This window comes from Microplitis demolitor, chromosome 4, assembly GCF_026212275.2.
Source record: "Microplitis demolitor isolate Queensland-Clemson2020A chromosome 4, iyMicDemo2.1a, whole genome shotgun sequence".
Lineage (NCBI taxonomy): Eukaryota > Metazoa > Arthropoda > Insecta > Hymenoptera > Braconidae > Microplitis > Microplitis demolitor.
Window position 1 is genome coordinate 12,487,491 of NC_068548.1, and position 72,089 is coordinate 12,559,579.

The 72,089-nt window shown below is 33.2% G+C and overlaps 1 protein-coding gene and 1 long non-coding RNA gene across 3 annotated transcripts in view; one reads left to right on the forward strand and one right to left on the reverse strand.

The window, feature by feature from the left end:
* Positions 1-12,887: 12,887 nt before the first annotated feature.
* Positions 12,888-14,633, reverse strand: LOC128667537 (uncharacterized). The gene is made up of 5 exons (XM_053737908.1): positions 14,617-14,633; positions 14,370-14,451; positions 13,834-14,303; positions 13,706-13,747; positions 12,888-13,617 (listed from the first exon to the last, which is right to left on the reverse strand). Exons 1-5 carry the CDS (start codon positions 14,631-14,633, stop codon positions 12,888-12,890), a joined length of 1,341 nt encoding a protein of 446 aa, XP_053593883.1.
* Positions 14,634-71,738: 57,105 nt separating this feature from the next.
* The window catches only part of LOC106693757 (uncharacterized), a 5,518-nt gene continuing 5,167 nt past the window's right edge, over positions 71,739-72,089 (forward strand). For both annotated transcript variants that reach the window (XR_001345240.2, XR_008403506.1), the window contains exon 1: positions 71,739-71,891. This is a non-coding gene — a long non-coding RNA (uncharacterized LOC106693757). The remainder of the gene's footprint in view (positions 71,892-72,089) is intronic.

Here is a 72,089-nt window from a genome sequence, read left to right on the forward strand (position 1 = left end):
ATGAATTCAACCATTACTTTATTGATAGCATTGAAAAAATTGTTAATAGTATGGATTGTATTTCACTTGATTATGAGAATAATGATAATAGTGATAATCAGAAGTGGAATGAATTTGACAGTTTGGATGAAAATGATGTAGATAAGATTATACAGAGCTTGGATGATAAAAAAGGATACAATAATGATGTAAATTCAGTAATTTTAAAATATTTATGGAATGTAGATAGGAATATTTTGTTAAATATATTGAATGGATCGCTAAAGTCTGGTGTTGTTCCAGGAAATTTGAAAGTTGCTGTTATAATACCGATGCAAAAAATTAACGATAGCATGAAAATATCAGATTTTAGACCAATTAACACCCTGCCCGTTATTGAACAGGTCTTAGAAACCATTGTGAAATCTCAGCTAGACAAATTCATTGATAAAAATAAAATACTTAACGTGGAACAATCCGGTTTCAGAAAAGAGCACTCATGTGAAACAGCCATGCAGTGCTCTTTGATTGACTGGAGAAATGATATTGATAATGGAATGTATGTAGGTGTCGTTTTTATCGATTTCGCAAGAGCCTTTGAAACGATAAATAGAGGGAAACTAATAGGTATCTTGAATAATTTAGGAGTAAGTGGCATAGTATTAGACTGGTTTAAATCATATTTAAATAATAGAAAACAAGTTGTAAAATTTAATAGTAGTAGGTCGGATCAATTAACTGTTGAACATGGGGTACCGCAAGGCTCTAAGCTAGGTCCATTATTATTTATATTGTACATAAATGGAGTAATTAAGTTAATGAAAGAATTTGGTATCGTGTGCAGACTTTTTGCAGACGACATGAAACTATATTTTTCGGATAAAGATGAGAAAAAATAGAATATAAATTAAATAGATGCTTGGACACACTGACTGTATGGCTTGAAGAGCATCAGCTAAAAATAAATGTTAAGAAAACTGTGTTTATGATGTTACATGATAAAAGAAAAAAGTACAAAATCGGGAGTTGTAATATTAAAATAAATGGTAAAAGTATTGTCGAAGTAAGAGAGACTAAATATCTAGGCATTAGAATTGATAACAACTTGTTATTCAATAAGCACTTAATAGAAACAGGGACAAAAATTGCTAAAAAGCTTAATGTAATTTATCGATTAAATAAATCAGTTAGTTGTTGGACAAAAAATACTATTTACAAGGCAATTGTGGGTCCGCATTTCGATTATTGTGCTAGTCTGATGATGAATTACAATAAGCAACAGTTAGCTGTACTGCAAAAAATACAAAATAGAGCGATGAGAATCATATTAGGCGTTAACAAATATATGCGTATACATGAAATGTTAGAAGCTTTAGGCTGGATGAGTGCGTCACAACTGATTATGTACAAATGCTGTATATTGATTCACAAAACTATTTTAGGACTCTCTCCACCTTATTTGATAGAGAAATTAGCGTTAGTAGGTGATAAACATAAATATAATACACGGCAAAGGAATATGTTACAAATTTAGCACATGAGAACACACTCTGGAGAAAAGAGTCTGGTATACCGTGGGTTCGATTGGTATAATGGTCTTCCAAATAATATAAAAAATGAAAATGTAAAAAGTCATTATGAGATTTAAGCTCAATTATGTAATAATTATGTACAGAGAACAAAAAAAAATAGCATGTTTGCTAATAATAAAGATATTATTATTATTATTATTATTATTATTATTATTATTATTATTATTATTATTATTATTATTATTATTTTTGTTATTATTATTATTATTATTATTATTATTATTATTATTATTATTATTATTATTATTATTATTTTTGTTATTATTATTATTATTATTATTATTATTATTATTATTATTATTATTATTATTATTATTATTATTATTATTGTTATTATTATTTTTATTATTATTATTATTATTATTATTATTATTATTATTATTATTATTATTATTATTATTATTAGTATTATTATTATTATTATTATTATTATTATTATTATTATTGTTATTATTATTATTATTATTATTATTATTATTATTATTATTATTATTATTATTATTATTATTATTATCATTATTATTATTATTATTATTATTATTATTATTGTTATTATTGTTATTATTATTATTGTTATTGTTATTATTATTATTATTATTATTATTATTATTATTATTATTATTATTATTATTATTATTATTATTATTATTATTATTATTATTATTATTATTGTTATTATTATTGTTATTATTATTATTATTATTATTATTATCATTATTATTATTATTATCATTATTATCATTATTATTATTATTATCATTATTATCATTATCATTATTATTATTATTATTATTATTATCATTTGGATATTAAACAGTAGTTTGAACAATTTGATATTTTTATGATTAATTTTCCTAATGCAAAATCATGATGAATCATGCATTTACACGTTTGGAGATGTACAAATTTTAAATTCAAACTGCCTAAAATTATTCAGTATAGTATATTCAATATAATTTTAAACCTATACTTAATAAGCAATGAAATAAAGTACAATTATTTCGAAAATTAATAATTATGTAAATGTAAGTGTAGTAATGGAAAATACGAGTAAGGGACAGGTGTGGTGTTAACTGTGTATTTATTTGAGATTATTTCAATTAGAAAAACACAAACGTTGCAATGGTTTATAAAAATGAAAAGGTCTCGGCACGTCTTACCTGATCGCTGGTTAAAAACTATCTGCCTGACCCAGGTCAACTCTTGTTCATCCTTTCGTCCTGCACTCTGTATCTTTACCTCCACTCTCTTCGCTATCTTGACAATCCCAAGACACGTATCTTAGGTCTTTCTTACTTTCTCTTTAATGAACTGAATTGGGCCATTGCGTCTGTCTCCAAGTCGATAGATAACCATATCGACCTTGCATAAAATCTTGCCAACAAACTTGGTGATCATCCTGAATTCTTACGCGCTGAAACTACTACTAAGGCGGTTAAACACGCTTTGTCGTCCTTCAGTTCCGATGCTATCGGTGCTGATGGTGTCTCCAAGAAAGTTATCATGTATAACTTGCCTGCTATCACTACGTACATCACTGCGCTGTTCAACAAATCCATCAACAGTGGTATTTTCCCCGAGGCCTGAAAGCGAGCAATCATTGTACCTATCAATAAAGTACTTTCACCGGCTAGTGCTTCAGACTATCACCCTATAGCTACTTCCGGTACTCATAAAAGTTCTCGAAAGGATCGTCTTCAAGCAAATTAATGAATACATTCAGGATCATAACATCTCGGTTCCTTTCCAGTGTGGCTTCAGGACAAGCCATAGTACACAAGCAGCTCTGCTTACACTAATGAATGACGTCAGATTCAACTCTGATAAAAGAATGGTCACGCTGATCATATTGTTTGACTTCTCGAAAGCGTTTGACACGGTGAATCATAGTCTGCTGGTGCAAAAACTAGTCATATTAGATTTCTTTGAACATGCTGCACGTTGGATTTCGTTCTACTTAGCAGCAGTGTCGCCAACTGTTTGAAAACTTTTCCCCTAAAGCAATTTCAAAACCCACTTAATTCAAACTAAAACCCCCTTACGGTGAAGCAAGTATATCATTTTCAATATAATGAAATAAATTAGAATAGTTATTCAGTAATATTAAATAATACAATTGTATTTTTAAATCCTACAAACAATGAAATGTGAATTCAATTATTTTATATTTCATTTCATTTACTTACCAGCTTAAGGTCTTTGTTTTTATCAGGAATAAATAATAATACAATATTTTTAAAATAAGTCAATAATAAACAAATATTCATTGATATTTTATATCTGATTATTTAAATTATATTTAAACGTTAAAATTTTATTTACTTAATTTAAGTCATAAATTATATTAAAATACGAAAACAGTTATCTTTGAAAAACTGATTAAATAGCTGAGTCATTTAAAGCCAAGAACAAGTCATCAGCTTCTTTTTGCTCCTGTTCACTTTTTGAATCTTTAAAATCATACATTTTAACGTTGAATAATTTTAACATATTAGAAGATGGATTCAAATTAACGCACGAACCATAATTTCTTTGTAGGCTAAATCTTACTATCATTAGAATTTGTAGCAAATCTAACGAGAGTTTATTTCGTAGCTTACTTTTAACAATACTGTAAGTTGAAAAAGCGCGTTCCACGCTAGCATTTGAAGTAGGCAGTCAGTAGAGCCATTGCAAATTTTGCGACGTTCCCAAACCGTTTATGTCCAGCAGAATCACAATCATCATAAACTTCACTATAAAATTTCTCTGAAGTGTTAACATTAGACCATGGCTTATTTTGCAGATTATTCCACTTAGATTCAACATCGTCTTTATTACCGTACAATGCAGTCCTATCAAAGCTCTTTAAAATGTCATTTAAACTTGGTTTAACTTGAGATGTAGCTACTTTTGGATGAAGATTTGCCATCATTTTCAATACATTTGAATTATCAGACAATCTACTTTGGATTTCACTTGCTAAGACACACCAGAAGTTTTTACATCGTTCTTTTACATCTTTTAAGTCTGTTGGATTTAGATATTCAGGAATAGATCGAAATTCATAACTGAAATTAAGGGATGAAGTGTGCATCAAATGTGGCATAAAATCAAAGTTAACCAGTTCACTGTCCTTTACTTTTTGTAATTGAGCTAGAACTACAATTTTTTGAAGTAAACTTTTAAACATTAAAAACAAATCTTCAAATAACTTTGTTGGTTCAATATTATCGCTTTGAAATAAAACATTCAATTGAGTCACTATTTTTAATTCGGATTTTAAAAATATTAGAAAAGCTTTATACGGTAGACGAGACATTGTATCATGTAATTGAGACGCTACATAACATTCTTTTTCATTGAGCAAAAAATAAGTCTTTAACTCTTCCCATTGATCAATAATAGTTTCAATAGCATCATATCTTGCAAGCCAACGTGTATCACTCAAGCCTTGAATTTTTTTTGAGTTTCTGCTATTATTCATAGTTTCGTACGAATCTTTATATTTTTCTAAACGCTTAGGGCTATTAGAAAAGTAATTGTGAGTTCACGGATAAAATATTCAAGTCTATTTGGTAATGCAGCAGCTGCCTTTTCAGCACAAAGATGAAGTGAATGACAAACGCATCTCATAATTATCAAGTCACTTAATTCACGTTTAAAAATAACAGTAACCGATTGATGTTTTCCAACCATCACACTCGCGCCATCAACACCAATACACCGACCATGTTTTCAATTTTCAAATTATCTGCTTCTAACTGAGACTTAATTGCTGAATGCAGAGATTTCGCGTCACAATCCACAATTTCAATAAGCCTGTAGAAAGTTGTCACAACCTGTTTTTTTAATTGAAAAAAAAAAAAACGCAACATAATGCACAGTGTTTTTTGAGTGGAGCAATCTGTACTTTCATCAACAATTATGGAATAAGGAGAGTCCCCAATTTCTTCAATTAGCTCTTGCAGCATACATGGGCCGAGGACATTTTTGATAAGCATTGTACACTTTGTCCTGTGAAGTTTTAATTTAGACAAATTATCTGATGACGGGTCTAACTGCGGCAACATCTCAATCATTTGGTCGACAGTTTTTAATGAGCAATGCTCAGCAATAAATGCAGCAATCTTCAGTTCAGCAATCTTTGTTTTTTCAGTGACACAAAGTTTAAATGTCGAATCTAGTTTTTTGGTTTTGAGTGCTGATTTCTCCTATAAAACACAATTTTGATGTTTGTTTGTTTTTGAATGGTCAATTAAACCTTTTCTATGACATTTCAACGATGTTCGACAGTACTTGCAATAAGCTTGGTCGATTTGTCCAGAAGGATCCAGCCTAATCCAGTCTGTAGAAAAAAATATTTAATTTAGTTTACATTTTTTTAGTATTTATCATTAAATGATAAACAAAAAACTTTGCAACTTAAAAAAATTAACTTATAAAATCTAGATGATTTTCTGAGAATATAATAGCTGTAATGTATCTTTATGTCGTATGAAAAGAAATAAATCCCTATCCACAAAATAGTGTATATTTGAAAGAAAATAATGATAAATTGTAAGATTATTAACAAACCGATACCTTTTTTATTTCATGCTTAAAACTTTTAATGCATTGTACACATGACATATAAATTACCTAAATTGATATTTACGAAATAATTTCGGTACAGCTTTCCTTTGAGCGATGTCGAAAATCCTGGACAATTGAAGTTTTTTATTATAGAAATATATTTAATTTAAATTCTTAACCTCAAGATTGCCTTTCTCTTTATTGTGTCGAATAAATGTCAAAACAAATTAGAAACATATTTTATTCTGAAATTATATTCATTTTCATTATTTTAAAGAGATAGGCAATTACTCATTAGGGTAAGTATGTTGTAATTACAGAAACGTTTACTCATACATACCTTTAAGCTCATCATCTCTTTCCCATTTGGTGGTATATTTTTGAGAACAACCTGAAATTTTTTCTCCTTTTAGCATTTTAATTATACGTAGAACTATCAATCAATCAACGAGTATAGTTTTATTGGTTTATGGTTTACATTATTTTAAACTAACAATAACAATTATAAATTTAGCTGCCAGCTGTTACGACTAGCATGTAGACATATGCATCAGCACCATGTAGTAACCATCAATGACAGTAGTGTCATTTGATCCATTCAAATTTTTTTATAAACTTTGATAGAATAGAAGTATGGAGTATGGAGAGTAGTGCAATTAAAAAAAAAATTCAATTAAAATTTTATCCCTAAAAATACCCCTAAAAAATTATTCCCCCAAAAAATTATTCCCCCTAAAAAACTCCCTGTCGAGATTTTTTCGTCCTAAATTTAGGGAGAAAACTCCCAAGTTGGCATCACTGCTAAGTTAGCAGGCAGGTCATAAGCGGTCAAAGATCCGGATGGAATCTTATCCAACTGGTGTCCCAGTGCAAATAGGGTACCACAAGGTTCAATTTTGGGTCCACTCCTATTCTTTCTGTTTATCAACGACATTGGAAACTGCATCAGGCACTGTAAACTTTTTCTCTATGCTGATGATCTTCAGATCTATATGGCTTGCTATCCCCATGAACTGGAAGATCGTATTGAGTTTGTCAATCAGGATATAGCACGTATTAGTGTGTGGGCTGCAGCAAACTCACTAAAACTCAACATCAGTAAAGCTAAAGCTATCATAGTCAGCTCAAAATCTTTTGTTAATACAATTGTCACATCCAAGCTCAAGCTTTGCTGTGATGGGCTGGATATTCTTTTCGTAGACTCCGTACGCAACCTTGGGGTATTTATTGACTCAAAGCTAACTTTCAAGGAGTATGTGGACCACATAACTTCGAAAGTCAACTCAGCGTTCTATTAGCTCTATAACCTAAAAGACTTTACCAGAACCAACTTAAGAAAAACTCTCGTTGATGCTCTCATTTTACCGCATATCAGCTACTGTTCTGCAGCATTATATGATTTTGGTACAGTACTCAACACAACCCTGCAGCCGCTGGTAAACAAGGGCGTGCGCTATATCCTGGGGCTGCCGTGGGACTCACCAATTCCTCAAGCTAGAACTGAGCTAGGCTAGCTAACTACCTCTAAAGCGAGGGCGCATGTGCTAATCATGGTAGTCCGAAAGGCTCTCATTAAACGAACACCATCTTACTTAGCTGATCTTATTGCTGTATATACGGCAGCCAGAAATCTACGTAGCCTTAGCTTCTCTATGACACTTGTTATTCCACAACATCGCACCAAAACTTATAAAGCTTGGTTTGCTGACGGCTGCTCCATACTTGTGGAACGATCATCCTGGAAGTATTAGAAGTACTCGTTATACAACGAAGTTCAAGCAAGAATTCCATAAGTGGTTACTCTACAACTGATATCTACTTTTGTGCTGAACTGTTCGAGATGATTGCCTCGTCCTACTGTGATACAAACCTAATCAAATTAAATTTACTTACAGTTGTTACAATTGCTATATATTTTTTACATAGCTTTATATATACTTTGTTGTATATATCAAATATGCAACTATGTTATTTAATTTTGTTTGGCTCTACGAACAATAAACTAAATTATCTAATCTAATCTCACACGCACGTATTTTAAAGTTCTTACATCCTAAATAACAAAACTCCATAACTTATACAATCTTAAAAGGAAACAGACTTAAATAGGAATCTTCCGAAAAACAAGCACACCCCTTTTTTTCATACTACACTCGGCCATCCTGCAGCGACATCTGCTCTCAGATGTTATTTTCCTCGTTTCCGCTGTCGTCGATGTGGTCATCTTCGAGGTTTACGACTCAGGGTTTCATAAGGACAGTGGTGGTAGATGTTTGTTGAGGCCCCTTATTCTCCCCAACTTTCTCCACAGTGTAGCGGTCGTTGCGCATTGCACGTGAGATACAGTATGGTCCCAAAAATTTCCCACGAAGTTTCAGTCCTGGACCGAACTGTGTTCTTCTTATAGCCACTAAATCTCCGCTCTGGTATTGCTTTGAACCCTTTCTCCCTTTGTTGTAAGTTTTACGATTTTGCTCTTGAGTTTCAGCGATCTCCTTCTTTGCCTCTTCACGCAGTTCACAACGCTGCTTCTCAAACTTTTCCGCCCACTCTTCGTCGATTAATCGTCTGACCGGTGGAACTTTTTTAGTTCGCATCTCGATTCCAATAAGTAACTGAAATGGAGTTTTCCCAGTGCTTCTGCTTATTGTGGAATTTAAATACTTTTGAACTTGGTTGACATGCTTGTACCACTCTTCTGACTTGGGAGCGGTCAGCTTGGTTAACAATGGTATAAGTGTTCTGTTGACACTCTCTACTTGTCCGTTGCCCCTCGGTACTCTTGTCGTTATTAGTGAGTATATGATGTTCTCCTCTTCACAATATTCGCGGATGGTGTGAGACGTGAACACGATTTCTTGATCAGAAATTATTCGGCGTAGATTTCTAAAAATCGCCGCTGGCTTCTTAAGCCGATCAAGTACATCCGCGGCATCGGTAGATTTGGTGGGGTAAAGCCGCTTAAACTTCGTAAATGCGTTGACTACTACAAAAATATGTTCGTAACATTTCTTCGTAGCTGTCATCGGGCCCATATGGTCAATATGATAGGTGTCTAGAGATGTGTCTCCTTTGTCCAGAGGGTTTAAATACCCTTTTTGCTTTCCTAGCTTGCGTTCGGCCACGATACAATCAAGACAGTTGGCTACCACATATTCGACCTTTTCACGCAGCCCCTCAAACCAAAAATCCTTTTTCACAATGGCTTCGGTTTTATTGATCCCAAAATATCCTCGCTCGTGCGCTTGTTTTACTATCTGAGTTTGCATGACCCTAGGTATTACAATAAATAAATCGTCATTAACATTTTTGTACAAAATATTATTTCTTATTACATACCCCTGAGCTTGACTGCAAATTGCAGCGTTTAAAATTTCATGGACATCGTTGTCTTTACTCTGCGAATTTTTCAAACGTGCAATCAGCCCATCTTCACTCTCAGTCACATACATACTACTCGGCAACGGGTTTCGGCTCAACGCATCAACATGTTGCATGTTCTTACCCGGCTGATAACATACCTGATATTTAAAATCACCCAGTAATAAAGCCCATCTGGCTGCACGCAAACACAAATATTTTTTCTTCATTGTCATAGCAAATGCTTGACAATCCGTAACAATAGTAAACGGTATCCCTAACAAATACACTCTAAACTTATTTAAAGCCTTAACTATCGCTAGTGCTTCCACTACCGCTAGTGCTTTCAGCTCACAACTGGTGTACATCGCTCCGGCAGGAGTTGTTTTCCCACTGGCAAAGTAAACTGAGTGAAATTTCTCATCGTCTAAATCTAATTGCATTAAAATGGCCCCGTAGCCTTCTGCAGACACGACTGTATGCAGTTCCGTCTCCGCTCCCACCCTATATAGTTTTGATTAATTGAGAGAATGCACAAAAGGATTCTGGTGTAAGTGTGGTTAATTCAATAACCAAAAATTAATACAATAATTACAAATGATTAATTGGCTGTTTTATTAACAATATGTGCACTGAAAACCTGTGAGAAAAATACTTAATAGCGAATTCAATACACGAAGCTTTTCAACAATGATCACGCTCGTGACATAACAAGTTTTAAAACTGGCCCGCTGGTGAGTGCTGTCTTCAAGGTTTCGAAAGACTTTAATTTCTTATTTTCAAACCGAAAATTAACATCTTTTTTCAATAACTCTGTTAACGGCTTAGCGATCTTTGAGTAACCCCTAATAAACTTTCTGAAGTATCCGGTAAGTCCCAAAAAACTCTAGACCTTTTTAATAGAGGTTAGCTTGGGAAAGTTCGCAACGGCCTTGGTCTTATGAGTAGATGGTTTTTATTGTATTTTCGGACACGATGTGTCCTAAGTACTCAATTTCTCTTTGCATAAAACGACATTTTCCTCAGTTTATAACTAACCCATACTGCTTGGATAACTCTATGACCATTTGCAAACGTTCCTACGCCTGCTTCGCATTTCCTCCTAGAATAACGGTATTGTCCATGTATACGATGACGATACCCTTATCTATGAGTTCTTTGAGAATCATTGTAATATATTTTTGAAATACAATAGGATACTATGTGTTGACTCGTCCTTGTCCCGCAATCTCACGCATATGATACATGTACTATGGAAATTTTCGTCTGATTTTTTCTTTCTGTACGCTAGCTTCCGGTGTATTGGTTGGTTACTCACCGCGTTCTCAAATTCGTCCTTCAACGCTCTTTTGAGTTTGGCCCATGACTTTATACACCTTTTCTGCCGTACGAAAGCTTGAGCAGAATCTGTAAGCTGTTTTTTTGCAAATGCTACAATGTGTACGTCTGACCAACCACACACGTCGGCCATTTCCTCCAGATCTTCTATCCATCGACTGATACTCAACAGATCGTCTCTACTAAACTTTTCCAGTGAGTTCTCTCCGTCCTTTAGAGTTAGCACTGTACGCTTGCGTTCGCCTTGTGTTCTACGTCGTAGTATTGGTGTTCCTTGTTTTCTAAGATTATCAATTTAGTCCTGGATGGGATTTCGATCTTCTGGGATACCGCCGTTTGCGAGGTTCCCGATCGCTGCAATCTCATCCTCATCTTCGTCGTCGCCATCTAGATTTTCATCTTCGTCATCGTCCGGATCGTCTTCTCGCGCACCCTGATCTCACTCTAGCTGCAACGCAGCTATTAGCCTCGCTATCAGCTTGCGTTTTCTGTCCGCCAATCTCAACTGTCGTTTTCTCAGCTCTTCCTTCAACTCATGTATATTCATTAAAGCCACTTGCTCGTTTGTCAAACCTGCAGCTTCTCTATTATCAGCCATTACACCGTTGTATCACTTTCACTATTGAAACTTCACTTTTTACTGAAACTATTCATTTGTCACTCAGTGCTCTAGTTTTCGGCTGAGCCCCCAAATGTAGTAAGGGAAAATAGGAGTAAGGGACAAATTTGATGTTTACTGTAAATTTACTTAAGTTTATTTAAATTAGAGAAACACAAACGTTGTAATGGTTTACAAAAATGAAAAGGTCTAGGCACGTCTTACCCAATTGATGATGAAAAATCGTCTGCCTGACCCAGGTCAACCAGTGTTAGCAACCCTAAAGATGGCGCCTATCGTGCCAGGGCCGTAATTTTATCGTATTTAAAAAAAGATTATCGTATTTCGAATTTTTTAGCAAAATACCGTTGATGATGAACAAAATATTGTAGTGGTCGTCATTGTAAAAATGTTTTACGCCTGAAAATAATTTTTTTTTGTATGATCATTACTCGTATCATTTTAATTGGAGACACAACAAAAATTATGTGACTTAAAAATTTTAAGAAGTAAAAGTAAATTCAAATTAAATAAACTCAATATTTATTAACATTGATATTATAATTAAAACAAAAATTTGTCATATATTATTCTTTGTAGTATTTTTTTTGTACATAAACTTATACGTATATTCGTAGATATGACTGACTTTTGTACACCATAAGTATACATTATAAAATAAATATAAGTTAAAACTAATGATTATTCAAGTATTCACAGCCAAGAATAAGCACCTTTTTTTTGGTTAATCTTATGTGTCTAAAATCGTGAAAAAAACATAAATAGAATAAGTTAAAAGTTATTTGGTAATTTAATGTCATCGAAAGCCTCGAAACCTTCTTCATTCTCATATAAATCTTGAATCGTCTTGCTAGTAGTTTCAATTACACGTTTTTTTGGATACATTTGAAATTTGGTCATACGGCTACACTCTAATTTTGATGGTTTAATCAAAATCACCCCGTACACGTTGCTTTGCTAACAGTATACCATTAATAGTCGGAGTTATTAATTTATTCCTTGTTTTAGTTTTGATCAAATTGAATTGACTGAAAAGTCTTTTAGAGTCAGCATTTGCATGAGGCAAAGAAATGACGTCAAGGATAAACTTAGCAAGATTTTTAAATGTAAGACCTTGATCGTCTTGATCATACATTAATAGCTTTGCCCAAAATACATCAACATCATCGTCCAAATTCATATCTTCCGGCATTTCGAAAAAAGGCAGTTGTCTCCACTCATTGTTAATAGTTTGGTATTGTTCAGGAGAAACAATGCATGGTACGACTCTCATAAGAGGCAGCAAGCTTGGTACGAAATCGAGTTTTTCATGACATGGCATTTGCTGGACTCAAATTTGATACAAGCTGTAGAACTGGGTCACTGAAATCAAATTCCTTCTTTATTTCGTTACAGCCAATCTTAAGAAATTTAACACATGTAGATCGGAAATCTAGTTTTAATTGTTAATTGTCATTAATTTCAGGCTTGTTCAGCATATCCATTACTTTTACGCCAAGGTATATGTGATTGAGATGCAGACGGTTTTCTTCATTACATGGATCGAGGTTTTCCAAGTTTGTCCGATCAACATACGATTTACATAGATATAATTCTAAGAGTTCTAGATAACCAATACTCACTTTATCCCAAAGACTTATGAGAACCACGGATGTTGATTGGAATAATTCATTCAACTTCGTGAATTTGGACAATACCCAATCCAAAAATAAATAAAATAGCTTTATAAGAGGGTAATTAAGAGCTTGAACGATCTGTTCTACTTCACGTAATCGCGCCGTAAACATCTGCGCTTTAAAATAATAGTTTAATGCATCCCATTGCTCGAGTATTCTTCTTACAACTGCGTTTAGAGATAGCCACCGTGTTTCTGAAGGCCGTAGGATCTTGTGGACTTCAATATTAAGAAAATGTTGGAATTCTTGAAACTGATGTTGTCTTTTATCACTGCTTTTAAGCTTATTATATACGTTGCATGCTAAGCTTTCACAGCTTCGAGGTAATTCTTTGCAAGCTTTGCTAGCACATAAGTGTACCGAATGGCATATACATTTTGATGTATAAATGCCTGGATATTCCTCTTTAAATCTAGAGACAACCGAATTTTCACTCCCCATCATCGTGTTGCACCCATCTGAAGCGAATCCAATTATATTTGTAGTAGGAATGTTGTACGATTTTTAGCAAAGTAGTTAGAAGTCCGAATAAATGTTCAGCAGTAGCACTTTCAGCAGCTAAATCACCAAAAACTTGACATAAATACCAAAATTTACTAACGACTCGACCTTCATCAACATCAAAAAATCTGCAAATAACGTATTATAATATTGAATAACATAATCATTGTTTATGATTAATACCCATTAACTTGAGTTGATTTGACGATAATACCGAACAATAATACACATTGTTTTAATTGCAGCAATATCTGTACACTCATCTATGAGAACACTGAAAAGACTTGACTTTAACTTATTTTGTAACTGTTCTTTTTCAGATTCACCAATTACGTTTTTTATTATTACAGCACCTTTCGTTGACTTCAATTGAACACTTTTCACAATCGCTGAGTCAGGTACACATTCTTTAATTAAAGGGGTTAAATGATCCAAAATTCTAAACGATAGGTTATGATCAACTAAAAAAGCACACAGCTTTATTTCAAATTTACAAGAAGCCTCGCTTATAGTATTGACCTCAGGTGTCTGTAGAAATGAGTTTATTTTAGGTTGGTGCTCGAGTGGTTGGCGTTGATGACTTTGAGATTTGATATGATTTTTAATCACAGTTAACTCTACCGTAAAGCTCACATTGCATAATCGGCACTTAGCTTTGTAAGAATCATCTAGTATTTTAGCAAGCTATGTTTCATAATCATTATCATTCAGCCAAGCGTCTCTAAATTTCTGCAAGCAATGTTTTTGTACAATTTTTTTTTTCTTTGGTGGAGTATTGAGCAAAGTATCAGTTACAATATTTTCATTAGCGGCTTGATGTTGTGAGCTCATCCTACAATATAAAACAAAAAACGAAAATTAAATCAAATAAAATATTAATAGAATAACTCAGTTAATATATGGCTGTATACTTACATTTTAGCTTAAACAAAATTTTTTAACAATAAAAATATTAACTTCAAATGCAACCAAATGCAACTAATTTATATCATATTACAGGTTATCACAGCTCATAGCTGACACCAATCAACATATTAATAAAGTATCGAATTAGTTTAGTTCAATGTAGCCAGAGACACCTACTGGAAATTTATCATAAGCGCGCGCTGACGTGTACATTTTCAAAAATTTTATCTCCTAAATTTTTTTATTTTCATTCTTATTTTTTTAATATCTAAAATTATCGTATTTTTTACGTACGATACTGTTATGTGATCGTACATCGTACGATGATCAAAAATTATCGTAGATGTACGATATTTATCGTACGGTTGCTAACCCTGAGGTCAACTCTCATTCATCCTTCGTCCTGCACTCATGCGCTCTGTACCTCTGCCCTCCCTTCCCACTCTCTGTGCTCTCTTGACAATCCCACGACGTGTATCTTAGGTCTTTCACACTCTCTCTCTCACACGCTCGTAGCTTAAAGTTCTTACATCCTAAATAACAAAACTCCGTAACTTATACTATTGTAAAAGGAAACCTAGACTTAAACATGGATCTTCCGAAAAACGAGCATACCCCCGTTTTTTTTTATACTACATAAGTATCTAATTATTTGAGTAATTAGTAATTAGTAATAAAAAATATCTAATTATTTGAGTGGTTAGTACTCGGTAATGGAAAATATGTATTTATTTGAGTAATTAGTAATTAGTAGTATAAAATATCTAATTATTTGACTAATTAATAATTAGTGATAAAAAATATTTAATTATTCGGGAGAATTGATAAGTAATAAAAATGATTAACTAATTTTCGTGAAAAATTAGTTTTATTTCAGACGTGATTAATTTTATTTTCTTGATAAAATTACGTGGTGACCAGATTTTATTTTTTAAATAACTCTAGAGCGATAAGACATTATAGTTGTGAAAATGTTCTTAAAATTAGTAAACTTGTTTGCTCTGACGCACATTGGAATGCTAGAGCAAACAACCAAATGTAATTTTAATGATCCCCCCAGTCATCATAGAGAAAAGGCCCGAGTGCCATTTGGAAATACTTTTTTAGAAAACAATTAAAGGATTATCAACAGAAACGAACGCAAAATTGTCACATGGCGATTCAAACGTGAATCACTGCGCGCGCTTTCCCATCTCGCCGTGAATTTGACAACACCTCCTAGCTCATTTCAAACGCATGTAACGGGGTAAAATTAAACTCATTCAAAAATTTTAATTTAAATTGCTCTGGAATTTCCCGCGGTTGGTTAGTTATCGAAAACCGATGGACCCCGAAATTTAGTTTATCGACTGGTCCCCGGGAAACGCCAATTTTGGAGACTCAGCCTACCTCCCTACTTAGAATTAATAAGAGTGGGAAAACTTACGAAAATAGCCGAGGGGTCTCGGACTTAGATATTAGTGAGTGCACGAGGTGAAAATACATACAGTCGGACGGACCGGCGAGCGAAAAGGACGACTATCTGCGCACCAAAGAAAAGGTAACTATCCAAGCCCTGGAGAGGTTAAACGTGGAACCTTCCAGTAGCTTTAAAACTGAGAAGATTTATTAACCGTGTATCCGGCCGGAAGCCGATACACTAAATTACACATTGCTGATTGTATTAAATTTTCACAGATTTAATCAAGGAAATTTTATTTGGAGATTTCGGGGAAGTAAGGAGCTGGAAATCGGCAGGAAGACTGGAGGAGAAAGAGAGGAACCCACGAGATAATTGAGTACAACGAGTATATTAAGGTAAATAGATTATCGGCAGTGGCCATAATTTATTTAAAATTTATTGATAGAGAAATTTAATAATTAATCGTGGGCAGTCGCCATTTCTAAGTCGATCTAAGTAATATAGAATCCTCGGCAGAAGCCAGAATTCTTATACTAACTGATTGCGCGGTCCGTCGGACAAAATTCTCGGCAGAGAGGCCAGAATTTTGGATTATTCTTATTAATTAAAATAATTATTATTATTTAATAATTAAAACGACGGGATAAACAAATTAATTACAATAACTAATAACAGCCCAAAATTGATAATGTTATAATTGATTTATAATTACTAATAATTAAGATTGGGAAAATTTCTCGGCGTGGAGCCAGAAATTAAATTGGTTAGAAGCCCAAAATTTATTATAGTTTAATTTATAATAATTAATAAGAAAATATATATACATAAGAATTAGTAAGACTAAGAAAAATGCAATAATCAAGTGCTGTGAAAAGTAGTGAGAAAATATTGAGAATTTAATTAAACAAAAGTTTAAGAGAATAAATTGATGTCAGTAAATTCAGTAAAATTTTGTAATGAAAAATCTAAAGCTTAACGCAAAGAAAAGACGCGAAATAGAGAGAGGTAGCATCAGTACACGAGTTAGAAAATTTACTGGGAAATATTTTAAATTAATTAATTGATTAATTGAAAAAGAAAATTAGAAAGTAATTAAATTAAGAAAAATTAAATTGTTAGTGAGAAAAGTTAAATAAATTAAGTTCGGTGTGTGTGTGTGAATTAAGTCCTGTGGATAAGAGAAAGATAAAATTCAATGTGTGTGTGTGTGTGTGAAATGAAATAATTCCAAGGGAAATTTTAACTAAATATTTTGGGAAATAATTAGATCCAGGGGATCTGGCAAGTTGCCAAATTTTTAATGGAGATCCAGGGGATCAGGCCAGGGGCCAAAGTATATTTATAAAGTCCAGGGGACTAAATTTAATTAGATCCAGGGGATCTGGCAGGTTGCCTAGTTGTTTAATATAAAGTCCAGGGGACTAAAATTTAATTAGATCCAGGGGATCAGGCCAGGGGCCAATTTTTATAATTTAATTTTATATAAAGTCCAGGGGACTAAGTATTGTAATAAAGTAATTATAAGTGAATTAAAACCCGGTGGGTAAAATTGTTTTGAGATAAATAAAATTTGGTAAATTGTATTAACAAAATATTGTGTGTAATAAATTTAATTCCTCATCCTCTCTTACTCTTATAAAATTCAACGACCCTGAAATTTTTAAATATAACATCTCCGGTTCTGGAAGGCCGAGTCTTATCTTCCAGTGGCGCCCTTATTAACAACAATTAATAAAGGGGCCAAACTTGGCAAGGTTGAAAAATACCCTGTTACACGCAATTATTTATTTTAATTTATTATTATTTAAATATTCATATCATTTTGATAGATTATTTTAGTATGATTTAATTATGAATTTATTGATATTATTGTTTATTATGTTTATATAAATGATTTGATAATTATTTTGAATTTATATACTTAATCGATATTTTCATTTGTCAGTACCACGCGTGTGTGTAGAGCATACATAAAAATATCGACCGAAGTAAGAGTAAGTCGATATAGTGGGGATAAAATTCTATATTTTTCTCCAGCCACGTGGTGCACTGAAATAATTATCATGTTATCGTTTAAAGGATTAATAATTATTATGTTTATGTTGATAAATAGGAAATATTATTTAATTTATTATTATAACATAACTCAGGTCGTTTTATGATTTTAAATAGTTTATTTTAATTGAAAATTTTGGCTCCGAGGTCATGAGAGGGGATAACACGGGAGTGATACCCCACCCTCGGAAAAATCAACGAAAACAAATCAGAGAGGACCGGGATTTTGTAAAGATAGGACGTGTTGTTGTCCGTAGTTATTTTTGAGTAAATTGTTCTGGCCCAGCAGCCTTAATAAAATAATTACAGAGTTAAAGTTTGTTTAGTTTGGATAATTAGTATCTTATTATATTAAGTCAAAAGTATAGTTTGAGTATTGTCTATGGTTAAATAGTTCCAGAAGTAAATTATTATCAACGCCGAAAGTCAATTGTGTCATCATTTGTTGCATCGGCTATCGCTGGTCCATCATTAGAGTTGATCGCGGTATTTGTTTCATTAATAATTGAACCTGAGTTATTGTTATAATAAGTTGAATATATTCGGCGTCCGTCACGGCATTTGGGTGCATATGTACTAAGACGCGTCGAGTAAATTCCTTAGAAGATTAGACAAGGATAGCGTATGTAGCTCCTTGTCTTACAACAGTACTTAAAATATTATTTCTCTGGGTAAAATTTATTTTATAATTTAATGGTATGCAACCCAGTGTTGCCAAATATGTATTGAGTACCCGCGTCTTTCTCTCCCCAGAGTAAATAATATAAAATAAAGAAAAAGATTAGTATTATTTTGTTTGTTTATAATCTATATTAATCATATTGGGTAAAACTTTGTAGTGTGTAATTTGGTTTCCCCCAGTGGATAATTTAATAATATTATTTAAATTGAATTGATTATTATTATTATTTGGCTTCTGTGAGCATATCATTATTTAATCAAATCTTATTATAAAGAATTAATTATATTAATTATTTGGGTATTGTAATCATTTGTTGAGTTAATTTAAATATATTTTGAATTAATAATTTCGTAAAAGGAATCCAGTGATAGCCAATATTTATTTGTTTGTTTCTTAGATATATTTAGTAGTAATTATTCCTTATTATTATTTTTATTCATTATATATTTGTTTGGTTGTCATTCCGCTTGGTGCATACATTCTCGCTCGAGATTTTGTCCCGTGATCTCTTCCCTGATTGGTTATAATTTTTGTCTGTTTTGTAAACGGGTTGGCGCTCTCGTGCGCTAACCCAGCCTGAGGAGCTGGTCCAGGCACACCAATGTTTTGTTTATAATTATTTATCATTTTTAGTTATAATTATTATCGTTATTTATAATTTTTTTTTAATACACTTGGGTGACCAGACAGACTCCGGGTTTGTTTCACGTCTCCGTCGTGAAAATAAAAACGGTTTACGTTATGAAATATTTAGAAGAAAAAGTAAATTTTAGAATGAATTTTAACAGTTACTTATTTAAAAATAAATAAAATGATCTTATAAAACTTTTCCTTTTTAAGTGCAAATTTGTAGGAACATTTCAGTATCTATACGTAAACGTAAAACAGATGCCGAATGAGATTTTAATTGTAGAATAGTCATTAAGAAAATAAATAAATTTTTTTAACGAAATAAGTTTTAAATTAAAAGAATCTTCAAATAAATAAATTTCAAGTAAATGAAGTTGAATAAAAGAAATATTAAAAATAGATAATTATAATAAAATAAATTCTAACTAAAAGAATATTCAAATGAATAAATTTTAAATAGACAAACTTAAATAAAATGAATATTCAAATAAATAAATTAAAATAAATGAATTTAAATAAAAAGGAATATTCAAAATAAACAATTTTAATGAAATAAATTCTAATAAAAAAAATACCCAAATAAATAATTTTAAAATAAGTAAAATTCATACAATTACATATAAATTTTATATGAATAAAATGAATAAATCAAAATTTTCGTTATAAATAAAATATTGTACATGTGGGTGTATGTGTGGATGCGCGCACACATAGGCCTGCATCGAAACGTGCTTTTACCACTTCCCTAAAGAAAATCATAGGGAAAGGGAAAGGACTCAAGGGAACTGTGTTCCGATTAAACACAGTTTTCCCCCAAACAATACACCAAAGAGGACCCGATAGGAAAATATGAAAAGGGTAGTTTAACATCAATCACGCTCACTCGAGGAGTTTTTTTTAGTCTCACAAGGAAGGTATCCCAAGTGTCCTTCTCCGATTCCGATAAGACTGAGATATGCTAGTCTCCGTCGAAATCTAAGGAACACGTGTTTATTTTTTTACCTGCGGAAAAACATACCTAGGGGATGAAACCAGCTCTCAAAGTTTAGGCTCCAAAGAGGTGTTTTACAAGTTTCGCATATTTGCAGTTTGAATATTCGAATGGGCCTAACGGCATCATTTTCGAGGTGAAAAATGATGAAAAGTGCCGTTGGCGTTATAATAAAAAAATAAAGAGAACAAAAGTTATAAGGGTTGAAATTCACAAAACATTTATAAAAAAAAACTATTCATTGGATTTTAACAAAACATACGGTGATCAAAAGAGGAAAAAAAGTAGAGGATATGTGTTTTTTGGTTTTTTCAAAAAATCAAGTTTAGAAGGTGAACAACCCCTAAGTCTATCTACATTGACCACCAAAAAAACATCAATATTTTTATTAGCTTTGGTTTTAATTAATCGAAAATTACTTTTTTATACATTTTTAGCACCAAGGAAATAATAACAATATTATTTTTTTATATTTTACTTACCTTTCTACTTTTAATTTTACATGGAGATTAAGCCAGGTTGTCACCCCATATTTCGCTACCGCTGAAATATTTCATCCTACATAAAATTGTAAGAGACTAGAAATTCGAAAGAGTAGAAAAAGACAGTAAGTATCTGGTTTGGCGTTGAAATATATATATACATATGTATTTAAGGTGTAAACTACCTTTAAATGAGATTACGTTAATTCTTGAAATATATGTGTTTCCTATAGGTTTTCGCGCTTCTCATATTTATTAAATTAAAGTATATTTTTTATCAACAATGTAAATTTAAATGAGTAAGTCATTTTATTATATTCATCCCATGTTTACATTATTTATTTTTTTAATTGTTACGTCCAGACTATTTTTGTTTGCTTATATATTATTTCATCTTATTTTAATTTATTTAAATCTTACATTTTATGTTTTACTTAACATTTTGGTTGACATTAGGAAACTTGTTCGAACACCTAATCTATATTTTAATATTATATTGGGTGAAACGGAATATTAATCCTCACCCAGGGTCAGAGTGGCTGCTGACGCACTTTCTTATCGCCAGCACACTCTAAATAAGACCTAAAGTAAATAATACATATCTGTAATGAGTTTTTGAATGTTTTTCAAATTGAAAAAACATTTAAAAACTAATTATGGTGTTTGGACAAGTGAATAGTTAAACAAACAAGCAAAAAGGTTTCCATTAAGATAATAAAACCATTTAAAAGAGAAAGCGACGCAAACAAAAATTATAATAGAATAAAATTTAAAATCTAAATAATAAATATTCAAACAAAATTTATCAAGCAACCAGAATGAGTAAAAACATAAAAATAGTAAAAATATAAAATGACTATAGGCAATAATATTAATCAATTAATTAATTGAGAGGAAATTAATCCACAAATTATATATTCTATAAAGTGATATAAATTGTAAGTGGTATAACTTATATTGTTTATAAAATGATGCAGCTCATGACCAATACGATTTACACGATTCTTAAAATGGTGTAATTTATAATTAATACTATTCTTAACAAAATGCCGTTTATAGAAAGAGATAAATTATAAATGGTAAAATGGTATAGTTTAGAAAACATAATGTAGTTTATAAAATTATCATTTATTAATAATATAGTTTGTAAGACCCACAGAATGATATAGCTTATGAACATAATGTAGTTTATAATATTATCATTTATAAATAATATAGTTTATAAGATTTACAAAATGATATAGTTTAACAATAAGATGAGAATATAAAAATATAATTTATCTAATAAGGCTAAAGGGCGGGTTGTGGAGGACCCATGTAGAGGGGGTCCGAAGAAACTACGTCAGCGGGAAAAACAATGTGGAAGGGATAGTGCGGCCCCGAAACAGTGGGTTTCCGGAAGGAAGTGGAAAAAGTTGGATGGACACGGCAGAGCGTAGGCGTGGAAATTCCCCCAAACTTACGGAATTGGGTCCACCCGAACAAACCACTATATCTAGGCAGATTTTACATGTACTCGCTCTCTCGTGTCCTGACAAGCCTAGTGTAAAGTTCAACAATAGAAAAGAATAAGTATCGAGCCATATAAAAACGCGAGCGAAAATAGCAGAATAATTAAGTACTACATAAGTAAACCAGCGTACTACATAAAAAAAATCCAGGTACGATTTTTATTTAAATACCATTAACTATCATTTTTTCTTTGGAAAATAAATTAGAGTCGGCCAATAGCCACCTAATAATCTTTCCAAAATTGCTCGACAAAAATATTTCATTCACATTTAAATAATAACTAAACTCAAATCAATTGATAATACGTTAAAGTGTTGCTATACATCGTCTCCGATTTACTTCAAATTGTTTTTCCAAAAGTGTTTCAAATAATTTCGCCATACTAATAGATTATTTTAAAAATCATCTTGCACTAGTTAAATTACAATTTAATTTGAATTACATAAAACTGCAATTTAGAATCTTAATTACTTTTTATTTTCTAATTTTTAATCAGTTAACCGTTATCTTCGGATTATATTAAAAGATATCTGAATTGTAGTTGTTACGACTAGGAGTTAATTCTAACATTGTTATAAAAAAAAAAACACAATCTCCAAACCTCGAAATTTTGTAATTAAGTTGGCAATATAATTAAGAACTAACATTTTTAACATGGTGTTATCAATTTGAAAATAAACCTATTCTCCTTAATTTAAGGTCTCTGGGGTTCCTGGTCTATAGGCTTCGGGTTGGGCCAAATACCCATACAACATTCATTTATGTCAATTTCTGACATAACACAATCATTAATAGCTGTTTATTGTTTTACATTTAATATACAAAATATGATAAGATAGTAGTTCTAAATGTGTATATGTCTTGCTGATTAATAGTTTGTGTACGTCTGTACAAGAATATTGAGGCAGTTTTTAACGATAATCCCCGGCGGCAAAACTGATTCTTACTTCGTATTATTATTTATTCGCATATAAAAATAAGAGTAAATTCTATGAATGTTATCCAACTACTTTTGGCTACATTTCAAACTATGAATATTCCACCAACTCCTGTGAATAATAATAATTTGTGTATATGTATGTATCAGTTGTCATGTGAAAGATTAAATGAATTGTATTTTTTGTAATAATTTATTCATTTTTACATTAATGTATCAATTTTTTATCATTGTTTTATGTACGAGAAAAGTAATTAAGCTATTCATGATATATACTACATTTATGATACTGATTAAATAAATGTTTCAGACATAATGACTTTTTGCACCAAGAACAACGAATAATCGCAATATTTTTACATTTTGGAATGTCACAATGAGTATTACATTGATTTCCGAACGCAAAACTTACTGGGTTTTCAAATTCCTCTGGTTATATGCTTGTATAACCACTTTCGAACCAAAAATATTTAAAAAGATTAACATATCTTGGAGATGACAGTTGATCATGAGTAAGTGACTGTAATTTGATAATGTTATTTCTCAAGTCTAAATTTAAATTATCACTCATAAAAGTAACACTGTCAGGAACGTGCTTTACAAAATTTTTCCATATTCTAAATCCAAAAACATCAAGTGGTTGAATATTTCCAGTTGTTCCTGTAGGTATAACGTTTACTTTTACATCCTTGTCAGATGGTTTGACAGCACTTACAGTGGCTGGACAGTGTCCAGTCCATGAATCGACTAATAGTAAACTTTTAGGACCAATGTTTGGAAAAAATACATGCTTTAGCCAAGTTTTAAAGTGATCTGAATAAAAGAAACATAAATATTATCCAACGCAAAATTCAAAAATATTATATTTATAAAATAACATTATACTTAATGTACCTGAAGTAAGTTTTCCAGATTTTGATGCAACTACATACACGTTGTCTGCCCAAAAAAGTGTTGATTCAACTATTGGACCAAATTTTCCACTTAGCTCTTTCAAAACCATGAAAAGTGGAGAAAGAAAATTTCCGTCTGCAGATATTGTTGGTTGTATAGTATAACTGTGCGTTGTAGATGAAATGGATTGTACCAGACATTCAACCTGTCTTTCACCTTCTACTGCTAAAGTTCTTCCTGAATGCATCTCTAACTGAAATCCACTTTGGTCAAAATTGAAAGTATTTGATAAACCATAAGATTCAATTTCTTTTTTCACACCATCAACAAATTTTTCCGATTTTTCTGCTAATGTTCTTTTATCTTCAGTGGTTCTTGATGTTATAAGTTTGTTAATTTTTCTTGATACTATACGATGAGCTCTTTTAAATGTTGTTAACCACTCTTTAGACGCTGTAAAACTAACATATTCAAACCCGATTGTCTTTTTAGTTTGTAAAGCCCATTTTTGTAAATCAGTATCATAAACTATCATGCCTGCGTCTACAGCAGCTTTAAAATTTTCTAATGTGAAAGCACAAACTTGTGCCGTGATTTATCTGATGTGCCCACCGCCTCAACTGTCGTACTGATTGAACTTTTCTAAACTTTTGTTGGACTAAGTTGACACTCAAATTTTTCTTCTTTCCACTCCGCCAATATTCAACAGCTCATAATTTGTATTCGTGACTTAAACTTTCTTCATCAGTAGTACACACGTCATTAGGAAGCTCTGGCTCATCAACTGTGGGTGTATATTCGTTGACATCTACTATTTCCATCTCTATGTCTTTAAATAATTCACTAGACTGTAAAGAATCTTTTGAATTATTCCCTTTCCAGTATATTCATTCATTGCGGACATTAATACATTTTCCAAACTATTTTTTAATTGTACTTCATCATTGTTCACAGGAGTTGGTGGAATATTCATAGTTTGAAATGTAGCCAAAAGTAGTTGGATAACATTCATAGAATTCACTCTTATTTTTATATGCAAATAAATAATAATACGAAGTAAGAATCAGTTTTGCCGCCGGGGATTATCGTTAAAAACTGCCTCAATATTCTTGTACAGACGTACACAAACCATTAATCAGCAAGACATATACACATTTAGAACTACTATCTTATCATATTTTGTATATTAAATATAAAACTTAATAAACAGCTATTAATGATTAAAAAAATAAATAATGTAAACATGGGATGAATATAATAAAATGACTTAATCATTTAAATTTATATTGTTGATAAAAAATATACTTTAATTTAATAAATATGAGAAGCGCGAAAACCTATAGGAAACACATATATTTCAAGAACTAACGTAATTTTATTTAAAGGTAGTTTACACCTTAAATACCTGTGTATATATATATTTCAACGCCAAACCAGATACCTACTGTCGTTTTATACTTTTTCGAATTTCTAGTCTCTTACAATTTTATGTAAGATGAAATATTTCAGCGGTAGCGAAATATGGGGTGACAACCTGGCTTAATCTCCATGTAAAATTAAAAGTAGAAAGGTAAGTTAAATATAAAAAAATTATATTATTATTATTTCCTTGGTGCTAAAAATGTATAAAAAAGTAATTTTCGATGAATTAAAACCAAAGCTAATAAAAATATTGATGTTTTTTTGGTGGTCAATGTAGATAGACTTAGGGGTTGGTCACCCCCTAAACTTGATTTTTTGAAAAAACCAAAAAACACGTATCCTCTACTTTTTTTTCCTCTTTTGATCACCGTATGTTTTGTTCAAATCCAATGAATAGTTTTTTTTTATAAATGTTTTGTGAATTTCAACCCTTATAACTTTTGTTCTCTTTATTTTTTTATTATAAAGCCAACGGCACTTTTTATCATTTTTCACCTCAAAAATGATGCCGTTGGGCACATACAAAATCTAACTCAGGATCGTGTCAAGACGTCCTGAGAACCCGCTACAAGCTGACCAATCACAAAATTCGTCTTTTATTGGTCACCTATGAGAGAGCTCGCTATCAACTGCTACCTGTTGGCGCGCTTTTAAGCCAATAGGAAAATTCGTTATATGCAGCAAGGCTGCCACGTCGACACCAAGCTCCTCGACGACTCAACGACGCTACCAATTTTCATTCTACAACGTGTCTTTGCTACTTGCAACCTCGTGCTTGAACCGCTTTGCTTATTAATTCTTGTGTGAAATTATAACTAAATCGCTACGCTAAATTATCCTCAATATTTTGTTACGTCCCAGCCTGCTCGTCAGATGCCTCTGACTATTTTTAAATACTAATTATTAAGAGACCGATCTGGGACCTAACTAATTAACTAAGATGTATATTGATAATTTAGCAAGTTGCATAATTAATAAGTTACTCTATATTATAGGATATAATATAATATAATAATATAGCATAACATAATAATATAAAATAATAGAACATAAAATAATATGATATTATTTAGAATATTTGAAAAATATTGATAAAGTTATTTTTCTCTTAATATTTGTTATGTATAAATAAACGCTGACGCCTCGAGTAAATCCTCGAGACGTGCAGCTGCACAAACATCTATTTTGTTCTAAGATAACTTTTGTTCATAGATAAGTGACTCATTTGTTAATAATAAAAACGGAGAAAGCGTGAGAACGGAGAATGGATCATTCGAGAATATTGCTTATCACGATCTACCCCTCTATATCGAACGATGCGCGGGCCTGATGCCCAAGCGCCTCGTATTGATAAGAGACTTACTCTAGTTTTTCTCGATCAAGAGAAGTCAGTCTGAAATATAGAATCATAGAGAGCAGTCAGGCTCAATACTAAATACGAAACTTCTTTCTCACCCTTTCGAAGTTATTGTTAGACGAACTTTAACAATTTATAAATTGATTCAATTGTATATTTTCACATTATTGAAATTATTCTTTTACAATTGAATAAATCGGATTGAGATATAAAATAATAATCAGTTTATTTTAACCACCGAATGGTGGCTGTTCAACCCCTACTAAGTAATTATTTATAATTATATGTAAGTTCTCATTACGTCCAATTCAAATCGACCGCTCAACCACGCCAGCGCCAAAACATCAACCAGGACGTAACCACTTATTATATAATTAAAATTGGTGGCAGCGGTGGGATTCGAACCCACGCCTCCGAATAGACTGATAAAATCTCAAAAATCCGAAAATTTTTTTTACAAAAATTAACATCAAGTTCTCAAAGTGAAATTGAGCAACACAAAAAAAAATATTACAAATTTGTTTTGTCGACATCGGAAATTTTTTTTTTTCCTAAATAAAAAAAAAAAAAAAAGTAAAATTGTTAAACAGAAGTGAAAATTAAGTTAAGTGAGAATTGAAGTGAGTGAAATAAATAATAATAAAAATCTAAATAATTGAAATTAAAAAAAAAAATTCAAAAATAATTAAGATAAAATAACAAAATTTTTTTTTTCTCGTCGAACATTTAAATTGAAAATTGAATTTTTATTATTCAAGATCTGAAATTAAATTTTTTTTTTCTGCTCTCAAATAAATTAATAAACAAAAAAAAAAGTATATAAATTTATAAAAATCATATACATCAAGAAAAAAAAATAAAATTTTGTGAATTAACAATAAAATTTATAATAAAATTCAAGTGAGTGAAGTTAATGAAGAATTAAAATTTAAAATAAAATAAAACTACCAATATCATTCACGACGCCCGACGGACGCAGTTCAATATCATTTACAGCTGAGAAATCTACAGTCATCACACATTCTGCTCAACGTGTTTCCATCAACCTTCCGACGGCAACGAAGATCTCTATATCAACTACTGTAAAATGAGCGAATAAACTAATGGATCTGGTTTAGGCGAGGTTACTTAAACAATTAAAAATTACACAGATTTTATTACCAAATAAATTATAGATTTATTTACAGTGATTTACACCTTAAAATTATGAGAATTATATACAAGAGCGAATGCGACTAGATAATTTATACGCGATAGCGAATGCAACTCAATGATTTTAGTCACGTATAAAATTGACACGCGGTCAGTAGCGGTTAATTCAATGATAATTAATTAACAATTAATTATTGTCACAAGAACAATTTATTTATTCTCAATAAATAGCAGCCTTGATGTACTGTCTAAATATTGAGGATAATTTAGCGTAGCGATTTGATTTAATATTACACAAGAATAATAAGCGAAGCGGTTCAAGCACGAGGTTGCACTTAGCAAAGAAACGTTGTAGAAACTCTGAGCGAAGCGGTTAGACAGATAGTTGTAGAATGAATAAAGATGGTAGCTTCGTTGAGTCGTCGAGAAGCTTGGTGTCGACGTGGCAGCCTTGCTGCATATAACGAATTTTCCTATTGGCTTAAAAGCGCGCCAAAAGGTAGCAGTTGATAGCGAGCTCTCTCATAGGCTGACCAATATAAAACGAATTTTATGATTGGTCAGCTTGTAGCGGGTTCTCAGGACGTCTTGACACGATCCTGAGTAAGAAATTGTATGTGCCGGGCCCAAATAGCGAGTGACCCGGCACTATTCTGACCTTCAGTCAGTAGCGAGCTCGGCTTCTCCCGAACCGAGCGGAAATGCACGAAGCTTGATTTAAATTAATCAAGCTCGTGACTGAACATTCTCCCCAGCGCTGGCGACTGTGTCGACTGGATTGTCTTCTGGAGAGTGCACTGGTAGTACACACAGCTTAGCGATTGGTCGTACAAGTTCCGTGGTAGCGGTCTTCAGCGTGACTACTTGAGTCAGGCCATCTCTGCCTGGATGTAATGCGAGTACTCGAGCAAGCGGCCATTTCGATGGTGGGAATCTTTCATCAGTCAACAATACTAATGAACCCACTTTGATGTTGTTTTGCGGATTATGCCATTTCGAAATAGATTGATGACGTTGCAGGTACTCTGATGACCTTCTACTCCAAAATCTCTGGAACATTTGTTGTAATTGTTGCCAGCGTGACAACGCAGCTGAACTATTTTCCAGTAGCGAGGGCCCAGGTACAGCGATAAGCGGTTCACCGATGAGAAAATGTCCAGGAGTTAGAGCGGTTAAATCTGCAGGATCTTCAGATAGAGGAGCGATCGGTCTTGAATTTAACACAGCCTCAATCTGTGTTAAGACTGTAGCGAGTTGGTCGTAAGTCAATAGCGATTCACCAATAGTTCGTATGAGATGGAACTTGATTGACTTTACGGCTGCTTCCCACTTGCCACCAAAGTGAGGAGCGCTTGGTGGGTTGAACTTCCAGTCTGTGCCATCTGTAGCGAGTAAATACTGAAGTTCCTTTAGTTGCCTCGATCCTGCTGCGAATTCTTTCTTTAGCGTGGCGTCTGCTCCTACAAAATTTGTACCACAGTCCGAGTATAGGATACTGCAGGCGCCTCTTCAACTAGTGAATCTTCTAAATGCTGCGACGAAAGCGTCAGTAAAGTAGTCAGTGACAATTTCAATGTGTATAGCGTACGTAGCGAGACATACAAACACAGCGATCCATCCTTTATAGGTTTTGGCACCTCGAACTTGGAAAGTCTTCAGTGTTACTGGGCCAGCGTAGTCTATTCCAGTGTGTAAGAATGCTTTAGATGGTCTTACACGAGCGGATGGCAATTGTCCTATTAATTGTTGTGCACGAACACCTCTATGTCTCGTGCACACGACGCAGCGAAGAATATGTGATCTGACTGGAACTCGACCACCTTCTATCCAGACAGATCTCCGTAGATCAGCGAGAGTCAATTGAGTTCCCCCATGGAATGTTCTTTGATGCGAATGATCTATCAATAGCGTACTTAAACGTGATGACCTTGGTAAAATGGCTGGATTTTTCTGTTCATCATCCAGCAGCGAATTCTTCAAGCGACCGCCGACTCTGAGTACTCCGTTGTAGTCGACGTAGGGAATCAATTTAGCGAGATGATGATTTCGCTGTAGAGAATCACCATCTTTCAATAGCTTCAGCTCTTGCGAATAGTACTGACTTTGAGTATACTTGATCAGCAAAGTCTTAGCGAGTTCCAGGTCAACTGTAGAGAGTGGTGTGTCCAGTGAGGACTGTGGCACTTTTTTAAATTTAGCGATGGCACGAAGACAGATTCCAAGCGTGCGAAGTAATGGTGACAACTTAGAGAATTTTTCTAGTAGCGTGTATAGCGGGTGTGAATCTGCCTTGAAGATGGTAAAAACCAGACCTGGACGTTATTCAAGATGTGATACCGTCTGCGTAGGGATAGCAAAAGATGGCCAGTTATCTTTTGATTGACTGAGCCACTTTAGCCCCGTCCACCATAGCGAATGCTGTTCTAGTTTGGCTGCTGTTAGACCTCTTGAAGCGCAGTCAGCTGGGTTAAGTTTCCCAGGAACAAAATCCCAGTTGACACTTGGTAGCGATTCTTGAATCTTGGTAACTCTGTTGCGCATGTAGACTTTCCATCTAGCTGGGTTGTTTCGTATCCACGTTAAGGATACAGCGGAGTCTGTCCACATGAAAACTGGAACGTTTTCAAGTTTCAAAACCTTCTTGACGTAGAGTACCAGTTGAGCGAGTAAGACAGCGGCATTGAGCTCCATTCTTGGTATAGTTATAGGCTTCAGTGGTGCAACTTGTGTTTTGGCACACACTAGCGAAATATTGGAACTTCCAGTAGCGTCAGTAACTTTTAGATAAACTACAGCAGCCATAGCGAGTTGTGAAGCGTCAGAGAATCCATGTAATTCGATTGATACACCATTTTTTACATGATTCCAGCGAGGTATCTGAATCTTCGAGATCTGATGTAGTTCATCTCGAAACAAATTCCATTCTTGAAGAAGCGACGGTGATAGCGTAGCATCCCAGTCAAAGTTCTGCAGCCAGAGCTTCTGCATGAACATCTTGGCTCTCACGATGATCGGTGCCAAGAAACCCAGTGGGTCAAACAAGCGAGCAATTTCAGATAAAATTGTGCGTTTAGTTGTTGGTGATGCTTCTGGAAGCGAATAGCCGAACTGGAATTTATCCTGTGTTGAATTCCAGGTTAGCCCGAGCACTTTTACTGTAGTATCCCCAAGCTCTCTTGGTGTATCTTCTTGGGTTTCACTTGGAGCGACTTGAGAGAGTAATTCAGTTGAATTACTTGCCCACTTGGCAAGCGGAAAACATCCTGTGGCACACATATTTTTTGTGTCGAGAGCAACTTGGATTGCCTCAGCGAGTTCATCTGCACCTCCATAGATGTCATCAACATAGCGTGTGTTAGTTAGCGGTTCGACACCCTTCGGAAATTTATTCCCTTCGTCTCCAGCGAGTTGTAAGAGTGCTCTTTCAGCGAGATATGGAGCCGATGTTGTTCCATAAGTAACAGTAGCGAGTGCAAATACTATTGGGATGTCATCTTCGTCAAACCAGAGTATGCACTGTAGATGATGATCTTCCTTGTCAACTGCAATTTGACGAAACATTTTTGTAACGTCAGTAGTGAAGAGATAGCGATGGCAGCGGATGCGAATAAGTACATCACTGATGTCAACCTGAGTCTTTGGGCCCACATAAAGTATCTCGTTGACAGATACGCCAGATGTAGTTTTCCAGGACCCATTGAATACCACCCTGAGCTTGGTGGTAGTGCTCTGCTCTTTCAGAACCCCATGATGAGGCAACAGGTAGCTGTTCGGTGGTAATTCCTTTAATTTCAGACGTTTCATGTGTCCCAAGTCTTCATACTCCTTCAGGAAGTCGAAGTACAACTTCTTGTAGACTGGATCAGCTTCCAATCGTTTGCGAAGACGTAGTAAGGCGTATTGTGCAGCTCTGAGCGAATCACCCAGTTGACTTGGCGAAGATTTAAGCGGCAAGCGAACGACATATCGACCATCAGACTGTCTGTAGTGTGTATTGACAAAGTGTTGTTCACACTCTTCTTCTTCTTCAGTATAGCGTGTAGCGAATTCTGTCTGTGGCTCTTCTTGGTAACAAAACTTGCTTAACAAGTCTTGTAGTTGATCATCAACAGCGACATGATGACCATAAGCGGTCAATTTTGATGTAGCGGTGTCCACAGATCCATATATGATCCAGCCAAGCGATGTTGACTGAGCGATTGGGTCATTGTCACTTCCTTTTCGTATTTTAGCGTTGATTATATGTGCAGCTGGTGCTGCACCCAGAATGATGTCAATAGGTCGTGATGTCAAGAAGTCTGGATCAGCGAGTTGTAGCCCAGTTATATGCGGCCATTTCTTCTTTTTAGTTAGCGTAAATGACGGTAAGTTTACAGTCAATAGAGCAAGCACATGAGCTTGGATGGTAATAGAAGCGTTGTTGTGTAGCGAATGCAGCGTCATCTTGCATGACCCAAGCGAATGCCCAGCTGACACATTACCAATTCCACGTAATGGTACAGCTGCTTTACTGAGTTGAATATCCAGCTTCTTGATTAGCGAATGCGTCACGAAGGATAACTCCGATCCTTGATCAATAAGTACACGGGCTGTACATGTACTTCCTGTTAGCGAATTCAACTTAACAATAGCGGTAGCGAGTAAAACATTGAGCGAATGAGCTGAAAGCAGACTAAGTTAGCGAATTCAAACCAAAAGTTACCAAAATTGGAACTATTTGTTACCTGGGTCAGCTACAGGAGCGTCCTGTGCTGGTTTAGCGGCAGCATCATCGTCAAGATGAGTCGACGTATGATGTGGCTGATCACAATGGCGGCACTTCTGCTTAGTCCTGCAATCAGCGTAGCGGTGGCGACCCAAACAGTTGAAGCATAAGCGGTAATGCTGAACAATCGTTCTTCGGTTCAGTGGCGACGCCTTCTGGTAGCTGGGGCAAAAGAGAACGAAATGCTTCTCCTTGCAGATTGGGCACATGCCCGGTTCACTCGTACGATCCTTAGGAGTGAAAGCGACGTAACTAGCGGAACCAGTGGATGTAGATGGCGTTGATCTGGCAGGAGTAGCGGATTTATTGCTCACAAACTTGACTTGTTTGGTTGTAGCGGCTGACTTAGCGTAAGACTTTGGTGATGATGGTCTCTCACTAGCACTCTTATATGGCGTAGAGGTTATTTTCGCGCCAATCTCTGAGTTTTCCCACGCACGAACCTTGGCCTTGAGCATATCGTGCAGCTGTTGGTAAGTGGGAAACTCATTGGATAACCCAAGCGAAGCCATCCATTCCACTCTCAAATCAATTGGAATTCCCAATGCAGCGATAGCGTCCAGCGATTTTTTGTTGGCGAGTAGAAGCGCATCCAGATCGGCAGCAGAGTGTGACGTTAGCGGTTGGCGATCCAGCAAATTATCGATATGCATATCGAGCAATCGACGTGGATTTGTGTAGCGAGTATTCAGCAACTCCCAAGCGGGTTGGAAAGCGTCATCTGTGATCTGGAGATTAGCGAGTAGTGCAGCGGCCTCACTTTTTACCTGCGTCTTCAGGTAATGCATTTTTTGCGACCCGGTCAGCGAATCTTCATTGATGACTAGTGACGTGAACAAGTCCTTGAACGAGTCCCACTCGTCATACGACCCTTGGAAAGTTGGCAGCTTGATTTGTGGCAAGTTAGACTTGTGAACTCCACCAAAGTAAGCGGTCTGATCATGATTAGCGGGCTGAACTTCATGAGCAGGTTCTGGAGCGGGTCTAGCAGCGCTGAGTCTCACTCTAAGAGAGGTATAAGCAACGTTAGCGGTTTCATAAGCGTTACCTGTATGATATTCGTTGGTAATGATCTCAGGTACGTCTTCGTATAGCCTCTCGTGAGTCGAATTGAAGCGGTTCCACAACTCCGTCAGGATGGCGAGTTCAGCGTCAATGGCGGCGGCACCTTGGGTAGCGAGTACAGCGTCAGTCAAGCGGTTGGACATATTGCGCATCGTGTCGATGCGTTGCATTTGAAGAGCGATTTGAGCTTCGGCGGCCATCTTGTTAATACGTGGCACACAAAATGGACGCGATGACGTGAAACCGACGCTAAGTTTTCGATCTTTTCTGTTTTAAAAGTCTTTTTACACCGGTGTGTAAAATAGATCACCCTGGGCAGCACTCTAGCAGTGCTCAGCAATGCCCACGGCACTTAGCGATTTTCACGACACAGAACTGACACTACACTTTTTTTTTCTCACAATTTTTTTTGATTTTTAATTTAAAATAATTTTTTAATTGTTTAAATTTCGCCAGATCCGGCTCGAAGGACCAAATGGTAGCAGAGCGTGGTTACTTAAACAATTAAAAATTACACAGATTTTGTTACCAAATAAATAATAGATTTATTTACACTGATTTACACCTTAAAATTATGAGAATTATATACAAGAGCGAATGCGACTAGATAATTTATACGCGATAGCGAATGCAACTCAATGATTTTAGTCACGTATAAAATTGACACGTGGTCAGTAGCGGTTAATTCAATGATAATTAATTAACAATTAATTATTGTCACAAGAACAATTTATTTATTCTCAATAAATAGCAGCCTTGATGTACTGTCTAAATATTGAGGATAATTTAGCGTAGCGATTTGATTTAATATTACACAAGAATAATAAGCGAAGCGGTTCAAGCACGAGGTTGCACTTAGCAAAGAAACGTTGTAGAAACTCTGAGCGAAGCGGTTAGACAGATAGTTGTAAAATGAATAAAGATGGTAGCTTCGTTGAGTCGTCGAGAAGCTTGGTGTCGACGTGGCAGCCTTGCTGCATATAACGAATTTTCCTATTGGCTTAAAAGCGCGCCAAAAGGTAGCAGTTGATAGCGAGCTCTCTCATAGGCTGACCAATATAAAACGAATTTTATGATTGGTCAGCTTGTAGCGGGTTCTCAGGACGTCTTGACACGATCCTGAGTAAGAAATTGTATGTGCCGGGCCCAAATAGCGAGTGACCCGGCACTATTCTGACCTTCAGTCAGTAGCGAGCTCGGCTTCTCCCGAACCGAGCGGAAATGCACGAAGCTTGATTTAAATTAATCAAGCTCGTGACTGAACAACTACAATTACCGATTCATCTGAAATTCAAACCTGTAAACAACTAAGTACTAAGTCAATTAAATTGTTAAAAGTTTTTTTTCTGTCTTTCGAAATATCTATATAAACAATAATGAGTCTTGAACAAATGGAAGTTTCCCTTACGAAAACCCAAAATGAAGTAATAGTGTTAAAAGCTCAAATCGAACAATTACTAGCAGAAAAACTTGAAATGAAAAATAAATTTGAAGAAAATTGTCAAGCAGCTATTGCTCAACAATTAAAAACACATTTCGAAAGAAATCCACCCGTGGGTACTTCACACCAATTACCTCCCAATCTTAATTTAACGAATAATTTAAGTGCAAATAACAATTTCGATTACAAAGAATTTTTTAAAACTATACCAGACTTTGACGGTATAAGTTATCCAGTAGAATCATTCATACAGGCATGCAAAGACGCGAAAGAATATCTAAGAGAAATAAACGAGGATGCGCTCGTTAGAATATTAAAATCCAAATGTAAAGGCGAACCTTTAATTAGAGTAAGCGGGTCAAACGTGAAAACAATGGACGAATTTATTGCATATTTAAATTTAAATTTTAGATTAAGCAAACAAGTTTCAGTTTGGTTAAAAGAATTTAATGACTTAGAGCAAAAATCGAGTGAACGCGTAATGGACTTTTACCATAGAGTGAATAAAGATTTACAGGACACTTGCTCAGAAATCGCGGATACAGGCGGTAATAGTAAAGATGAAAAAATAGTTATGGCTAAAGAAACCGCGGTACAAGCATTTATTTCGGGTTTAGAACCAAGACTTGCTTTATTTTTACACAATGACGAATTCGCGGATCTTGCTACAGCCGCTACTGCAGCAATTAAAGCGGAACGAAAATTACAGCAAATGAAAAATATAAATAAACTTTTCAAGCCATTCGATAATAATTCAAATAAAAATTGTTTCGCAATCCAAGACCCAAACCCACACAACACAATTAACCAAAATAATCACCACATTCGAAATTTGAATCCTTATCAGCAATTTAATAAAAATTATAACAGAAACAGTCGTGAAAAATCGGAACAGGTTAATAATCAAAATCGAAACAACCCAAATAAGTTTTGTAATTTTTGCAAAAGAAACAATCATAATATTGAGGAATGTAGAATTTTAATTCAAAGAAAGAATATTGAATCTAATCAAATTATAAATAAAAATATTCTTCAATGTGATTACTGTAAAATGAACGGTCATTCAGTAAACAATTGTCGTAAAAAAATTTATAACAAAGGAAAACGCGACGGTTTAAATGCAAAACCGAGTACTGGTACGGGAAACGACCAAGCGTTCCCTCGAGTCGGCGCTCCGATGGGAAACGTAGCAATTCAGCGCCAAAATTTAAACAAAAACTAAGAATACCGACAAAAACTTATTCCGTGGGTGCCATGTCAATTGATTATAAACCTACGTCAATTATGTTCAGATCCAAAGATATAATATCTAGCTATGGGAAAATTTTAGTAGACACCGGATGTAATTTAAATTTAATAAAATACGGGGAAGTAAAATATAAAAAATTAATCGACGAATCATATTGTTACAAATTAAACGGTGTCTCCGAAGCTATCACTTTGGGTAGAATAAAAATACAAATTTTTAATAAGGACACTTATTTTCATATAATACCGGACGAATTTCCTTTAGATTATACGGGCATACTTGGCATGGAATTTTTACGAGAACACGGCGGAATAATAAATTTAGTAGACAATACGGTAACATTTCAACATTTAAATAATCTACAAATATCATTAACAGAAGGAGAATATTTCGTTTTAAAAGCTCGAACGAAGACGGCAATGTTTGTTCGAGTAGATAGTAAACTTAAAGAGGGTTATACACCTCGTATCGAATTTGAAAACGGTATTTACGCGGGCGAAGCTTTAGTGAGTAATAATAACGGAATCGCTTATTTGTACGCAATAAATACTCTTGACAAAGATGTAAAAGTAAAAGTACCCGTAATTCCTCTGTACCCATTCGGGACAAGCGAAGACGAGGATACTACTTTGACGCATGACGACACAGACAATTACGATAAAAGTACCACGGCCGGGGAAAATCGTGTCAACGAAGTGTTAAAACTCTTGCGTTTAAAACATCTGAATGAGGAAGAGCGTCAAGCAATAGTTTCTCTAGTAGAGAGATACGCTGACCTATTCCACATTCCAGGAGAACCACTGCGCGCTACAGACACTGCGGCTCATACTATACCCACTATCGATGACGTTCCCGTAAATACTCGACAATACAGACACCCTCCAGCACAGAAAGACGAAATAGAAAAACAGATAACAGAACTAATGTTAATGGATATTATTGAACCTTCGACCTCACCATATAATTCCCCTTTATGGATCGTACCCAAAAAGGCTGATTCTAAAGGCAATAAAAGATGGCGTTTAGTTATAGATTATCGTAAATTAAATGATAAGACTGTTAAAGATGCATATCCACTACCGTTGATAAATGATATTCTTGATCAATTAGGTGGTGCGATTTATTTTTCAGTATTTGATTTAAAATCGGGTTTTCATCAATTAAAAGTAGATCCTAAAGATAAGCACAAAACAGCATTTACAACTCCTCATGGTCATTATCAATTTAATAGAATGCCATTTGGACTTAAAAATGCTCCAGCAACGTTCCAAAGGTTAATGGATTTAGTTTTACGCGGGTTACAAGGAGCAGATCTCTTTGTTTACTTAGACGATATAGTCATTTACGCACGTTCTCTAGAAGAACATAACACTAAATTCGAAAAATTAGCCGAACGTTTGCGAAGTGCGAATTTAACTCTACAAGCCGATAAATGTGAATTCCTAAAAAAAGAAGTAATTTATTTAGGCCATCTTATATCTGCCGACGGTGTCAAGCCTGATCCCGATAAAATTAAAGCGATCAAATGTTTCAAAACACCTGAAAACACAACACAAGTGAGAGAATTTCTTGGACTTGCTGGTTACTATCGGCGATTTATCAAGGATTTCGCAAAAATCTCTAAGTGCCTATCCGATCTTACAAGCAAAAACGCAAGATTTTCATGGGCGCCTGAACATCAGATAGCTTTTGAAACCTTGCGCAATAAACTATGTACAGCTCCGATATTGCAGTATCCAGATTTTTCGAAACCATTTATTTTAACGACCGATGCTTCGGGCTATGCAGTTGGAGCAATTCTCTCACAAGGCAAAATTGGCGAAGACACAATTGTTGCAGCAGCTTCTCGTGTGCTCAATAAACACGAAAAAAATTATTCGACCACCGAAAAAGAAATGGTCGCAGCCTTATTTGGTATGAAAACATTTAGACCGTATCTCTATGGCAGAGAGTTTACTCTTGTCACCGATCACAGACCGCTGGTGTGGGTAAATAATATGAATGACCCAACATCGCGTGTAATGAGATGGAGAGAACGGCTTAAAGAATTCGAATATACCGTGTTATATAAGGCGGGAAAAATAAACACAAACGCGGACGCTTTATCGCGTAACCCAATAATTGAAAACCGCGAAGTTTATCCAATTAAAATTAAATGGCGACCTGGAAAACCCGGAATCGCTAGGTTGAGGACTTCAGATCCTTCAGACGATGGTAAAGTCTTTAAAAAGAAACCTAAATACAAAACTAATTCAGAGTCAATTAGCTCTAATAACGATAAAAAAAATTTTAACAAAAATAATAATTCAAGTTCAGAGGAAATTACTCCAAGTAAAAAAATAATTCGTGATAAAAATAAAATTGCGACTAACTCAGTCGACGGAGTTAGAAAAATAAATTCAAAAATTCAAAATCTTGAGCAAAATACTCAAGCGGTCGGTCTAGAAGATTTGGTCGAAAGACGTCAAATTCTTGAGCCAAAAACTCAAGCGGTTGGGCCAGTCAGCAACAATACTATGGACCCAGTCGTCAAATCTACTAGCGACGGCAATAGGATTAGCTACCCTAGCGACCGGCGATTAGTTAAAAATAATAAAAACGGATATATCGGTAAAAATAAAAATTTAAAAATGAAAAGATCTGACGTCAGACGATATAATCCATATAAAAAATTTTCGAACACTGAATCACTAAGCGAAGATGATTTAAGTAAAAATAAAAATGATAAAATATTCACAAACTTGGAAACAAATAATCCTCAAGAACTAAATTCAAATTCAATAAATAAAAACTTCAATTCTAAAAATCATAATGAAAATAATAAAAATAAATTAAATTCTAACGAAAATTCAAATCGCATACGTAATTCTAAAGAGAATGCAAAATTAATTAAAAATTCTAAATGCAAAGTCTTATCAAATCCAGAACCAGATAAATCAATAACTCTTCCTGATTATTCGGACGGATCGTCGTCATCAGGAGACATGTATGATGCTGTAACTCTGAGAAAAAAACTCATTAAAGACAACCCTTCGTATTTAAGTGACGAATCTGATATGACAGATTTCGGTTTGTCTTATATTTCTAATAATTCTATAAACTCTCCAAAACATAAAAATTCACGTAATTTAACACCAACACCTCAATCCCCAAATCCGCAAGTTGAAAGTGGTAAAACCACGAAAACTCCATTGTCATTACCACCCAACGTACAAACACAAGCTACATCTACACACCCAAATCCAAAAATACAGACAGATAAGAAAAATGTAAAAATTAATAAAAATAAATTTAATCCTTCTTAAATCAAAAGGACAACTAAAATGGCAGAGTTTACACCCTCTCCTACAATACGTTCACGTAGAAAAATAAATAAACAAAGTAAGAAAATTGAAAAAATAATTATTTCAGAAACTTCTGATGACGAATCAAACACTGACGAGACAGAAATGACTTATTCAAAAATATATTCAGAAAATTCAAATGACATTAGTACTGAATCACCTGTCGAAACAATCCCTATCACTCCAAAAACTCCTATCACACCCAAATCCGTAAATAAAAAAGACATGGGAGTTGCAATTCCTTGGTCTTCTGATGAAGGAGGCGATTATCCAAAAATTATGGACGTCTCTGCGGTAATTCATAATGAACCAGAAAACAACATAAACATGTCAACTAACTACATAGGAGAAAATTCTTTTGTAATTGAACCCATGACAGTAGAATCACCCGACGAAACAAAAACCATAAAAACTAACACAATAACACAGGAAAAAATAGCCAATAAAAATACAGAAAAGACAAAAACAAACACTACAAAAATAAACCCAAATTTAACAGACGGAGACAAGAACAGACCTCACGGTACTGATGCAGAACAAACACATACTAATAAAATTACACCAGAACTACGTAGATCGACTAGAAAAAGTAAACTCAAAACATGTTCATGCTGTACAGACTACGGCGAACATACACATACACAAGAACAGATTCCGAATAAAATACAACATCTTGCGAAAAATTTTAAAACTAAAACAAAAAAGCCAAATAATAAAAATTCACAACCCAAATTACCAGACATAATGGTTACTCTAAAAGCAATTAAACGTCAACAAAATTTAAATAATAAACGAACTGATGATAGATTGTCAATAATGAACGAAAATACAAGCCCAGAAAATTCACAACAAACTACATCACGTAGAGAATCGCAAAACCCTACACTAAATTCACCTGCTGATCGAAATTCAAAATCGCCTGAACGAATAAATTCATTCAACGACCTGAACTTCGATCAACAGATAAATTCAGCTGACGACGAAAATTTCGAACAGATAGAACAAATAAATTCATTTAATGACCAAAATTTTGACCAAATCGAACAGATAAACTCATCTGACAATGAAATAGACATACGACAAAATTCGACACAATCAAATTCGGACAGAAATCAAAACAAATCAAACGACAATGCGATCATAACAGCAATCGACAATTTATCTAACGAGGAAATAGACTCTGACGGTAATATATCTATAATTTCAAATACTTCAAACGACTACAGTAACGAGAACGTACACGAAACAAGAGATAACTCAGAAATGCAGAAAAATTGTTATTTATGTTTCATTAACGCTGATGGTACCGTACCAAGCGAAATCGGGACACAGTTCTTAGTGTCAGGATATTTAAAATTGAGCCCTTTAACTTATTATAAAACAGGTCAAGTAATCAAAATGGGAACATCTAAAAAGAAAGTACTCGCGTTGGTAACTCAAAGTGATAGTCGAGATACACCAACTGAAAAAGATTATTCTAAAGCTTTCAAAAATTTAAAGTTATATATGGAAAAATCAAAAATAAAATCAGTTAGTATTTCTCAAGGAAGAAGCAATTTATCAAAAACAGTTTGGACGAAAATTAAAAATATTATTGCTAAAATTTTCAAAGGTAGCGATTTAAAAATAACTATTTGCAAAGATGAAATAATAATACCTCCAGTAGAGGAAAGAGAAAAAATAATAGCCGAAAATCATGAAACTTCAATAGCAGGACATAAAGGAGTAACTAAAACTTATAATAGAATTAGACAAAAATATTTTTGGGACAATATCAAAAAGCATGTTGAAGATTTCGTTAGGAAATGTATTAGTTGCCAGAAAAAGAAATTAGTTAGAATAAAAACAAAACAGCCGATGGTCATTACAGACACATCCGCAGAAGTATGGGATAAATTAGCATTAGATATAGTAGTACCGAATAAAACTTTAGCTAACGGATATTCATACATTTTAACGATGCAAGATGACCTTTCAAAATATTGTTTTGCAATAACTTTAGTGTCCATGACGGCTAAAGATATCGCGATAGCATTAGTCGAGAATTTTATATTAAAACACGGCTGCTCGAAAGTAATTTTAACAGACCAAGGTCAAGCTTTTATAGGTAAAGTAATGGGTTGCGTAGCCAAAATTTTCAAAATGAAACAAATTAAGACAACAGCTTTTCATCCTCAATCGAATGGTTCTCTCGAGAGAAGCCATCAAGTTTTAACTGATTATATTAAACATTTTACAAGTCACGATGATTGGGATAAATGGTTGCCTCATGCCACTTTTGTTTACAACACAAGTGTACATGAAGGTACGAAATTCACGCCGTATAAATTAGTTTTTGGTAAAGAAGCACGATTACCATCAGAATTTTCCTATCTAGACGAGATTCCTACATACGCAGATTTTGTTAAAGAACTTGCAACTAGATTATTAGAATCACGGAAAGAAGCAAGACAAAATTTAGAAAATTCAAAGCAAAGATCCAAAGTACGGTATGATAAAAAAATTAATCCAGTAAATTTCAAAATAGGCCAAAATATATTCTTAGTAAAGAATCAGAGAGATGGTAAATTTGATGATAATTATTTAGGTCCGTATAAAGTTACAGAAATATTTCCTGATAAAAATGATATAGAAATCGAATGTAAACCGGGAAAGAGAAAAATCATTCATTGTGATAGAGCCAAAATTGCTTATAAATAAATAGTTTTTTTTTCCTCCCAGACACATGCGTCTTTTTGTAGATACATTGAAATCTGTACCTCTCATATTTCTTTCTTTCCTGTTCTACTCTTTTCTTTTTTTTTTGCCTTCTCACACAATATATATATATATAAAAAAAAAAAAAAAATATCATGTTAATAACTTTTATAATTAATGAATGAATTTACTTTCTATACAGAAATTTTAATAAGAATGATAGTACCAATATTATCTGCTATGAATTGAAATTGAGTAATAATGCTAAGAAAAAAAATAAGCTTCCAGTCTATAAACTTTCATAAAAAAATTAAAAATAAAAAAAAAAAAAAAAGAAGACAGAAAAAAAAAATAATGTTTTTTTAACAATATATAGACTCAAATAGAATTTTAATTTAAAATTAAGAATTCGTAGATTAAGTTTTTCTTTATATATTATTTAATAGATGATTTTAATGCAAATGTATATAGAATTTTAAGCAAAAAAAAAAAAAAAATAAACAAGAAAATATGCAAAATGCAGGAAAACAAAAAAATTATATGCAAATATACAGAATTAGCACATGAAGGCAGAAAAGTCGTAAGTAATACTAAGAAATAAATATATACAAATATTTAGATATAATATAGAAACATCATTGTAATAATATAATAATACTTATTAACATTAATAAACAAATTCAGAAAACAATACTAAAAACTCAAAAAAAAAAAAAAAAAAAAAAAAAAAAAAAAAAAAAAAAAACTAAAAAATAGAAAGAAAAAGAAAGAAATGAAGAAATTTTTATAACCTACGATAAAGTAATATATTTAAAACAGTTAAAAAAAATTAAAATCATAGTAATAATTACATTAAGAAGACCGAAAAGAAATCACATTCAAATAATAGTTTGAGGTTTTGGAATTTCTTTTCTCCTTAGCATAAACTTCTTACAAACATTAAATCTTAAAGTTTTTTTTTTGAAAAAGAACATATTAATAATTTTACAGGAAAATTTTATGAATTTGTCCTATTTGTAAAATCTTAAAAAAATTTATCTTCATCCCCAAACAAATAGGATTGGAAGAAACATCCATAAAAATGTTTACCGTAATTTACAAACAGACGGATTAGAAAGAAAATGGATTTTTAATGTCGCCACTAAAAAGGCAGGCGTCGAGTCATAGGTCACAGGTCGGTACTTAGATTTCTTAAACTCGAAGATGGGTAAAATAGAGTTACAAATAAAACAATAAAGAAAATAAACTACATTTACAACAAGAGCTAAGGCCCAGAACAAGCGGGGCGCTTGTCTACCGGGTGGGGAGGTGTTACGTCCCAGCCTGCTCGTCAGATGTCTCTGACTATTTTTAAATACTAATTATTAAGAGACCGATCTGGGACCTAACTAATTAACTAAGATGTATATTGATAATTTAGCAAGTTGCATAATTAATAAGTTACTCTATATTATAGGATATAATATAATATAATAATATAGCATAACATAATAATATAAAATAATAGAACATAAAATAATATGATATTATTTAGAATATTTGAAAAATATTGATAAAGTTATTTTTCTCTTAATATTTGTTATGTATAAATAAACGCTGACGCCTCGAGTAAATCCTCGAGACGTGCAGCTGCACAAACATCTATTTTGTTCTAAGATAACTTTTGTTCATAGATAAGTGACTCATTTGTTAATAATAAAAACGGAGAAAGCGTGAGAACGGAGAATGGATCATTCGAGAATATTGCTTATCACGATCTACCCCTCTATATCGAACGATGCGCGGGCCTGATGCCCAAGCGCCTCGTATTGATAAGAGACTTACTCTAGTTTTTCTCGATCAAGAGAAGTCAGTCTGAAATATAGAATCATAGAGAGCAGTCAGGCTCAATACTAAATACTAAACTTCTTTCTCACCCTTTCGAAGTTATTGTTAGACGAACTTTAACAATTTATAAATTGATTCAATTGTATATTTTCACATTATTGAAATTATTCTTTTACAATTGAATAAATCGGATTGAGATATAAAATAATAATCAGTTTATTTTAACCACCGAATGGTGGCTGTTCAACCCCTCCTGTTCAACCCCTTTAACCTCGCCTAAACCAGATCCAATTAGTTTATTCGCTCATTTCACAGATAATAATAATAATAATAATAATAATAATAATAATAATAATAATAATAATAATAATAATAATAATAATAATAATAATAATAATTTATAAGGTGACTCTAATTTACGACCAGACTTTTTTATTTTTTGTGTTATAGGAATGACGGCTATACTGGTCTACTTAATTGACAATTATTAATTTAGAATCAAATTCAAGTCGCGTATGAGTTATTACAAGTGGATTATTTTCTAATGCGCACTGCAATACCATACTATAATTGAGAGGATTCTAATTATCAAAGATGTTAATATTATAAAAACGGTTTCGCCCCGAATATACTTGCTGGGCTCATCAGTAAAGTTGATGCAAGTATATTCTACTTTAGACCGTTGAAAAGATGTTAAAAAATTTTGACTGTGAATTCTTAAGATGATGATGGTGCTACAAGTATTCCAAGCTTGCATTCATCCTTTAGAAGAATTCTGTTTAATTTTTATAGCCTTGTATAATTTATAAGGTGACTCTAATTAATAATTGTCAATTAAGTAGACCAGTATAGCCGTCATTCCTATAACACAAAAAATAAAAAAGTCTGGTCGTAAATTAGAGTCACCTTATAAATTATACAAGGCTATAAAAATTAAACAGAATTCTTCTAAAGGATGAATGCAAGCTTGGAATACTTGTAGCACCATCATCATCTTAAGAATTCACAGTCAAAATTTTTTAACATCTTTTCAACGGTCTAAAGTAGAATATACTTGCATCAACTTTACTGATGAGCCCAGCAAGTATATTCGGGGCGAAACCGTTTTTATAATATTAACATCTTTGATAATTAGAATCCTCTCAATTATAGTATGGTATTGCAGTGCGCATTAGAAAATAATCCACTTGTAATAACTCATACGCGAATTGAATTTGATTCTAAATTAATAATTGTCAATTAAGTAGACCAGTATAGCCGTCATTCCTATAACACAAAAAATAATAATAATAATAATAATAATAATAATAATAATAATAATAATAATAATCATAATAATAATGATAATGATAATAATAATAATAATCATAATCATAATCATAATTATAATAATAATAATAATAATAATAATAATAATAATAATAATAATAATAATAATAATAATAATAATAATAATTATAATTATAATAATAATAATAATTATAATTATAATAATAATAATAATGTGTGTGTTTATTTAAAGTATTAGCAATAAATGCTACTATTCATTTACATAGTTAGGAATATTGTTCCATACATTTATATTACATTATTATTCTTTACTTTCAGTAACAATAACAATAACAATACGGTCGACTTGTTTCTACTTAATTCTCGAATTCATATCTCAATATTTTGGATTACATACTTTTTCAATAATTTTTTAAATATAGGAATTCTTTTTTCAGTCTTAATGTCATCAGGTAGCTGATTATACTAGTTAAACCCTAAATATATGATTGATTTTTCTCCAGAGTGCGTGCTTGTTTTATTTATTTCTAAATGGTTACTTTGTCTTGTATTATATTGATGTTTGTTTTTTATAAGTTGTATGTGTTCAGTTAAATAAGTCGGAGTTAAATTATAGATCATCTTCTGAATTAATATGCAGCTATTATAAATTATTCTCTGTTTAACTGAAAGCCATTGGAGTGTCTCAAGCATCATCTTACTTCTCGTGTATCGATTAACTTTTAATATTATTCGCATAGCTCGATTTTGGAGTTTCTGGAGTGTATCAATGTTACTTTTACTGTAGTTAAGCATTAAGGAACTACAATAATCAAAGTGCGGTAATATAATTGACTTATAAATAGTACATTTTGTGAAACTAGAAATACTATTACTGAGTCTATATAATAAGTTTATTTTTTTCAATATCTTATTTGTTATATATACAGCGTTGTCTCTAAATGTCAAATTGTCGTCTTTAATTATTCCTAAGTATTTTGTATTTCTAACTTTCTTTAAAAGCTCATTATCAATTACGAGTTTGCATTTTTCTCTAACTTCGTTTGGTCGCTGATTATGTAGTTCCATAAATACAGATTTTTTTGTGTTTAGTTTTAACTGATTTTTTTTTAACCAAGCTGATAATATTTTAAGGCCTTCATTTAATTTAGACTCTATAGTTTTAATGCTGTAACTACCAAAGTATATTATCATATCATCTGCGAATATTTTACATTCAATTCCTAAGGTTTTAAATTTTTCGATTATATTGTTAATGTATAAAATGAACAACAACGGACCTAACTTGGAACCTTGTGGGACGCCATATTTAACATCAATATTTTCGGAGTATACATTATCAATTTTTACTCTCTGTTTTCTATTTTTAAGATATGATTTGAACCATTCTAGGACTTTACCTTTCATACCTATGTTCGAAAGTTTATTAATTAACAAGTCTCGATTTATCGTCTCGAAAGCCCTAGCAAAATCTATGTATACTACTCCTATATATTGTCCTTTATCTAGCGATATTCTCCACTCGATGAATGAATTTTGTAGAGCTGTTTCGCAAGAGTATGTTTTTCTGAAGCCAGACTTATCATTACTAAGTATTTTCTTAATTTCTACGAATTTCTCTAATCGCGTTTTGACAACTTGTTCAAGAACTTGCTCATATAAAGGTAGAGTATTTATAGGCCTCATTTCTTCCGCTTTATAACTACCTTTAACCTTTGGTATTGGAGTAATAGTTGTTATCTTCCATTCGTCTGCTACAATACCTAGTTTCAGAGAATTATTAATCATATCTAGTATTATAGTATATTGTTTCCACGCTAGTTTCAATATATCAGAGTTTATATCGTCATTAAAGCCTTTGTTCTTATCTAAGTTATTAATGATTTTACTCATTTCGTCATAATTCGCTTCATCAAAAGTTTTCCACAAATTATTACAATTATTTACATTATTTACAATTAGATCTGTACAATTTATATCTTTGATTATTTTTTTAACACTTTTTACAAAGAAATAATTTAAATTATTTGCGATTTTATAATTATTAGTCATTACTTCCCCCTTAATTTCTATTTTATTTATAGCATTATTGTTTTTTTTTATTACCTATTAAATTTTTGAGTAATTTCCATAGTTTTGCAGAGTCATATTTATTACTATCTATCAATTGTTCATAATATACTTTTTTACTTTTCCTCAATTCATTTACCACTCTATTTCTCAGCATTTTATATTGATCAAAATCAATATCTATTTTAGTCGTTTTGAATTTGATGAAGCATTTATCTCTTAAATTTATTAAGTCCCTAATGTCCTTACTTATCCACGGTATTTTATTCCATTTAGCATTTTTCTTTTTGACTAGGGGTGCAACTTTACTTACCGACTCTACTATACTACTTATTACATTATTTACATTTTTTACATAATTATCTTTAATATCAGAGTCACATTCAAGCTCATAATTAAAACTAACATTTTACTTTTTATAATAGTTTAGCAGCTCTAATTCAAAAGCGCTCACGTGCAATGTTTTAAAATCTCTCTTATATACTAATTTAGGGTGACAAGTTTGAAGACATTGCCGCGCAAAATTAAATTTCAAGACATTATGATCAGATATCTTTGGCTTGTCTCATACTTGAGCTGATAATTTATAGTTACAAAAGACTAGATCGATAATTGTATCCGAGGTTTTTGTTGTTCTTGTAGGTACTTTGATATGTTGTGTATAACCTATTACTGCTAATGAATTGATCAACTTATTGACATAATAATTATTTTTCCTATTGACATCAATGGTAAAGTCCCCTACTAAAACAACTTTACCTAAATCAGAAAGTGTTTCAGCTAATTCGATAATTTTATTACAAAATATACTAATTGAACTATTTGGAGAACGGTAAAGAGTGCATAAAAATATTTTGTATAAGCCATTAATTTGTATGATATTAAACCATGTTCCCTTAATACAAAGGTCCGAGAAATCTAGGATGTTAAAATTAATACTCTTTTTTATGTAAGTTAAAACCCCTCCAGTTCTTGTATTATTGGAATTGACTCTTATCATCTCATAGTTCTCAATATTAACTTCATTATCATTAATCTCACCGGTTATGTGAGTTTCTGACAGACAAACAATGTCCAATTTATCAGAATATATCCAGTCTTCGATTTCGTCTTTATGCATTAAAAAACCACCAACATTGAGTGCAACTACCTCTAGACTTGGTTCCTTCACTTGCTATTGTCTTGCATATACCGTATTGTTTTTTATTTTATTTACCATTTTTATATAACACTCACACTCTTTATCAGTAGCTTCATGACATGTTTTTAATTTGTCAGTATGTAATTTTTTCGATAAGTTAAGACAATTTATACAACTTTTTGTTACACTTTTACATAGTTTATCCGAATGTGATTGAGCACGAATTCTACATGTCTGTTGTTTCCTACATTGGTAAGAAAAGTGCTTAAATCCCCAACACTTGTAACACCTTATTATATTGATGAAATCGTATGCCTTGTAGTTACTCCATCCATATTTGATTTTACCTTGTTCTAATATGTATTTATGTACTAACCTCAACAATAATCGATGTACCTCCTTTTTTATTGAGATATTTTTGAATTATTTTTATATTTATATTTTCTGCATCTGTGAATAAACTCTTAATTTTGTTCTGTTTGTATAAATTAGTACGGATTATTTCATTGTCAATTTGAAATACATTGATATCGGATAGTACGATTTTTAATAACGGGTTTTTCTTTTTAATATCACTTATTTTATACAACTCACCAAATGTATTTCTAATTTCATTACTTAGAGTTTTCTTATCGGCTTCACGTTCAAGGTCAATAACCACATTACCATTGGGCTTACTTACGATTTTGTTGACACCAACAGCAAGTTTTTCAACATTTATTTTACTTGTAATTTCATCTAGAATTCGTGGATCATTCTTGTTTGTTGTTTGTCTAACGATAATACGCTCATTAACATGTCGGTATTTAGATTTATTTAAAGATGAGTGTATTTCATTACCAACTACTCCATTATTTGTTAGATCGATACTTGCTGCTGTTGTCTTGATCTGTTCTTTTAAAATATTTATTTCACCTTTCATTTCATTAATCAAGCTTGCAAATTCTGTATGAATATTATCTTTAATAACATCAATAAGATTTATTACTTCTAGCCTCACATATTTTTTGACAGTTTCTTCAATTTTCTCAATGTTAATTTTATTTATATTCTCCATTTTACTAATAATGTTGATAACAATTTTAATACATCTATGGTCATCGTAACTACTTTCATTTATATTGGAAGTGATATTACGGGTCATATTGTCAGTTGATCTTGCATCAATATTATTATTATTACTATCATCGTCATTCTTATCTATTGAAATGTCTTTTATAAGTTCTATTTCGTCTTTATTATAACCACCACTTAGTGTTCGTCTTCTTCTGAACTTCTTTTTGCCTGAAGGTTTTAGATTATGTATTTCAAAAGGTCCAGGACATGGCACTAACTCATTATTTTGATCAAAAATTCTATAAGATTTATCACTGGCGCACTTAGGATAAAAGTCGCGTAGACAGTATGTACAACTTTCGACCATACGGGTAATATGTTTATTGCAACGAGCACATGTATATTTTTTTTCTTCCATCACAAAAATTACTGATCACAGCTTAAATATTAATGATGCATACAAAAAAAAATAAAATACGCTATTTTTGAGTATGAATGATATTAAATATGTCGTCCAAATTCAAAAGTTACTAAACACGTATATATTTGTGTATGCCTTTCAAATTCTAACCTAAAATTTGAATGATGACCACAAAAAATGTTATAACTCTACTTTAAATTGATAAATCAGTTATATTTTTAACATAATTAGCTAAAGTAATTGTGTTTTCTAACTATGAGATTGCAGAAATATTATTTACTCACTCATTATCACAAAAAAATGACATTAAGTGCAGAGCTTTACAAGTAGCGTCTACATCGTCTTATAATAATAATAATAATAATAATAATAATAATAATAATAATAATAATAATAATAATAATAATAATAATAATAATAATAATAATTTTTTGTGATATAAGAATGACGGCTTCACTGGTCTACTTAATTGACAATTATTAATTTAGAATCAAATTCAATTCGCGTATGAGTTATTACAAGTGGATTATTTTTAATGCGCACTGCAATACCATACTATAATTGAGAGGATTCTAATTATCAAAGATGTTAATACAATAAAAGCGGTTTCGCCCCGAATATACTTGCTGGGCTCATCAGTAAAGTTGATGCAAGTATATTCTACTTTAGACCGTTGAAAAGATGTTTAAAAACTTGACTGTGAATTCTTGAGATGATGATGGTGCTACAAATATTCCAAGCTTGCATTCATCCTTTAGAAGAATTCTGTTTAATTTTTATAGCCTTGTATAATTTTATAAGATGACTCTAATTTACGACCAGACTTTTTTATTTTTTGTGATATAAGAATGACGGCTTTACTGGTCTACTTAATTGACAATTATTATTGACAATTATTATAATTGACAATTATTCGGGGCGAAACCGTTTTTATAGTATTAACATCTTTGATAATTAGAATCCTCTCAATTATAGTATGGTATTGCAGTGCGCATTAAAAATAATCCACTTGTAATAACTCATATGCGAATTGAATTTGATTCTAAATTAATAATTGTCAATTAAGTAGACCAGTAAAGCCGTCATTCTTATATCACAAAAAATAAAAAAGTCTGGTCGTAAATTAGAGTCATCTTATAAAATAATAATAATTATAATAATTATAATTATAATAATAATAATAATAATTATAATAATAATAATAATAATAATATAACAGAGAGATTATTCTTGCCAAGTCTGGTCGCACCTAGTATTATAGTCGAATAATAGGACGCCACTGGAAGATGGGCTCGGCCTTCCAGAACCGGATGTTGTAGGATTTTATTTTAATTGAATTAGATTAATTATTTACTCAGGGTCGTTTGTAATATTTTATGAGTGAGAAGAGGAATTGTAGGATAGGCTGAAATAATTTTACTCCAAATTTTTATTAAATTAAGTACCTTGCTTTATTCATCAACTTTATGACAATAATTATTTCTTATGACAAACTAATGTACTTATGAGAGACTAATGTGTCCCCTGGACATTACTTATGACAAACTAAATTTCCTTATGACAAACTAATAATTCCCTTATGACAAACTAATGATTATCTCGTCTTCCGGACGGTTACTTATGACAAACTAATATTTTCTCGTCTCCCGGACGGTAACTTATGACAAACTAAATTTTCGTCCCCTGGACGTTTTTCCACAGCTACACACCTACGTTAAAATATCTCGTCCCCTGGACGGTAGACCTTAATTTTGTACCCTGGACATTAACCTTAACCTATTTTAATAACTCTATTAAATGTGTTCTGTCTATCCAATGGATTTGGATTGTTTAAGTTTTGCAGTTGAGCTGGATGACTTATTCTGGTACTTATAGTGGTTGTTACTGATGACGTAGTTGATGTTATTGACGAAACGGTTGATATTTGCGATAAACCCTGATTGATAATTGGTAAATGTTGTTGTACACGACCACGACCAATTGACGATCTTCTTGTTTCTTCATCGACAAGTCCTTGTTGTTGTAGTAAATTATCCATTTTGTATCGTATTTTGTCAACCGAAATATATTGAGTGATAAAGTTTTATTTCGTATAGGGATTATAAAACTTCCAAATTTATTGTGAAATATTATTTCTCTATTGTAAACGGATTATTTTGTCGTTGTAAATTATATTTAATTTCTATAAAGTTTTAAATTATTTTATTTTACTATATGCATTATGATAAACCTCTTAAATACTCATCGATAAGTCATTTAATCTATTTCCGATTAATTTTAATCTAATTAAATAATTGAATTAAAGAATTAAGAATTATAATGTAAAATCAACTATTGTCTGTTTGAAATATTTCTGACACTAAATTTTATTTGATATTTCGATAGTTTTATTTTAAGTTGTAATCTCTTGAATTCTTTTTTTAGTGAGAATTTAGTATGAGTAATTTTATTTGACTTTAATCCCCAAATAATATTTCAGTATTTCTATCACCTTTATTTATTTTATGTTTGTCCCAATAATATTTCCAAATTTCTATATATTAATATATTTAATCCTATACTTTATTTCAATTTCAAAGATTTACTTTTCTCCATAATTTATTTTATTTATTTCAAAATTTTATGTCCCACAATTTTCAAAACTTTCCACAATACCTCAGCAAATCTCAAATCATCAACACTCTCACAAAATTTTACGGGGGGTTTTTATACATAAGTTGGGCGCCAAACATTACAGAGAGATTATTCTTGCCAAGTCTGGTCGCACCTAGTAATATAGTCGAATAATAGGACGCCACTGGAAGATGGACTCGGCCTTCCAGAACCGGATGTTGTGGGATTTTATTTTAATTGAATTAGATTAATTATTTACTCAGGTTCGTTTGTAATATTTTGTGAGTGAGAAGAGGAACTGTAGAATAGGCTGAAATAATTTTACTCCAAATTTTTATTAAATTAAGTACCTTGCTTTATTCATCAACTTTATGACAATAATTATTTCTTATGACAAACTAATGTACTTATGACAAACTAATGTGTCCCCTGGACATTACTTATGACAAACTAAATTTCCTTATGACAAACTAATAATATCCTTATGACAAACTAATGATTATCTCATCTCCCGGACGGTTACTTATGACAAACTAATATTTTCTCTTCTCCTGGACGGTAACTTATGACAAACTAAATTTTCGTCCCCTGGATGTTTTTCCACACCCACACACCCACGTTAAAATATCTCGTCCCCTGGATGGTAAACCTTAATTTTGTACCTTGGACATTAACCTTAACCTATTTTAATAACTCGTCCCCTGGACGGTCACCCTTAATATTAATTTAAAAATCATCCCCCAGATGTACAATTATTTAAAAGAACTTAACCTGTCCACCGGACCTAAATCACTGACACAGTTTTCCTTAACTTAAAATTACTGACTCTACTTTGAACTCGATTTTATTTCATGACATCATTTTCTTTTACTCAGTTAATAGACTCTTGATTTTTCAATATACAAAATTCACTAATAAAAGTTCCAATATAAAATTTTCCGCAATTCTTTAATTCTTATTAATTTCCACTGATTTATTTAATTCATTTTGTAATTATTAATTAATTAATTTTGGTGTTAATTTAATTTTTAATTAATTAATTTTCCACTGATAAATTTTCCTTAACATTTACTTCCAAAATTTATATAGTTAATTTACTCAAATTTTTCTGATAAATATCCATACTACGTACTTCAATACTCAACTCAATTTACTAACAAAATAATCCGTTCTTAATTTTTACTCGACATAATTTTACCGTAAATTTTCTAGCGTCTTAAAATTCTAATTTTCCGATTTTATTATTTTAATTAGAATTATTTTAACGTTATTTTAAAAATACTTTATGACTAAATTTGCGACTAGAATTACGTTAAAATTGACTAGAACATTCGGCCGGTGATTTGGCATCGCAAAGCCTGAGATTACGATTTTACAACGCGGAAAAATTGATATTGAGCGGCCGACAGGCCTGGTATAATTTTATAATCGATATTGAATTTAATTGAATTTAATTATCGGACAATTTACGCGGAAAATTATTTTATTCCAGCCGAGAGGTCTCGAATAGAATAAATTTAGAGTTACGACAAGATGGCGAATACGCGGCAAAAGACTTGACAGAAATTTTGAGACGCGTGGTTGAACTGGCCGACGGGCCTTGAGCTTCCGATCTAATTTCACGAAACCAGCAGCAAGATATTAAGTACTTTATTTATAATTAATTCGGCCTTCGAATAATTATTTTAGAGGCCTTAATTAATTATAAATTTTACCTAGAGGAAAACTCCAACAATTTCAAGATTCCAGCCGATGTCCGGGCTATTCTGCTTCTCTGGGTTTTCCTTAGCTTCGCCGCTCGAAGGTTTCACCTGTACTCTCTCTCGCTTAACAATATATTTTAGCAATTGATAACCTGTCAATGATCAGTACGCATTAGTATTTTATAGTTATTAATTATTGTAATCATCGGCTCAATGGCCTGAAAATTAATTAGACAGTTAAATTTTAATTAATCAATCGCCTCGTTCCACGTGAAGCGGACGTAGACTTATATATTTACCTCGGTTATCCTTTTTGCGTTCTGCCACTGTCGTCATCTGGGCAACTCTGTCTAATTTTGGTTCTGCAGTCCATTATATCGTTTCACTTCAGTTCACTTCTCCGGAAAGCTATTCCCACTTTCTTAGACTAAGGAAATGACGAACGGACGGGCCTTTGTGATCCATGCGACACCCGGTGACTAGTCGCATCACTACTCGCAACTTACGAGGTCGTTGGCCGGTTATTGGCGGGAACGAAATTCAAATTCAAATTAATTTAATTATTTACATTCATAAATTTACCCTGTCTCACTCCCCCCTGCCAGACTGTCACCCGGGTTTCGAATGATCACGAAGGCCTGGGCGTCCTAAGGATAGGAAACGGCCGTGTATTCCAGACTAATAAGATCTTAATATTGTGGAAAATGAAATAAAATTTCATTAACATCTTTCCCCAGTGAATTCAGTTATAATTAATGATTAAATTTACTATTAGTCTTAGTAATTAATCGTTCGCTTTTGCGAGGGAGTTTTAAATCGGGAGTATAATGGGTACCGAACATTTTACCCTTATCATTTTTCAACTCGACTACCAACGGACTGACAATTTTTGATACGATAGCCGGACCGAGATATTTATTGCCTAAAGTCGCGCTATAACCTTGTCCTTTAATACTAAGTTTACGATTTGAGTAGAACACTTTGTCACCCAAATTAACTGTAGGAATTTGTGTGTTTTTATTATGATATCTTTCTTGTCTTTCACTTTCCTTCTGCATCACACCTTCGATTTTATGACGCAACTCATCGAGACGTTGTACACGATTTTTCCATTCTTCATTATCAAAATCCAGATCATCTAATTCAGTTTCAGTGATCTTGCCCGATAATCGTGGTTCTTGTCCATGAACTAGATAGTAAGGTGACAGCCTTAGAGCAGTATAATATGAACTGTTATATGCAAGTTGGAAATCACCCAGATGTTCATCCCATGTAGCCTGATCTTTATCAATGTACGCTCGGAGCATCGGCTTCAAAGTTCTGTTGATACGCTCAACTGGATTGGCCTGCGGATGGGCGACTGCTAACGGAGTAAACTTAACTCCAGTACTCTCTAAAAATTCCTTGAGGGTTTCGTTGACAAACTCTCGACCATTATCAGTTACCAAGAATAATGGATATCCTCTTAAAGAAAATGTGCGTCTAAGTGAGTCGACCACCGCTGCCCCAGTATGACGACGAATCGGATACAGCTCAATGAACCTCGTGTAAAGATCTTGTATCACTAACACATGTTGATGACCTTTTTTAGACCTCGTAAATGGGCCTGTAGTGTCAGCAGCGACTACTGCCCACGGCCAAATAGGTTGTATAGTTTGCATAGGCGCCTTGGATGATGTTTGCTTGTACTTTATCTTCTTACAGGTTTCGCAGGCTTCTACGTAGTTATCAACATCTTTGAACATTCCAGGCCAATAGTAATGTGTTTTTATTCTCTCGTACATTCGATCTCGTCCTTGATGAGCCGCATCGGGATCTTCATGATTCTTTTTAAGTATCTCCAACACTTCTGAGTCCTTAAGCACTTGTTTCCATGCAGTATCATCACCGACTATTGACTTAAACGGGTCTGGACGATAGTATTCTAGTCGATCGTCCACAATCCTCCACTCTGAATGATTACTAGGATTTCTGCGTACATTATTAAATTTTAATTCATACCGATTTGCGACTTGTAAGTGAAGACAATCAACTTCTTTCAGGTTATCTTTAATGTCTAGCCAATCTTCCGAATCTTGATCTTCATACATTCAACTTAAAGCGTCTGGACCCTCGTTCTCAGTGCCTTTCCGATGCTCCACAGTAATTTGTTGAGATAGCGATTCCATTGCCCAACGGGCAAGTCTTCCATTGGGATCACGTAAAGAATGTAACCATCATAGAGCTGCGTGATCTGTAATTACTGTAAACGGTGTACCTTCTAAATAGCATCGAAGTTTCCGCACTGCCTAAACGACTGCCAAACATTCCTTTTCTGTGGTCGTATATCTTGTTTCTGCACCACGAAGCTGACGATTAAGACAAATAATCAAATATTCTTTTCCAGTGTCCAGATCTTTTTGCACTAAGAACGCACCAAGTCCAGTGTCACACGCATCGGTTCCACCAAGGCCTGCTTGAGCTGTTGAAATGACTGTTCTTCTTTTTCACCCCATTTCCATTCGGTATTGATTCCAGTTGATTTATTAAGTGGACCTTGAGCTTTGACAACATCTTGTAAATGACGATGGTACCAGTTAACAAGTCCCAAGAAACTGCAAAGTTGTTTTCTATTTGTAGGTCTTGGATAATTGACGATTGGCGCGATCTTCTCAGGATCAGGATGGAGTCCATCTTGATTTACGATGAATCCTAGAAATTTAACTTTTGGACGACAGAATTTACATTTTTCAGGGTTGATTAATAATCCAGCTTCTCGAAATACTTCGAAGACTATACTCAGTATAGCTTTATGTTCATCCAGCGTGGTACTGATGACTATCCAGTCATCCAAATATGCGAATACCTTTTCTGACCAATACAGAGGCAGAGACCGATCAATTAATTTTCTATGAAATTTATCCTTAAGTTCATCCATTGCTTTTTGAAACGTACTTGGAGCCCCAACAAGTCCATAGGGCACTCGCAGCCACTCAAACTGCCCTCGTCCTTCTACGGAAAAAGCGGTAAGAGGAATCGACGCAGGAGATATACGAATTTGATGAAAGGCTTCTTTCAAGTCCATAGTACTAATCCAAATAGCCTCATGTAACGCACTTAAAATTCGCAGCATATTAGGTAGTGGATTTGCAGGTGGTATAGTAACTTTATTAATCGGTCGATAATCTACGCAGAATCTCCAGGTTTTATTTGGTTTCGAAACCATGACTGGTGAGCATGACCACACACTATAACTGGGTCTGATGAAATTCTTCTTTAGTAGTTCATCTATTTGTTTATTTAGTTCTTCGTTTATCAGTGGACTTCGACGATATGATTTTATTCTCACTGGAGTAGCTTCTGGCTTCAAAACGATCTCATGTTCAATTAAATTGGTTAAACCTTGATTAGGAAGACCTTCGAATTTCTTCATTTCCTGATCAATAAATTTTTTGAAGTCTTGTTCTTGTTCTGAAGTCAAAATGGCGCAGGCAAAATTATTATCCTTACAGGAGATAAGTTCAAAAGGATTATTTTCAGTTCTTCCGTTAAAATGCCAAGTTCTTTGCTTGCTATCAATCACAACTCCGAAATGCAGTACAAAATCCATCCCCAAGACGACTGAATGTCCTAGATTCTCCAATATACTCAAGTACTGTTCCCCAGCTACTGAGCCAATCTGAATTATGAACGGGGCTCCATCAAGACTTTTACACTGAGTATGATTAGCTAACAAGATACCCTTTTTCTGAGTTTCATCAGATCTTAACTCTCCTGAATCATATTCCCGTATATCTTCATATACTTTCGCATTAATATATGACCTTTCACTGCCAGTGTCTAATATTCCATTAATTTTGACTCCAAAAATCCACAGCGATACAGAAATCCTGGCCGTAATGATAGGAGGCCTCGGACCTGATCTTGGAATGGAGATTTTCCTTTCTGCCAGACGATGTTTAATTGCCGAGGATAATGGTTTCTTCTGAAGTAATTCTGGAACGAATGCTTCTCTAGATGACTTAGTTGGTATAGGTGTAGAGGCATTAGGCTTCAAGGATCGGCCGAGAGGACCTAATTCTAAAGAAAACGGCCGGATCATGTCGTGTAAATTCTCAACTGGTTCAAAACCTGCATCAAATTCTTCCTCATATGGAATCTCAAGCTCTTCGTCTTCTAAATTCATAGCTGATGTTAATAAATTACAACTGGAGTTCATTTCAATATCCCTTATATCTTCTGGGATACAACTCGAATCTTCAAGTATCCGTACTGATTGAATAACAACTTCCTGAATATTCGTAAACTGATCAGCTTTGCTCCAAGAAATTATTTTATTTATGTCTATGATGTTAGTTGACCCTTCCAATGTTGATGTTGATGTTGGCATTGAAGCTGGAGGGCTTGAAATAGAGTAAGTAATTGATTAAAATCTTTTAATTTACATGAAATGTCGGGTAAAGTTGAGATCCCTGATAAAATTAATAGGTTTTACGGAGATAATAATATTAAAAAATAGACGCACTTGGAGAGAGAGAAAAGACCAGCGATATACTTGAGTGAAATATAATTAGCTCACCGTCAATGTACGACGCTCCATTCCGAAGTTGACTGGACCACAACAAACAAAACTCCTCGGGGAAAATTCACCACCAGTAAACGATCAACTTATTGCCCATATCTTAGTAACTATCAGAACTTAACTTATATTCAAGTTGAATTATTAAGATTTACTTTACGAATAACTAGTAGGCACTTTGTAGGATTTAGGAAACGGATGTATTGTGCGAGGCACCGGTTATCGCATCCAGAATCTATCGAGAGGTCGAGCCTTGAGCTGACCCCACTTTCAATTGCGCAGGGGACTCACTTACGGTTTCCTGTTCCGCAAGACTTACCCCCATCCGGTCATTGGCCTAGAGACAAAGCTAGGCTGTAAAATTAAGAAATATGACGAAGATGAAGACCCTTAACTCTCACGTCTTCAAAACCAGGATCGCACTGTCAGAAAAAAATTATCTTCGACTTTCAATATAAAAATTTACTGAGAAGTTTATAAATTAATTGAATAAAATTAATTTATGAAGTTTATTTATTCGATTGTTTTAATAATTTTGAAATGAATTCTTTTCGTAAAATTTTACATTAATTTATGAAATTTATTTGTTCAATTGTTTTAATAAGTTTGAAAAAAATTCTTTTCATGAAATTTTCGAATAATTTATGAAATTTATTTATTCCATTGTTTGAGTAATTTAGAAATAAATTCGTTTCATAAAATTTAAATTAATTTAAATTCAAACGCCGACGGGTAAACATGACTCGTTTAAACTTGTCACCCAAAATCGTATTTTAAGCCGACGACGCTAATAATAATAACAAGGGATTTTTTTTCCTGTCCATTCAACTATTGAAATTATAATCTTTGGTTATAGGCGTGGAGGATATTAGAATTTAATCCATTCAATATAATCTTTTAAAATTACCTGTGTCAATCTGTCAATTCAAGTTTTCTCTTGTCTGTAATAAAATCTGAGGAATAATTCAAATCAAACGTTATTATTACTTTCATTTAAATGAAAACCTCCCGCCGTTCGTCTAACCGAATAAAACCAAAACCCATAGTTTGTGAGTGCCCTGGTTGACCTGGTTATCTTAAACCTATATCTGACCCAAATAATTCCTATCGGTTGATTCCTATCACAATCCAGGAAAGATCTCTTCCGTTGATCTGGGATAACGAGAGAGATCCTAGGTTTAATTTTTACGCTTATAGGCTTTTGAACGATCCAAGGGTTACTAAAGTGATAAACTTCTCAGAGGCCCCAGCTCCTGAGGTGATAACTATAGAGTGATCTACAGCGGTGTTTTATATTTCGGGACAACGGAGAGGATCGACAAAGTAAGTACTTCCCGGTACATTTCGCATTAAATCATTGTCTTAATATACATCTAATCTAACCAGAGAATATTCCCTGGGATCAGTAGATTCCTGAGAGCTCATATAATTTTAACAATTCCCCAATGGGTATAAATGTTACCGACAGGACGTAACATAAAAATGGTGTCAGAAGTGGGATACTCTCTAGTTAAATTAGGTAAGACAGGGAATTGAAAATATTGTAGTCAGGTTTGGAAATTTGTTTTTACTTACTGGTCAATTTGAAAAAAAAAAAAAAATCTGAAGGAAATTGATTACTGTTATTATTCTTCTTCCTAATTTTAACATAATTTATATTTAATAGTTTTTCCATACTTTTAAGATAATTTTTTTTTATTTTATTTTAACAATATCGATTTCCGAAATTGATTCATCTTCCGATTTAATTTTTATCTCCGAAATTACCAAATTGACATAATCAATTACTTATTAACAATTATAATTTATATATATCATTGGATTTCTTAATTTGTCAAAGCCAAGATTAAGATTTTATTATATATATTATAATTTTAGGTAGTAACTTTCCATTGCCAACTCAATAATAAAACTGGAATATCCAATCCTTACGCTCGACTCTACAACACTTTTAACGTCAATAAATTAACTAATTTAATTTCTTATTAATTTATATTTAATTTATTCTAAATTTAATAATTAATTATAAGAATAGATCGGAATAATATTCCGGCACATAGTTCTCACAAATTGCCTGAAAAATTTAACGCAGTAAATCCAATTCAAATACCACGATTCTTCGAGAAACTTTGAGAACACTAAAATCTCTAACGTCTGGCTTGGAACTTATTTACATTTATTATTTACATGTTAGTTCGTTAACAATTAATCTATTTCATTCTACCTAGACGCAACTATTACTTAGCGGATATGACGCACGATTTAATATCATTATTTATTTGGACTCTGGCCTAGGCCTAGAAAAACAATTTGTAACAGGGTAGAATGCTTCCGCCGTGCGTTTAAATTTGAATTGGACTTGCGTCAAAAGAACCGCCCTCCTTCTTCAACAACTGTCAACATATGAGAAAATTCAGACACTGACACGCCAAGGTCGCTACGGTCGAGCTTCTCGACGTTTAGTTTTAGGGGTTGGTCAACCTGAACGGAGAGGTACGAGGCCCAGAGACGACGAGCTGCCGGTCTCTTGGCTCGAAGCAACTGCTGTAGACAGACGTGCCCACCACTACTACTACTACCACCTTGGTTTCTACTACATCCACATCTACTACTTTACGTGCTGATATTCATATTGAAAATGGGCCAAGGGCATATAAGCCCACCTCAAGTAGAAGCTTATTTTTTAATTGTCTTAATTAAGTTTATTTAAATTATTCATAATTATATGGGTGGGCCCTTGTTTTATTGAGACCACAATTCAATTAATAAAATAAGTGAACCCATTACAAATTAAGAAATTCTCGAGGATTTTAATTACAGCGACGTATTCTATCCTGTCTTGATAGAATACGTCGCTGTAATTAAAATCGTCAAGTTAGTCGTTTCGTTAGTGTGATTCAGGTCTCCTCAGCTGATTTTGGTCGTCTAGTTTTTCTCGTAAACTTTTTCTAAAACTTTCTCTCCTCAAAAGATTTTACACTTACTCTCCGACACCTGCCTTTTAAGATAAATTATAATGTAAACCGTTTTTCTTTTCACGACGGAGACGTGAAATAAACCCGGAGTCGTATGTGGTCACCCAAGTGTATTAAAAAAATTATAAATAACAATAATAATTATTACTAAAAATAATAAATAATTATAAACAAACTAAAGATGTGCCTGGACCAGCTCCTCAGGCTGGGTTAGTGCACAAGGGCGCCAATGCGTTTTTACAAAACGGACAAAACTAATAACGATCAGGGGAGAGATCACGGGACAAAATCTTGAGCGAGAATGTATGCACCAAGCGGAATGACAACCAAACAAATATATGATGAATAAAAAAATAATAATAAGGAATAATTATTACTAAATATATCCAGGAAACAAACAAATAAATATGGGCTATCACTGGGTTCCTTTTACTAAAGTATTCAATTCAAAATATATTTAAATAGACTCAACAAATGGTTACAATAATAATCAATTCAATTCAAATAATATTATTAAATTATCCACTGGAGAAACCGAATTACAAATTACAAACTTTTACCCAATATAATTAGTATACTTAATTCTTTATAATAGAATTGTATTAAATAATAATAATAATCTTTTCTTATTTTAAATTATTTACTCTGGGGAGAGAAAGACACGGGTACTCAATATATGTGGCAACACTGAGTTGCATACCAATAAATAAATTTTACCCAGAGAAATAATATTAAACACTCAACTGTACTTTTAAAATAATATATGAAATACTAGTGTAAGACAAAGAGCCACACTTGCTATCTTTGTCTAATCCTTTAAGGAATTTGCTCGACGCGTCTACGTACATAGAACGTACGCCAAACGAATTCAACTTATTATAACAATATAACTCAGTGTCAATTATTTATCAAGCAAATACCGCGATTAACTCTACCGAAGGACCAGCGATAGCCGATGCAACAAATGAAGATACAACTGACTTACCGGCGTTGATAACAATTAACTTCTGGAATTTTTGGATAAAATCACATGAACTATATTTTTACTTCATATAACAGAATATCAATTATCCAAATTAAATAAACTTTAACTATTTAATTTTACAAAATTACGGCAACTGGGCCAGAACAATTTTCTCAAAAATAATCACGGACAACAACACGTCCTACCTTCACAAAATCCCGGTCCTCTCTGACTATATCTTTCCTTGATTTTTCCGAGGGAGGGTAATGACTCACGTGTTATCCCCTCTCATGACCTCGGACCCGAAATTATCAATTAAAATAAGACATATGAATTGTCACACGACCTGAGTTATATCATAATAATAAATCGAATAATATTTCCTATCAATAAACATAAACATAATCGGTACTATCTCTTTCAAATAATAAAATAATAATTAATTTAGTGCACCACGTGGCTGAATAAAAATATTGATTTTTATCCCCACTATATCGACTTACTCTCCCTTTGGTCTATATTTTCATCTATAACATACGCGCACGTGTGCTACTAACTGAAATGAAAATATCGATTAAGTACATAATTTTCAAAATAATTATCAAAACATATATATAAACATAATAAACAATAATATCAATAAATCCATAATTAAATTATACTAAAATAATCGATCAAAATAATATAAATATTTGAATAATAATAAATTATAATAAATAAATGCGCTTGATTTGAGCTAGGAGGTGTTGTCAAATTCACGGCGAGATGGAAAAACCTGTAACAGGGTAATTTTAATAAACATGAATAACTAAATTAATTTGAATTTGAATTTCGTTCCCGCCAATGACCGGCCGATGACCTCGTAAGTTACGAGTAGTATTGCGACTAGTCACCGGGCGTCGCGTGAATCGCTAAGGCCCGTTCGTCATTTCCTTAGTCTAAGGTAGTGGGAATAAGTTTCCGGAATGGTGAACGGGAGTGAAATGATATAATGGACTGCGGAACGAGAAAGAAGCAGAAAGAGAGTTGTCGAGACGACGAGTACACCAGGAAGAAAACCCTCAGGTAAATAGTGAAGTCCGTTCACGCTTCACGTGGAACGAGGCGATTTATTAATTTATATTTTCTCTATTCTGTAAATTATTAGGCCTTTAGGCCGATAATTATAATAAGCAATTATTTAATACAATACTAATACGTACTGTTCATTGACAGGTTATAAATTGAAAAATTGATTTTGAGAGAGAGAGAGAGGCGGTAAACTTGAGAGGTCCCTAGACATCACCAGCAGAACCAAAACAGCAGCAACAGGAAAATACTCAGCGCGTCTGGAGTTCGCAAGGTAAAATTTATAATTGATTAAGGCCTCTAATTTGATTATTAGAGGGCCGAATTAATTATAAATTAATTACTTAACATCTTTCTACTGGTTACGTAAATTAGATCGGTATTTCAAGGCCCGTCGGCCAGTTTGAATACGCCCTCGAAATTTCCGTAAAATCTTGCCGGGTACTCGTTGTTCTGTCGTAACTCAAGGATTTATTCTATTCGAGGCCTCTCGGCTGGAATAAAATAAATTTTTCCGCGTAAATCATTCGATAAATAAATTCAATTAAATCCAATAACTTAATAAAAGTATTCAGGCCTGTCGGCCGCTCTAGACAATAATTGTCCGCGTGTAAGATCGTAAATTAAGGCCTTGCGACGCCAATTCTCCGGCCGAATGTTCTAGTCAATTTAAGACGTAATTCTAGTCGTAAAATTAGTCATAAAATATTTATAAAATAATGTTAAAATAATTCTAATTAAAATCATAAAATCAAAAGTAAGACGCTGGAAAATTTACGAAAAAAATTGTGTCGAGTAAAGTTTAAGAACGGATTATTTTGTCAGTAAATTAAGTTGAGTAAAAATAATTATCAGAAATATTGAGTAAATTAATTATACCTATTTTGAAAGCAAACATTAATGGGGAAATTTATCAGTGGAAAATTAATTAATTAATAATTAAAATAAAACCTAAATTAATTAATTAATAAAAATAATTGAATCTAATAAGACAATAGAAATTAATAAATGAATTAAATAAATCAGTGGAAATAAATAAGAACTAAATAATTGTGAAAATTTTATGTGGAAATTTTATTAGTAAAATTGTCATATTGGGAATATAAAGTTTAGTAATTGAGTAAAAGAAAGTGATGTCGTTGAGTACAAAAATAAATAAAGTAAAGTAGAGTCAATAAATTCAAGTAAAGAAAACTGTGTCTGTGATTTAGGTCCGGTGGACATGATAAGGTTATTTTAAATAATTATACATCCAGGGGATGATTTTAAATTAATATTAAGGTTTTCCGTCCAGGGGACGAGGTATATTTCAACGTGGGTGTGTGGGTGTGGAAATCCGTCCAGGGGACGAGGAAGAATTTAGTTTGTCATAAGAAATTAGTTTGTCATAAGAATCTTAGTTTGTCATAAGTATATTAGTTTGTCATAAGGAAATAATTATTGTCGAAAGGTAATGAAATAAAGCAAGGTGCTTAAATTAAATAAAATTTGAATTAACATTATTTCAGCCTACTCTACGATTCCTCTTCTCACTCACAAAATATTACGAACGACCCTGAGTAATAAATTTAAATTAATTTAATTAAACTAAAATCATATAATATTCAGTTCTGGAAGGCCGAGTCCATCTTCCAGTGGCGCCCTAATATTCGACTATAAAACTAGGTGCGACCAGACTTGGCAAGATTAGTCTCTCTGTCATAAGCCCACGCAGCGATTCACGTTTGAATCACTACGTGACAGAATTAGTCACTTGTTACCAAGAATACTGGCTACTGGCCTACTATTCAATACAGAAATAGATGGAAGTATCGCTTGGTTTCACAAAATAAAGCCTAGGGTAAAATTTAAAGTTACCTGTAGCAATTGGACGTCTAGATGATCAGCCATTCTCTTGGTTCTCCTGGTTCTCTCTCTCGGCTCCCTCTGCTTGTTCAGCTACTGTTTTCAATTACTATAAGTTTTATTTGATTGTTTGCACCACGATTGGAGAATTGTTCCCTTATTAATTATGACTGGGGCTCGCATGCAAGCCTATTTAGTTAGCATGCCCGGCGACAAGTTAAAAAATTTATTTACGTACTCTTTCGAGTTACAGGTTGGGTGTGCCTATCAGTGAAAAATCGCAATGTCAGACGATCAAACCTGTGAAGTGGACAGTGGCGAGATAGGTTCAACATATTTATTATTTCTTAGAAACTCTAGTCGCAGGTATGAGGCACGATGTGTTGAAGGTGTATTACTGACGATTTCACCAACACATCTAGGATAAAACCCAACATCGTTAGGTTTCTATTAAATCCTTGAAATCAATAAAGATTATAAGTTAATTTCGAAGTGGTAAATAACACATTTTCAATTACGCCAATATCTACTAATTATCGACCAGTTATTAACCGGACAAGAGACCGAGTTAATAAAAAAACTTTGATCCTGAAAAGGGTCCGGGGGACCACGTGAAACTGATTAAGGTTGATCACGTAGAGGGTCTGAGTGACCACTTGAAGTAAAATCTAGTTTTAGCTACGTATTGGATTTGGGTGACCGCTTGGAGTGTGTGTGTATGTGAGAAAATCCAGGGTACTCAAGTCACGCTTGTGTGTGTGTGTGTGTGTGTGTGTATGTGTATGTGTGTGTGTGTGTGTGTGTGTGTGTGTGTGTGTGTGTGTGTGTATGTGTGTGTGTGTGTGTGGGTGTGTGTGTGTGTGTGTGTGTGTGTGTGTGTGTGTGTGTGTGTGTATGTGTGTGTGTGTGTGTGTGATTGGATTACGGTAAAATTGTCATAAAGTATGCATGGTCAGAGTCTGGGGACTAAAAAATTAATTGTAATCGGTCAATTAATAAAGTCAATTGATTTATATTAATAAAATTGTCATATAGCATATACTTATTATAGATAACCCTTTCTTATCCTTCTCTTACAAATACATTTACAACTACCCTGATAAATTAGACCCGGCTCTGAAAGACCACTAATACTTCCACTGGTGCTTTTTCCAGGACGTCCAGAGTAACCATTTCCTGTTATAAATGGACACCGCTGGATTAAAGTTAACAGCATTCGGTCATCATATGACTGTTGATGATCAACAGCAATACTTACTTGGCACACTACAGACAGTCCGATGGTCAATATGTCATTCGCTTGCCGCTCAAATCTTGTCTGAGTCAAGTGGGTGATTTACTACGAGCAGCTCAATACTCGCTACTACACCTGCGTAAAAGATGGAATAATAATCCAGCTTACAAGGAGCTGTGCTTCGTCTTTTTGAAAGAATATAAGGACTTGGTCCTCATGAAACGCATCAAACTCAAAGATTCACCACCGAATAGCTACTTTTTACTGCATCATGGTACCCTCAAAAAACAAAGGACTACCAACAAAGAAGATCATCATCTACAATGTATACTCTGGTTTCATGAAAACGACATACCAACAGTACTCATGGTCGCTACTGTTACGTATGTAACTACATCAGTCCTAACGGGCTCAAATTACGGTAAATGCACCGTAAAAATACTAATTTACTGTGGTTTAACCGTAATTTACGATGGGTTTACCGTAAGTCTACGGTAAAGTCCACCGTAAATCTAGGATGAAGTCCACCCTGATTTACAGTGGCTCCTAATGAAGCTTTGCGGTAGGCTTACCATAAAATACAGCAAATTTACTGAAACCAATTACTATTCTAAGGATGGAGTTTAATGCTATTGTTTTAGTCACTCAATTGGTTCTCTATGTAATGAAAGTCTTGAACCTCGAGAATATACCAATTTTCTTATGGACAGACTTCACTGTATCCTTAACGTGGATACGAAACAATCCAACTAGATGGAAAGTTCACATTTACAATAGAGTTACCAAAATAAAAGAGTTACTACCAGGCGTCAACTAAGCTTTCGTTTCAGGGAAATTAACTCTAGCTGACTGCACATCAAGAGAGTTATCAGCAGCCAAATCAGATCAGCATTTGCTTTGGCATGCGGAACCTAAATGACTCAGTCAATCAAAAGAGCAGTGGCCATCTTTTGACATCTCATCGCAATCAATATTATATCTTGAAGAACGTCTAGGTCTGGTTTCTAACATCTTCAAGGCAGATTCACAACCACTACATACTCTACTCGACAAATCCATTAAGTTGTTACCGTTACTGTACACGCTAGGAATCTGTCTACGTGCTATCACTGAATTTAAAAAAGTCTTACAGTCCACATTGGCCTCACCTAATCTCTGCAATAGACCTAGAACTTGCAAATACTTTGCTGATAAAGTTTACACAAAGTCAGTACTATTCGCAAGAGATTAAACTACTCAAAGATAGTGATTCTCTACAACGAAATTATCGTCTCGCTAAATTGATTCCCTACGTCGACTACCATGGGGTACTCAGAGTCGGCAGTCGAAAAATCCAGCCCTACTACCTCACTTATTTATGCTAACTACGTTATTAATCGATTATTCGAATCAAAAAAACCTTTCTTGGGGGAATTCAATTGACTCTCGCAAATTTGAGATCTGTCTGGATAGAAGATCGGCAAGTTCAAGTCAGATCATTGAATTTTTACTGCATCGTGTGCACAAGAAATAGAGATGTTCGTACACAACATTGAATAGAACATTTGCCAGCCGTTCGTCTAAGACCAGCAAAAGCTTTCTTACACGCTGAAATCGACTACGCTGAGCCAATAACACTAAACACATTTCAAGGTCAAGGTACGAAAACCTATGAAGGATGGATCGCTGTATTTGTATGTCTCACTACATCCGCTATCTATATTGAAATTGTCATTGATCACTATACTGACGCTTTCGTTGTAGCATTTCAAAGATTCACTAGTCGGAGAGGCGCCTGCAGCATCCTATACTTGGATTGTAGTACAAATTTTATAGAAGCAGATGCCTCGCTAAAGAAAGAATTCGCAGCAGGATCAAGACAGCTATGTAAGCTTCAGTATCTACTTGCTACAGATGGCACACACTGGAAGTTCAATCCACCTAGTACTCCTCACCCAGATGGCCAGTTTCATCTCATAACTATTATTAGAGAATCGCTATTGGCTTACACCTAATTTCCTACAATTTTAACATAGATTGAAGCTGTGTTAAATTCAAGACCACTCCGCTATCGGAAGATCCTGCAGATTCATCCGATCTTCCACACATTTCCTCACTAGGAAACTGCTAATCAATGTACCTGGATCTTTACCAGAAAGGAATACCGCTACTTAGTCCAGATGGCAACACTTTCAGTAGAATAATGGTCATCAGAGTACCTACAACGCAATCGGTCAATATTTAAGTGGCATCATTCATCGAATAACATCAAGGCCGCTGACAAGTGTACTCGCATTACATCCAAGTAGAGATGGCCAGATTCGCGTAGTAATATTCAAGACCGCTACTACTGAACTTGTCCGATTAATCCTTAAGTTGTGTGTACTATCTGTTTATTTGCCAGATGACAATATTAGGCTGCCGGTAATAGCGCCCAAAGTTTAAAATAAGGAGTGCATATTTTAATAAAATACGGATATATATTTTGCCAAAAAGTCCGAGTGACAGTATCAAGCCAGCAGGTTTGTGTAGAGTTCTTAGCTCTACTAGATTTTGTGATCGACTGACTTGATTCTGTCACTCCTTGGTATTATACATTATCAAAAATGTTAACGATACATCTTAGGTTTCCTATAAGAGACTCGTCGTGGCTCGGGTCTCATGCGTCGTCATCTGTTTAGACTATCCGCGAGCCACGGCGATTATCTTATGGTAAGAAATTTCCGTTACATTGTTGGCGGTGAAAAAATAATATCGCCAACAAAGTAAAGATTTAACAATTTATTATGTATTTATGATTCTAAGAAGTGTCGAACCGTTTACGCCCACCGTAGCGAATAAATAATTCGAGACTTTAAAAAAAAAATTTTTTTTTAATTTTCATTTAAATTCAATTAAAGCCAGAATGTAACAAAAGCTATTCGAGAATGTGGAATAAATTTTAATAACTTCTTCTCTAAAGGTAATTTTTAAATACATTAATCAATCAATCCATGCTTAAACAATAAATTTGTTATTTACATAACCAAAATTCTCACTCTTATTTAAAATCGATTTCTTCATTTCTGTCAGTCTATCTATAACTTTTTGAGCCACACCGTCCATCGTAGGGTAATACACTAATTTTGAAATATAGTGAAACCTAAACTTATAATTAACTTTCTCAATAAGATGGATATCATTGTTTTCCTTGTGTACATTAAACGTTATTTTTTTAAGCTTACGTTATTTTATTTATTTTATATTTCTTAGCAATTAATACTTTATTATTTTTGTTGAAAAATTTAATTTTTCTTTGTTCTGTGAATTTGCAAACATTTTTTTTAAGTAAAAAAAAAACATTTAATGTAAACAGAATTAGTTTATCTTGAGCTTACAATATTCAACACTGATATTTTAACACTGCGGAAAAACAACACTACATCGAAGAAAGTAGCGAAAATGATGCAAACTCAGAATATGAATATGAGTCTACATCAAAAAAAGACTTTAACAATGGCGTTGTATCAGACCTGGAGTCAGAAGATTTATTTGCATCAGAACCGGAGCCTGAACTAGCGCCTGAACCAGAACAGTATGCTGAAATTGAATCATTTTCTATAGAAATGGACGAACATTTAAAACAAATACTGCCTACACATATTCGTTGTGTGAATCACAAAGTTAATCTTGTGGCGACAACTAATGCTTTAGCTTGCGTAAAATCATCAAAGTTATTGGAATCGTGTCATTCAACAATGATGAAACGTTGTAACGTTCTATGGAAACAATTTGTCACGTAACGATTAAAATTATTTGATTTTATTTAGTTTTAAGTTAATTATTTTAATTATAAATTTAAATTTGAATCGTTACGCGGGCATTCCGCCATTTCGCCGATGAGACGGCAGTCCGTACACGGTGCTCGCGCATGCGCGAAGGGTATGAAAGAGCACATGTGTGATTTAATTTAATTTATTTTTATAATTTATGATTTAAAACACGAACGCGTGACTTTTGTTTATTTTAGGTATTTATTTATAATTTTGAATTAGTTGGGATGCATAATCCAGCGTTATTTTATGCCCCAACAATTGTCAACATATTACCATGTGTTTAGACTTGTCATCCAACTGAGGACGTCAAGTGATGTTTATTATTCGGACTATTATTATTTAATTTATTATACGAGACAAAAGTTATAGATGAATAGTTCATATATTTAATTAATTAATTATGTATCATTCAGTTGTCTGCGTATTTATGTTTTATATTTTATATTTATTTAATTTAAGTAAGGCCCAGGGCTGACAAATGTAATTATAATAAAAATTAAGGGGACAGTAGTGTCATGTGTGCGACGACCAACAGGTGGAGGTTGAGACAATTAAGTTAGAAAGATACGGACAAGCGTTGTGTACGGACGTGATTTTTGTTGTTGCAATAAAGTTTCTCTTTTTTGGTTAAAATAAGTAAAGTTCACCGGGTGAATTAATTCAAACAATTAATAACCTTATTTCATTTACAATATTGATTATTATTTTTGCTAATTATTGCTGATTTTGAGTAAGTACTTTGTATTTATTTCGCTGGATAATATACTTTCACGTGCTAGCCTCCCCCGGTAGTTGTTGGTCGCCGCGGAGAAAATTACTTATCTGCAGTTATTACTTATTTACTGAATGATACACGAGAGAATTATTATTAATTATCATTAAATATTATTTCGTATGTTGGTGAAAATATTTGGTAATTAAATATATA

Coding starts and splice junctions, on each gene's coding strand:
- LOC128667537 (XM_053737908.1), bottom strand. Junction 13,748..13,833: donor ACAATGTGTATTATTGTTCG/GTATTATCGTCA, acceptor CGTTATTTGCAG/ATTTTTTGATGTTGATGAAG. Junction 13,618..13,705: donor CGAGTCGTTAGTAAATTTTG/GTATTTATGTCA, acceptor TTGCTAAAAATC/GTACAACATTCCTACTACAA.